The sequence below is a fragment of the Mesoplodon bidens genome (genome assembly GCF_964165515.1).
Source record: "Mesoplodon bidens genome assembly, chromosome: 3".
NCBI classification, from domain to species: domain Eukaryota; kingdom Metazoa; phylum Chordata; class Mammalia; order Artiodactyla; family Ziphiidae; genus Mesoplodon; species Mesoplodon bidens.
This window is the reverse complement of record NC_138178.1, coordinates 142,749,069-142,821,157: the sequence shown is the minus strand read 5'-3', so window position 1 is coordinate 142,821,157 and position 72,089 is coordinate 142,749,069. Positions and strand designations below refer to the sequence as shown.

General features: G+C 43.9%; 1 long non-coding RNA gene across 1 annotated transcript; it reads right to left on the bottom strand.

Annotated features, from left to right (window-relative positions):
- Nucleotides 1–15,521: 15,521 nt before the first annotated feature.
- On the bottom strand, nucleotides 15,522–48,185 carry LOC308614527. The gene is made up of 4 exons (XR_014015406.1): nucleotides 48,070–48,185; nucleotides 39,432–39,587; nucleotides 35,679–35,806; nucleotides 15,522–15,716 (listed from the first exon to the last, which is right to left on the bottom strand). It is a non-coding gene; the product is annotated as an uncharacterized lncRNA (long non-coding RNA).
- Nucleotides 48,186–72,089: the final 23,904 nt, after the last annotated feature.

Here is a 72,089-nt window from a genome sequence, read left to right as displayed (position 1 = left end):
TCCGAGGCTCTTGCCAGGCCTCCATCCTACCTCTCACCTACTCCAGTACAACTGCTGGGCGTGTCTTATTCCACCTTGTCTAAGGTCACAGAGTTCATACACAGTGGAACCAGAATGCAAAGTTGGGTGGCAGATGTCAGAGTCTGTGCTCTTTGTCTCTCCACTACAATGCCTCTGCCACCACGAGGAATGGTCTCATCACGGTGAGGACAAAGGGTAAGCTACCTGCTGACCCAACCCGACCCTACCGGGCTCAATCCATGAGTGACTCCAGCCACCAGGAGAGAGATCTTGGGATGGGGGCGTTCTGGGCGGCCCCGTGCCCTGCCTCCCCTGGGAGCCTGCCCCCGCCTGGGATTTCCTCTTCAGCCCTGCTCAGGCCAGTGAGGGGAGAGCCACCTTCTAGTCCCAGCCTGTTTGCCAATTTCTTCTCTTGCAAAGAAATCCCACCTTGTGGTATTGTTGCTGTAATGGGAAAGAGGCTCATCTATTTCCAATTCTGCAATGTGGGCAGACTTTTAAAGGGTCTGTCTGTTTTCGGTTCACATACTAATCTGCTTCCTGCCACAGCTCCCAATACCTTCTGCTCCAAAATGTGGGCCATTTTACTTGAGGGGTGGAGAGTGGCAGGAAGGTAATATTTCACTTGTTACATTTTCAAATGGGGCAACGTTAATGGGACTTGTCCTATCTCGAGACAATACCTTGAAGGGATTTGGACAAGATAGAAATCCAAATCCTTTACCCTTGAAAACTCTTTGCTCGACAGAGCTGATAAGAAGCACATGTATTTGTGTGTGTGCTTGAGCACATGCCTGCCTGCATGCTAAAGCTGTAGAGATCTCAAGCTACCCTCCTTGGGGCAGCAGTGCTTCCTTGCTGGAAGGATAAGTAGTCTCAGTGATGCTTGCGGCTTCCTTTTTATCTGGGGACACCACAGGTCTTCAAAGGACCAAATCAGGTAGTAGGAGATCTTTCCCGTGCTCTTGAGGCCGGTCGGGGGGCACATTTTTCAACATCTTCCTGTTTCCCCCAAAGAGCTCTAGGATAAGACCCTGTTGTTAATAATCCTACATCACAAGGCTTTTGCTGACATTTAATCTCCCTAGTCTATATAATGCTGTGGTGTTATCTCATGTTTAACAAATGGAAAAACCTATTTTGGCCTCAGTGGGCAGACCAGAGTTCAGCTGTTGGGAGCCAGGAGTGGAATCCCGGAATGGACCCAGGAGTTCAGCAGCCTCCCGCGCCACCCCTTATCTGCTGCCCTAACCATTGTCCCTCTTGTTTCAGTCCCTCCTGAGTTTGAGAAGTTGGTGTTCCAACCCAGAAAGAAAGATTTAAATGTCCTTAATTCCCTGCCCTGAAACATTGTTCATTAAAACACTAATGTTCTAATCTTTTTTTAGATTGTCTTTCTTAATTTATCTCCTCCCTCCTCCAATGGGAACCTAGTGACTTTCAATTGCCATTATCTGAGAGGAGATGTGTTTGTGTACATAGCCAGGGGCTTGGATGTGCTTATTATTTGCAGATTGTTTTATTGTGCTCTTCCAGGTTTTTCCTTGCCTACGTGATGCTACTTAAAATCCACTGTGTAATCTTCACACTCTGGGTCTCATTTGCTTTCAGACTTCTGGGCCTTCAGATCCATGTGTGGCCTGCCCATCTATGTATTATTCATTGACACACCTGTTCTCAAATAAGAAACCAAAAGAAAGTAACTCATTTTTTTTTAAATTGGAAGAGAAGGAATCACAGCTCTGATTTGTAAACTTGCTGCCCCCTCTACTCATATAAGTTATTCTGGAAACCTCCCTCAAAAGCCCTCTTCTCTGCAGCAGGAGGAGACCTGCCTCCTCTCCAAAGGGGACCCTAAGGGCCCTCTCGGGGGCCTCTGCCTGGAGACATATCTCTGTAGTCCCTGATGGTGCTCAGTTGTGTTCTCTGTGCCTGGAAGGAATGATTCAGCAGTGAGAGCAGGCCTGCATCAGTGGGAGGCATTTAATATCGATATAAGAAATTTCTAGAATTTGGAAAATGAAGCACATTGTGTCCTATGAGAGTCTTACAAGGCTTGCATTATTCTCAGACTTTAACCTTTCCTATTATTGATTAGCTTTGTTCCTAAAATTAACTTTGAATATACTTGGAAGTAGTCTTCTGGGTTGAGGATGATTCCTAATCTCTTAATTGCTTCTTTAGTGTGTATTTGTCTTCATGCTTCTTAGTTGTACTGGCTTGAGTAGCACCTCATCCTATGGTATATTTTTCTCCCAGAATGAACCAGCTGCCATTCTGATTCAGAGCAATGTGGCAAATGGGTATGGCCTGAGTGGCAGAGAAACCTAGGAAAGCTCCTGACAGGAAGTTGATATTCTTTTTTTTTTTTTTTAATATTTGTTTATTTATTTATTTGGCTGTGTTGGGTCTTAGTTGCGGCACGCAGGATCTTTGTTGAGGCATGCGGGCTTGTCGTTGAGGCGTGCAGGTTTTTCTCTCGCTGGCTGTGGCACGTGGGCTCCAGAGTGCATGGGCTCTGTAGTTTGCGGCACACATACTCTCTCATTGAGGCGCACGAGCTCAGGAGTTGTTGCACACGGGCTTAGTTGCCCTGTGGCATGTGGGATCTTAGTCACGACCCCGCCTCCCCCCACCAGGAATCAAACCCACGTCCCCTGAATTGGAAGGTGGATTCTTTACCACTGGACCGCCAGGGAAGTCCCAGAAGTTGATATTCTGAAGTTAACAAACATACCAAGATGTTTATGATTTTGTAATACAGTTTAAATGGTTGAAAGTATGGCTGCTGGGGTTAGGACAAACTCTACCACATGTTGGTTAACTGACTTTGGACAGGTTATATAATATCTCTAAAGCTAAGCAACCTCATCCAGAGAGAGGGAGAGAGATGAGGGGGACGGGCGCTCAGACAAAGAGACAGAGAGGGAGAGAATAAAAGATTAAATAAGATGTTACATTGTAACATCCAATACCTTCCATAAATGTTAAGGATTGTATTCTTACTACTGAGTTTGTGAACCAAGATTTAAAAGCATGACACTGAATGGGAGTGGTCTGACATGTAGATGGATGCACAGGATAGTTTGTGTTGAAGGCAGCCATCTCCATGACAACCACAGTGCCCTCTACTTCACATGTCCCCTGATAAATCACCCATTTTGCTTACAGTTCAATGATTCCCTGGCCTTCCAGGTGCTTTATAAATAAAGATTAAGATTAGTTTCATTCCTTTTAAATAAGAATAGTTTTTATTAGTTTTAATTATATAAGTAATACATGAATACATTCTCTTTATAAAAAATTAAACATTACAGATAAGGTCTTCTTTGACCACCACCTCCTGTCGTCATCTCCACCCCAGAGGTAACTCTCACCATCAGTTTGATGTGTCTTCTTCTACACATTTACCATGCATTAAAAAACCCATAGTATCTAGACCCATAGAGAAAAAATTATATTGGATAATGTGCCCAGGTGTTTTCATACATGTTATCATACTGCATGTCATTCTGCAGCTTGATTGTTTTTCACTTAACAATAGGTCTTGAAGAGTTTTCCATGTCAGTACATATAGTACTTTTTTAAAAAATCTGCTGTTATGTATATGTGTATGTGTGGTATGGATGAACCACATTTTATTTAGCCAATCCCATTTTTTTTTAACATCTTTACTGGAGTATAATTGCTTTACAAGGGTGTGTTAGTTTCTGCTGTATAACAAAGTGAATCAGCTATACATATACATATATCCCCATATCCCCTCCCTCTTGCGTCTCCCTCCCACCCTCCCTATCCCACCCCTCTAGGTGGTCACAAAGCACTGAGCTGATCTCCCTGTGCTATGTGGCTGCTTCCCACTAGCTATCTATTTTACATTTGGTAGTGTATATATGTCCATGCCACTCTCTCACTTTGTCCCAGCTTACCCTTCCCCCTCCCCGCATCCTCAAGTCCATTCTCTACATCTGCATCTTTATTCCTGTTCTGCCCCTAGGTTATTCAGAACCTTTTTTTTTTTTTGATTCCATATATATGTGTTAACATACAATATTTGTTTTTCTCTTTCTGACTTACTTCACTCTGTATGACAGACTCTAGGTCCATCCACCTCACTACAAATAACTCAATTTCGTTTCTTTTTATGGCTGAGTAATATTCCATTGTATATATGTGCCACATCTTCTTTATCCGTTCATCTGTCGATGGACACTTAGGTTGCTTCCATGTCCTGGCTACTGTAAATAGAGCTGCAATGAACATAGCCAATCCCACTTTGATGGTCATTTAAATTATTTCTGACTTGTTGCTATTGCAAACAAAGCTGCCGCAAACATCCTTGGACCTGCCTTCTGAGCACGTGAGTAAGTGTTTCTCTGGGGGAGATGTGGATAAATAGAATCATTGGATCATAGTGTATGAACATTTTACACTGTAATAGATATTGCCAAATTATTCTGCAAAGTGTGATCGTACCAGTTTACAATCTTATCTGTAGTGTATGGAAATACCTTTTCTCCTATATCCTTTTTAATTTTTTCTAATTTATTAGGAACAAAAACCTGCCTCATGTTTGAATTTCCATTTTCCTGATTACTAGTAAAACTGAGGTTTTTGTCATGCATTTTGGGGGCCATTTATATTTTCTTTTTATTTATATCTCACATTTTTTGCCTTATAAAATTTTTTGCATTTATATTTTATATTTCTGTGAATTAGCATTTTATACCTTTAGAATATTTAGAATATTCTATTGAACTGTTTTTCACTTTATTTTTGATTGTAGAAGTTCTTTATATATTCTATATATTGATCCTTTGTTGCAAGTATTTTCTCCTTTTGCCCTTTAACTTTGTTTATGGTGTCTTCTTTCATACAGAAGTTGTTTTTGAGGCAGTCAAATTTATCAGTCTTTTATAAGTTTTGGTTTTTGTGCCTTGTTTAGAAACAAGTTTCTATATAAACTCATGAAAAAAATCTTCCTGCATCATATTCTAATGTTTTTTCACATCTGGATTGTTAATGAGAGGTTTTCTAAGTAAGTAATGCCTTATCTCCATTGCTGTGTATCTGCAGCCTAGTAAGGGTGAGGCACTCACTGCTCAGCACTGGCGCACGGCCGTCACTGAAGACTTGAGCAGTACCAACAGTTTCCAGTAGAGGGCAGTGTCAGAGCGGGTCTGCCTCTGTTGGGGCCCTCAGGGGTTCCCTGCCTCACCAAAGGGAATCTTTAAACTGCTCTGAAATTAGCAAATTCCAGTGAGGGGAGAATAAGTCCAGTGAAAGGAAAGAGCAGGAGCAAAGTCTGCTGCAGAGTGGGCTGCCCAGTGGGAAATAAACCAGGGCCAAGGGGAAAGTGTCCTGATAGACTCTGTATGTTATGACTGCATAGCAGGAGAGAACAGATCAAAGTTATCCGGGATCACAGAGGGTTTTCTCCAAAGGAAGCTTCGATGTCTGCTTAAGTATGGTCCACATGCTTGAGATGAAAACTCAAGTTTTACAAAGGAAATGTTATTTACTGGGCAAACAACAGGCAGGATGGAAACATGCAATCCCCAAACTTATCCTTTTGATTTCATCAATAATTCAAGACCTGTCTCCTTTTGGGGAAAAAAAAAGAAAAAAGAAAGAAAGAAAGAAATCCAGTGGCCAGAGGCACAGCTGACTTCAGAGGGGAAACCGAGGAAATGACAGTGCTGTTGGGTACAGTTCTCTCCCCACCTCACCCCAGACACATCCTGGGCTAGCAGGCCTGTTTTCCATTGTTGCTTTGTGTAATACCATCCATGTGGGATTAACAATATCATTATGAAACCAGAAGAGCACTGGCAGTGAAATCCACGGAGCCACATAAATATATTGATCCACATATGTTTGCACATCTCAATCAGTCTCAGCTCCTGCGCTGGGTTCTCTCGGCTTGTCCCTACTCATTGATCCTCCAACTTTTTCCACCCTGCTTTGTGCCAGGGAGGCTGCCTGTGTGAACTGAGACCACGTGCTCCCTTGCTCACTGGTTTCTGGCTTGGATGGACACATGAGAAGTACGTGCAAGAAGAAAGGGCTGAGTATTTCTTCCCCAGGCTCTGTCCCTGCTGGGCTGTAGTTGGCAGTGGCTTCATTCCTCTGCAGATTCCAGGTCATCCTACAGCTACGGGAATAACTAACCACTCTCTCTTCTTCCCCTTTCATGCCTTGGGAAGTTAGAGATTTCTGGGTAGCCTGGATACGTCACTATCCCATATTAGCTTCCTTTAACCCTGCTCACACCCTTGGAAATAGTCTCTTCATTAATTTATCTTCAATTATCTCTTCTGAGTGTACTGTTTGATCCCTGTCCTGATCCTAATACAGAAACCTGAATCCACCTGGATTCTTCATCCTGAAAGAGAGAAAGTATACAATTAAAATTTTATTGTAGTTTTGGACTCCCTTTTCCATACAAATAATCTCCAAGCCCAGTGGTGGTTGCTGCCTGCATGACTTCCCAAGAGACAGAGCAACCAGTCATTGTAAACCTGCCTAAAAGAGCCCACTGGCCGGTTCATCTTCTGCAGTTCTCTAGGGTTTATTTATCACAGACCCCTCCCCCCAGGCTCACAAAAACATCCCATTGCTATTAATACCCTTCAATTCTATTCCAGACTTTAAAGGCAAGCAACCTGGAAGATGAAAGGATCTCAGTAACCAATTTGGTTGCCTTGATGGTTTGACTCATTCATTAAGGGAGGGTTGTAGAATGTTGCTGGAGATGTAAATTGCATTTATATGCAGCCCTCCCCTTCAGGGAGAGGATTGCTGTCCTAAGCTAAATAGTCACAATGAGCTGGCACTCCAAGTAGGTGAGGCCATTTGGGTTTCATCTCCCCACCAGATGTACATGACTAAGTGACCTGGTCCCCCCCCGCCACAACCCAGACACTTTCCCTTCTTCTACCTGCTGTCAAAGGCAAGAATGAACAAAGCACAGAGATTGCAACAAGAGCAACGGGACTCGAATCAACATGTTAGATCACCGTGAATGACTGAGAGCTGTTTGGACACCAAGTTTAATTAAACACTGAGTGAGTCTTATTCACTGAAGACTGCCCTAGTTTCATCACTTGTCCTTTCTGAGTACACCTCTTCTATACTTGTAACTAATCTACTCTTTCTTTTTCTCAATCCAGCCCTCGCCCCCTTTTCAGCCCTTGTCCAGTGACCTAAGAGATGCCTTTGGTGCCTGTTCTCCTCTTGGCCGACATATCCAATCCATACCTGAGATCTGTGGACTTCATCTAAGTCTCTCTCACTCTAGTCTGCGTTCTTTTCCCCACCTCCACTACTAGCACTTGGTCAGAATCCTCTGGACCACTCACCTAGCTTCACAGCTGGCTTATCCTTCTGCCGTCTGCACTCCCCTGTCCATAATGCAGCCAGAGTGAGCTTTACAACATGTGAACCTGTCCCGATACCCTTCGGCTGAAAACCCTTTGAAGGCTTCCCATTGCTTTTAGGATGAAGACCCAAAAAAGCTTTATCAACCTGCATGGCGTGGTCTCTGCCCTCCACTCCCGTGTCATCTGATGCCACACCTCCGTCTGCCATGGTCTGGGTCCCTTCCTTGGTTCTTCTTTCTGATCCTTAAACTTACCAACCTCTATCTCATGACTCAGGTCCTTTCCCTTTGCTGTAGTGTTCTCACCACCATCAATACCTGCCTTTGCCTAGTTAACTCCTTAAGATCCAGACTCAAACAACCACCTTCCCCAGGGGAGCCTTCCTTGGCCTGAGACTAGGCCTGGTTCCCTGTTACAGTCTCCCCTGCCATGTTCACAGGCTGTAAGAAAACACTTAGTTGAGAGACTGATGCCTGTCTCTTCCACTAGAATATACACCCTGTGAGGTTGGAAGTAGCATCTGTCCCTGTGCTCATGGCGTTGTGTCTGGCATATAAGACAATCTCAAAAAAGACTTACTGAAGACATGAATGGACACTATCATGCTTTTTCTTTTAATATCAGTGACTGGTGTTGGCACCTCCCCATACTGAATAAATGGAGGTCCTGAGTCTGGAGAGATGTAGGCACGATACTGACCAGAGTTGGGGGATGGGCTAGATTGCTTTCTGACAGCCAGTGACTCTTGGATTTGGAGAATATTCATATCCTTATTCTGTCTGTGTAGACACTCCCAATCTGCATCTGTCTTGTGCCAGGGTTGTTTTGCCCATGCCTATCCCTACCCCCAGCCTGTGACCACCAGAGTCCCTCTTCCTGGTGGCTGGTGGCCCTGTTTATTCTTATGCTGGGAAATCTGGGCCTTCCATTCCCAGGCATGCTTCTGAGCAGATACAATAAAGCACTTAAAAGCCAGTAGGTCTCCTGGAACTCCTTTCTTCCTGCTATTATTGACAATGTGAATGAAGGATTAACTTACAAGCAAGGGAGGTTTTGTTCGGAAGCTTGAGTTTTCAGAACCATCCCCAGGGTGATAAAATGGAAAGGGGAAAACTGAGCACAAGAGACCTTCCTTCTGTTTTCCCAAGTGTCAGCCAAGATTGCATCCTAACTGTTGTATCAGAAGTAAGGGACCCAGGGCCTGGAGAGGTAATCGTCTGTACCAGTGGTTCTCAAACTTAGCATGCATCAGGGTCACTTGGAAGGGTTATTAAACCCAGTTGGCTGGGCCCCACCCCCAGAGTTCCTGATTCAGTTGGTCTAGGGTATGGCCCAAGAATTCTCATTACTAACAAGTTCCCAAACTATGCTGATGCTGCTGGTTTCTGGGAACCACACTTGGAGAACCACTGGGCTGTACTGTACTCCTTCCCCATGTACTCAAACTTTAACATGTATTCCAGTCATCTGGGATCTTACTGAAGCACAGACTCTGAGTAGGTTGGAGTGGAGCTTGGTGCCCATTCTGCTGCAGTGAGGACCACATGCTCAGAAATAAGCCATTGCCTTCTTGAGCCCTGGTCCTCTTTGATAGAAGGCTCTTCCTTCCTTTATGCCTTCCTGGGATATCAGGGGATATTTTGGATGACCTTAGAAAGAGGTAGGTGCCAGGGAGTATCACTCTAAGCTAAGTTTTCAGTGTCATTGGCCTGGCCAACAGGAATCCAACATCTATATGCTGGTGGCAGCTTTTGAAGGAAACATGGCCTTGCTTTATCCCCCTTTGCTGATAGGTGTGAAGAGGAAATACACGGGAAGAAATACACCCACAGAATTATGCTGCCAGGTCACACAGGTGGAAAGTGCATCTCCACTGGGAGTTGGGTCTCACTGAGGCTGTAAAAGGGTGGGGAGTCAATGTGGAAAAATAAAGCTTTTCCCCTTTATAACAGAACTGTGTGTTATAGAATATTATTGTGAAAACGTGAGCTCTGGGCTTAGATGTGGACCCAAAGCTTCAAATAAAATAGCATTCATAAACTGGTTGCCACAGTGCTTGGCATTAAATGAGTGCTTAATGAATTACAGCTATTGTTATTTTTTTTAATGGGAAGTATTAATTCTAGTCGAATCAGAATCCATATCAAGCAGAAGATGGGCAGCTTGGTAGCCTATAATATAAAACAGTAGGTTGTTTGGCCACTGAGATTTCCTATTCTCCACCTTGTTCAGTGCCTGGCCCATGAAGCACCTATTTGCTGAACGGAAGGAAGTAATTATTCACGTCTAGGTAAATTAGTAGATGGGAGGACTTGAGCTTATGCAAATTGTCCAAAGGAAAAGAATAATGGAAACACCTGCATTCTTGAATGTGAGGACTTTCAGGTCTTGGGTAATTTTGTTCATCTTCTTCTGCTTATAAAATTGGTCACTACCACTACTTTACAGGGTTATTATGAGAAACGTTTGACAATGCATATGAAAGTGCTTGGTTAAGAGTAAAAGATAAATTGAGTATTAGCTACTTTAATAAAGTGGAGTGACTGCCTAACAGACCCTTTGGGTTGTGACAACTTCAATGCTGAGGCTGAGAGCACAAGTTTCTAGCCCCTGGGTTTTGACATATTGGCTTTGCCTTTTAGGTTGGCTCTCGTGTGCTAAAAAATCTCTGAACTTCTTCATATTACTTGCTAAGTGAAATCTGAGCCTCTTCAGAAGGCCTGAGTACAGGTGGGAGAGCAGGTAAAGCCAACTGAGAAGGGCTCACCTTGTTTGATAAGGAGCCTGTGAGCCTGGCTGCCAAGGAACAGCACTCAGATCTCCCTCCCTGGCTCTCCACAGTCTAATGCATCTCATTTATTGTTAATGCTGTTTCCACTGGCTCATTTGCAAATAGCCTGAATAAAACATCGGAGCAGGAAGGGAGGGGCAGTACTCTCTGTCTTCCATTACTGCCTCGGCCACATTCCTTCCCTCCTTCCCTTTCCTCTGGTCCCTTCTCCCTCCATTACTCCGATTAACAATCTTTATCTAATTGGCTTGTCACGAAGCAGCCAAATAGGACTCCTGGGCTCTTGTACGGATGGCGAGGAAAATGACTCAGACAGGCCCAGCATTTCTTTTTGGGTTTTGTTTTCCTGAATGGACGGAGGAAACAAACGAACAGGGAATTTACACTCTTAGGAGATCTGGGAATAAAAGAGTGGCTCTGCTTCTCCCAGGGAACTGCCTCAGCCCACAGGAGGATGGCAAAGAGTCAGCCTGGAGAAAACCATCCAAGCCCTGGGGGGTGTGAGTCCTCAGGGCCACTACTGCTACCGCAGGGCATACAAATCTGGCTGGAGGCAAGCCTATGCATAACCCCAGACAGGGCAGGTTAGGAAAAGCAGGGCCATAAAGGCACGTGGTGGGGATGATTCTCAGTCCTCACACACAGTTGCACAGGCAACACAGTTGCGGTTATGTTCTCTGGTTTAACTTAATTCCCAGCTACCCTGACTCAGAGCAGCCAGTGCCTTGTGTTTCTTTGTAGCTTTATCACTAAAAAGTACATTCCTTAAAACATCATAATTTAGCCTTGTCAATTTTTAAAAATTTGAGATGTCTTTTAAATCATTTTTAAGGTATAAATTCCACCTAGACTCCCACTTAATTTTATAAATTTTCTTTTTAAGAACCTGAGCCTTTTACCCTGTAATGTTTCCCACAGTCTGGATCTTGCTGGTTGCATATTCAAGGAACGGTTCAGTGTGTTCCTCTGAGCTCTGTATTTCCTGCAAATTGATAGCTGGATCCAAAGGCTTGATTAGACTTAAGTTTGATCCCTTTGGCAAGACTATAGATAGTGGCATGTTTTTCATCAGGAGGCACATAATGTCTGCACGTCTCCCCTTTTGTGATGTGAGCAGCTGTTGACGTTCAATGCCTGGCTCTGTTAATTCACTGGGGGTTGCAAATGGTGATGTTCTCATTCTAACATTTCTTTTTTTATTTATTAGTTGGGATACTTCCATAAAGAGATGTTTCCTCACGTCTACGATTTGGTTACCCAGTGGTATAGTTCCTGAAGGAAAGGCAGGACGGATGCTTGATTCTTTGTCTTATTTATCTTATTTGTCTTCAAGATCACAAATAGGTGCCTTTCCTCCTCTAATAGTGACCAATTAGTTTTTTCAAATAACATTAGAAATCCATAGATTTAAACGTATTTGACGAACTTAAATGTATTTGTACAATTATTATCCTTATTGAAATACAAATTGTTCCATCTTGGGCAGTGGGAGCTTCCTCAATTTGTTCTGAGTTCTGCTGGCATGACCCTAGTGGTACCCTTGATACCATTCCCTGCTATCTGCTATGACAAGATATTCCAGGCTCACCTTATATATCTCCTGCCCCGGACCTGAAATCAGTCATTCATCCAAGCATCCTTGACTTCTTTTAGTGTCATCTTTTAGAGATGCTCATTGCTACTTTACTACAACATTATCATTGTTTTAGTCCTTTGAGTGGACAGAGTTGAGGAATTAAGGGGGGGAAAATTTATATACAGTTAATTCTGCTATAATGCTTATTTTGAAAATGCAGATTTGTTCAAATACGATTGGTATATTAAGGAACAATGTGAATCTAACACAAATTTTTGCATTTGGCTGTGAGTGATTTTATACAGAAGAAATATTAGGTGAAGGCAGAAAACTTCACCCAGCTGAACCAAGCTGTATAAGAATACATGAAATAGCAAAGAAAAAAAAAGATCAGGAATAATCTTTTCCACAATCAAAGAGAAAACACAATCTGTATACAGAGACTAAACAGAAATCACTAAATCCTGCAGAAGTGGCACCTTTTATTGCTATGGGAGGCTGGTTTGGTGGTTTCAAACATCACTACAATTTCCAGAGTTTTCAGCTGTCAAGCAAGGCTGCAACTGCAGTTGAGAAAGAAGCAAAAGAATTTCCAGCAGTGACACAGAAGTTAAACGGAGAAGAAAGCTGTACATTGGATAATATTGGGTTGGCCAGAAAGTTTGTTCTGTTAGTGAATACGTTGTTCAATAAAGTTCTTGGTGAAAATGAAAACTGTGTCTTTTATTTTTACTTAAAACCAAACGAACTTTTTGGCCAATCCAATATTTTCAGTTGTGATGAAATAGCTGTGTATTATAAATGCGTGCCTTAAAGGGCCTCCATCTCAAAGACAGAAAAACATGACCCAGGATTTAAGGCAGCAAAAGGCTGTAACTCAGGTGTTCAGCACCAGTGCCCAACAGAGGACAATGAGCCAGCCACCCACGTCTGACACAACTACCATCCAATTTCAGGTAATCCTCCTTCCACCACTTCACAGTAACTAACAAGCCTTTCAACGCCCACTTCCACAAGCAAACTTCAGGTCTTTTTCAAGGCAAAGTGCCATATTTATAGTAATATTTATATTATGTATTTCTGACTCATTTGACCTGTATAGAACAGAGCTACCATTTTTGCTAAATTTCTATCCTTTTAAAAAATTTGTCACTAATGAAATTTTTGAGTGTTATGCCCTTACCACCATTTTTACCATAAGCCCTGTGGTGTTTATTGCCCATTGTGGTGATTTTTAGGAACACATATGTCATACTGTAGCAGAACTAAACACATACATGCACCCACCTCAGGTATTCATACTGGTACTTCCAATTCAATTGCAAGACTATAAGGTTTTTACTCACTTATACTCACTTAACCTCATCTATAGTATATCTATACTCCTTTCTTTCATGCCAAAAATCCTGGTTCTCAAGGAATTAGGAGATGATAGAATATTCCATAATTACTTCTTTGCTTCATTCCACCTTATACACAAAACAGAATAACAGTACAAAAACTACTACAACCTGTAAAATTACTGAGAACTCTCCCATAGGGGAACTCTGGACGGCAGGATAAAGACTGCTCTGGGGCCCCTTCAGACCTCCTCACAGAGCTTCTTGTACTCATTCGCCACTATTGGATGGGGCAAAACCCCTCCTAGGTTTATCTGCTGTCCTCAAGTCAGCCTGCCACACTCTTGTCAGATCGCCCCCCCTCCCCAGCTTCCTCGGCTACACATGCTGGTACTTTGAAGATCCTGAAGCTATTGGTGGTCTGACCCACCTGCTTCTATGTCGGGATTTGGAGGATACCTCTTCACTTGACCTTGTTGTCAATGTTGTCGATGGATTTTTAGTTTTTGCTATCTGGCCACTCTAGTTTTATGTGGAAATTCTGGGAGATTGTAAAACCATGCTGCTGTCACTGTTATCTTCCCAGAATCCCTCCCTGGTAAACATTTTCCCATAATTTGTCTTTGAATATGAACACTTTAAATATACAGATGTTTTCAATTTTTATTTAGTCAAATCTGTTTGATCTCCACCCACTGTTTTTAACGCTTAAAAAGTCCTTCGCCATGTAGATGTTAAATAAAAATATCTTTACAATTTCTTATGAGATTTTTTTTTTTTTTTTGCGGTACGCGGGCCTCTCACTGTTGTGGCCTCTCCCGTTGCGGAGCACAGGCTCCGGATGCGCAGGCTCAGCGGCCATGGCTCACGGGCCCAGCCGCTCCGCGGCACGTGGGATCTTCCCGGACCGGGGCACGAACCCGCGTCCCCTTCATCGGCAGGCGGACTCTCAATCACTGTGCCACCAGGGAAGCCCTTCTTATGAGATTTTAAGTTTCATTTTGTATATATATCTGTCTTACCCATATCATCTATTTGAAAATTATTTTGTAAAATGCTATGGGAGGAATATTTTTCTCCTCCAAATCCATTTATTGAATTTGTAATTATTCCTTTATTAGAGCTCAATTGTAAATATCAAGCTCTATATCTAAGTTATTTCTTCTTGATATGTTATTTCTGTGATCATACCAAATGCTTATTTATTTCAGATTAATATTATATTTTAATGTCTAGGGCATGTCCCTCCTCACTATTTTTTTATTAAAAAAATAGTTTAGCTGTTTTCATCCATATTTTTACTTAATGAATTCCAGCGGAGGGAAAGTCCAAAGTCAATGTTGGGGGTAGCCCTTTGGTTCTCTGATAAGTTTCTTATTAAAAAGTAGCCATGTCGGGGCCTCCCTGGTGGCGCAGTGGTTGAGAGTCCGCCTGCCGATGCAGGGGATGCGGGTTCATGCCCCGGTCTGGGAGGATCCCATATGCCGCGGAGCGGCTGGGCCCGTGAGCCATGGCCGCTGGGCCTGCGCGTCCGGAGCCTGTGCTCCGCAATGGGAGAGGCCACAACAGTGAGAGGCCCGCATACCGCAAAAAGAAAAAAAAAAAAAAAAAAAAAAAGTAGCCATGTTTCCTTGTTTGACCTCTTCCAAATGTTGTGTAATATCCCAAGAGGTGTTGTCTGTGATTGTATCTCAGGACAGGTTAACAAGGCTCATGACACCTTATTCAAGGCGGGTCAAATGAATTTGGGGGAAGGCATAGGCCTGACATTAGACCTGTTCAGTAGGATGATGGGGCAGCCATTGAGCTGGAGAATACCATCTGAAAGTCAAAATTCAACCAAGCAGACAAGACGTCCTGTGCCAAGAAACTTGACCTTTCCAGCCGTGATTCAGGAAAGGGCTCAGCATTGGTTGGTCCAAGATGGAGAAGAGGGGGCAGCCACAGGTAATAAGAATCCAGCACTAAGCTTCAGTTCAGAGCAAACGCTTCTTACAACCAGCAACAAATATTTGCATATAGCTGGGTAGAGCCAAGACTGTGATATGAAGCCATGGAACGGAACAAAGTTCATGGAATTATAAGAAATGCTAATCCATGATCTTGATCTCTCAAGGTTGCCGAAACCAACTGACCCGCACAACCACAAGCTGGCAGTAGCAATACAACATATTTGCATTCTGGAGTTGATTTTTTCCTACATGGGGCTTTCAGCTCTGACCTTGTCAGGTGAGAACTGACAGCTTATTAGAGAGCTTTTGTCTCTCTTGCTAAGAAGAAAACAAAACCAAAATTAATATGCCCAATAAATGGAATGTAAAGACTCCCATCTTATAAATATACTTGGAAAAATACTCTGGAATATCTCATATAAGACATCAGCCTAGAGCCTCAGCTAAGGTTCAGTAGATTTTATTTTATGTGCAGCCTGCTGTTTAAAGGGATAGAAGGAGTCAAATAGTAAAACTCAGCCTTCAGGAAGATGCAGAGATATTAAACAGGAACAGACAGCTCATGTTTGTTGGCTGTGAATCCTTGAGTGACACTGGTCCATTAATCTTTTTGTGTTTTTTTTTACTTTCCAGCAATCAGAACCTTCATTGCACCTGCAAGAAAGCATATTCACTGATTCTGTTAACTCATTCAATTTAGAGCCCTGAGAACTTGTAAGGATGACTACTTCCCTCTCCCTTGTTTTACAGGCCTAGAGAGGAAGCCCACAGGCCTGGAGAGATGGAGGGACTTTCCCCTGCAACTTGTCAGAGCCAGACCTGCTGGGTCATTGCTGCAGAATGGCAGCTGCGTTCACAGGTTTGACTCTTCTCCTTTCACAGATGGGTCAAGTAAAGCCAAAAACAGGGAGACTGTGCGGACAGATTACTAAGGGATGTTCTGGGAATTCTCCTGGTAAGAAAAGTATCAGGCTGGCTCCTTAGAAGGACCAGATCTTATATGTGGTCGCTTTTGCCTGAACTGCCCATAAAGCCCTCCCAGAAGGTTCAGTCCTATCAATAGCCACAAATAGAACAAATAAGCAGTGCATTTTAATTATCTAAAGAAAACAGTAAGGGATTATTTTAAGCTAGGAGGGCTGCCATAACACCCTAAGTAAAGTCAATACATTGCTTAGTACAAGAATTAATTAGTGCTTAAATAATAGAAATGACTATCAATTACCAAACATTATCACACATTACTTGCTGTGCAAACAACTTTTTTGCTATTATTAATAATTCCAGGTACTGGTTTTCTGTAATTATAAGCCACAATTTTCCTTTGGATGAATAGCCAAGCAGAGTTACAGTGCAAAGTCAAGTCCCTACTCAAACCAGTAATAGTCACTTGGTGCTCCCTGTCCCCTTCTGCTGACCCTTCCTTGCTTCTCAGTCTCTATTCTTTGCTGTCAGAGAAACCTAAGAGAATCAATCACTTGGTATTTGCTCATTATGGTCAGAACTAGCTTTGATATTAAAACCAAGCATCCAAGAAAACACCTAAGGTGACATTTTCTGTTTCTATGCATGGCTTACTTGATGAAATCATTCCACCTGTGTGAGCAGGTTTTGCTGGGTACCAGATGACAGGGAGCAATGTGACTGATTAGGAGGCCTGCACCTGTAGTTTAGAAGATCATAGTTCAGACCCCTACTCCTTAATAATCTCAATGTGGGATTTCAGACAAGTTATTTAAGCACATTGAGATTTCATCCTCCCAGTTAGGAAAGGTAGACTGTGCTCCTAGCCATTTATTTCACAAGGGAATAAGTGAGGATGATAATAAGACATGTGATAGATGAAGAAAAACTTTTCTCTCCTTTGCTCATTTAAAATAAGTTGTCAGTTAACTCTCAGGCTGATTATGACTGGGTCAGCCCTCTATTCTGCATGAACAAGGCCCGAGGAACAAAGGTACAGGCCCTGGCTGTTCCTCACCCTCCTTGTCCCCTCTGAAATTCACAAAGTCAGGGCCTGCCCCATTAACAGAGCTGCACTAAGCTCCCGTGTGCAGGCACCATCTTCAAATGATCCATGGATTTTCTCATTGTATCCTCTCAGCAAGCTTATGAGGGAAGCCATTTTTGCCCCCTTTTTACAAATAAAGAAACAGAGACACAAAAAGGTCAAGGCCAGAGAGCTGGCAAATGACAGAGCCAGGATATCAAGTGGGAGGACTCTTCACGCCCTGCTAAACGGTCAAAAGCACAGTTGTCACTCTTGGAGTGGGCTTCTGCCCTGCAACCTGCCTCCTTTCTTGTTTCAGGAGCCTGGGTCTAACCACTTAGAAGGCAATTATCTCGCATCAAAGGGCCTTCCAAGCAGAAGCCTCCGCTTCCTCCAGGAAGCTCTCCATAGCACTCCCCCACACCTGGGCCCACCCGTCCTGGCTCTCAGCTCAGTGACCCCACAGGACTAGGAGCTTCTGGAGGACAGGGACAATTTATTGGTGAGCTCCTAGGCCCCTACCTAGGGTCTACCTCTAGTAGGAAAATGTTTATATAACAAATCTCTCTTTCTGTCTCATCCACACACCCAACGCACTCACACAAGGATGATGACTATCATCCTGATGACTGATGACTATCAGTCACCTGAAGTCCCAGAAGACCTCTCCAGAAGTCTCGGGTTATAATCTCTTCCCTCTGACCAAAGACCCTCTCTATACCTGCCCCAAAGGTGGCTGCAGGCGGGGACTTCCCTGGTGGCACAGTGGTTGAGAGTATGCCTGCCAGTGCAGGGGACACGGGTTCGAGCCCTGGTCTGGGAGGATCCCACATGCCGCGGAGCAACTGGGCTTATGAGCCACAACTGCTGAGCCTGCGCGTCTGGAGCCTGTGCTCCGCAACAAGAGAGGCCGAGACAGTGAGAGGCCCGCGCACCGCGATGAAGAGTGGCCCCCGCTCGCCGCAACTAGAGAAAGCCCTCGCACAGAAACGAAGACCCAACACAGCCAAAAATAAATAAATAAATTTATTAAAAAAAAAAAAAGGTGGCTGCAGGTGGCAGAGGTGGAGAGAACAGCTGCCCCACTGGAATTCTTCTGGGTTTACCTCCAGCGTGGTGGGGGGTTTCTGGTACCTCCTAACTCATCCCCTTCTGCACCTTCCTCCCAGGACCCTTGGTATCTCTCTCCAGACCCTTCCTCCAGGGGGCTGGGTAGAGTAGGCAGCAGATGGGGACCATGAGAGTGAGAGGACACCTCTCTCTACTCAGTTCCACCCTTTCTCGCTGCCTGTGAGCCACCTGCACCCTGCTGACCACACCACCCTATCTTAAAAGGTGACTGCAATAAAACAGGAAATAAAAAGCAGAAAGCCCGTATTCTTCGGCTGATCAGTCTTTGTAATAACTGCTACAAGGTGGAACAGAAATAAATTTATGGACTATCTGAGCTGCAATTTCTGGGTTTCAAAGTAATCCAGTCTTGGGGAAATGTCAGTTTCAATTGAACAGGAAAACAAACTTCAAGTAGCTGGCATTCCCCAACGTGAGCAATTGCCGAGGCCGTACATGTGGTAATTGCTCCTCTAGAGCTTGCAAGTCCTGTGCTGGGCCGGGTGGCCGCGTGCATTTGTGCTAGCATCCCATTCCTCTACAGGCTCACGTCTCACCCCCTCTCTAGCGCCTCTCCTGGAACACTGTGGAAGGGGTATCGATATTTCAGCCAGCAGCTGGTCTACGGAACTCAAAACACAAGGGAAGAGAGCCGGCTGTGCTGTTGAAAGCAGGAGCCATCCTGGATCCCAGCAGAAGCCAGGCTGGATCCATCAGAGGCCTCCAGGGAACTCAGAAAGTTCACCTGGGTCAATGGGAAATGAGTCAGAGGGACTTGTCCAGCCCTGGCACTGCCGGACGCTGCTTCTCATGGACTTGTCAGGGTTGCCAGGGCCTGTGGGTGGAGTGGCCTGGATGACACAGTAATCTGCTGCAGGTAAGGCAAGGTTCTGCTCAAAGGCACCCACTCACCCAGAGGGACCGGGAAAAAAAATGACTCAAAAGGCCCTGGATCGTGCTTTTGCTCATTTTCTGAACATCTCAGTGAGTCTCAGCATCTGTTCTTGTGGTTAGGGCTTTATTGACTCATCTACTGTGGGACTGTCTGAAATTTCTTGGGCAAAAATCTCTTTCCTTTCTTTGTTTGTAAATTAGGCAAATCTTTATGGTTCCTTATAAACTCTTTGCCTCTTTCCTCACCAGTTTTCTGCACAATTGACCACACCCTCCTTTGTAGAGCCCTCTCATTCTTTGCTCCCAGGACACTACCCTCCCTGGACGTTTCTCCTTCTCTTGGCTGCTCTTCTCTGAGGACTTTTTTTCATTTGTCCTCGAATGCTGGCCTCTTCGAAGTTCTACCCTTCACATTCTTCTTGCTCTATACCCTCTCCCGAGGGTCCCTATTCAGACCCACGTATGTGTGCATTATGGCCCAGCCGAGACCTCACTCAAGTTCTAGACCCCATGTTTACTGGACCACTCCCCTTGGACATCTCACAGGTGCCTCAAATTCAATGTAACTAAACACATCATCTTCCCCCTATATTCCCATCTCAGTGAATAGTTACCCAAGGAAGAACCACGGGAGACATTCTAAACTAGTTCCTCTCTATAAGCTACTGTGTCATGGCATTCTGTTTTCTAAGTCTCTTTTGAATTTCTCTGTTCTTCTCCATCTCCTCCCTCATCACCTTGGTTCAGGTGACCATAAGCCTTCACCTGACAGCTACAATAGTCTCCTAATACATCACTCTGCTTCTAGTGTGACTCTCTCAGCAATAGTCACAATAATACTGCATACTGAAAACTTCAACATCTTGTAAAAACAAAGACAGTTATTTCTCTCATGAGTTTGTGGGGCAGCTGGGCTGGCTGTGCTCATTTGTCTCCCATCTTCCTCCTGGGCCCCATGGGCCTGGGCAAAGACAGAGGTACAAGAGGGCAAATGGAAACACCCAAGGCTTCTTAATGCCTAGGCTTAGAAATGGCACATGGTTACTTCTACCACCTGCTACTGGTCAAAACAGATCATATGTCCTGGCCCGAAGTCAAGAGGTGGAGAAGCACACTCGGTTCACTGGGAGGCCATGGCAAGGGTGTGGATGCAGGAGGAAGTGAGCACTGGGGCCAATAACGCAAACTACCACTGATCCTCTCTAATCCATTTTCCACCTGGTACCTGGATTTCTAACATGCAAATCTGATTACGTTACTCCCCATTGTCCTTGAGATGGAGTCTAAATTCATGATGTGACCCCAGCCTATCTCTCTTCTCACACCACCAATCACACTCTGCTCCTGCCACAGTGAATTATATTTTTTTTCAGAATTTTCCTGAGTGCCCTTACCTCCAAGTCTTTGCACAGCTGGTTCCTTTGCCTGGAGCACTCCCTCATCCTCTTCTCACCCCATAGCCTAGTCCCCATCCCATGCATCATCTGGCTACTCCATTTGTCCTTCAGATCTCTTTAAATGTCACATCTTCCAAAACTCTCCCTAACGCCAAGATAGGGCTCTCCCTAGACACATTCCCTGGTCTCATGTACTTGTACCTGTAATAACACTTAACCATCCTAATTATAATCACCCGAGAAGAGGAACTATATCTTAGTCTTGGTGCTTAGCCACTGTGCCAGGGATATGGTAGGTACTCGACTAATAACTTTTTAATGGATGACTACTCCATGGGAATTTGTCTGTGAATACAAAGTTTAATGCCCCCCTTTTAACATAAAATCAGATAAATTTAGAGTAACTCTGTATATTTGAACCAAAATTGTTCTGATCCAGTTGATGAGAGGATTAGTCTGATAAATATCTCAGATCTGAGCATAAAGCTTGCCATATTTTGAATGGAGATCGATCTATTTATACATTAACATGTTAAAAATACAACCACTGTGGAAAACAATATGGAGGTTCCTTAAAAAAATAAAAATAGAACTACCATATGACTCAGCAATCCCACTACTGGGCATATACCCTGAGAAAACCATAATTCAATAAGAGACATGTACCACAATGTTCACTGCAGCACTATTTATGATGGCCCGGACATGGAACCAACCTAAATGTCCATCGACAGATGAATGGATAAAGAAGATGTGGCACATATATACAATGGAATATTACTCAGCCATAAAAAGAAATGAAACTGAGTTATTTGTACTGAGGTGGATGAACCTAGAGTCTGTCATACAGAGTGAAGTAAGTCAGAGAAAAACAAATACCGTATGCTAACACATATATATGGAATCTGAAAAGAAATTGTACTGATGAACCATTCCTGCAGGGCAGGAATAAAGATGTACACATAGAGAATGGACCTGAGGACACGGGGTGGGAGGGGGAAGCTGGGGCGAAGTGAGAGTAACATCGACATATATACACTACGGAATGTGAAATAGCTAGTGGGAAGCAGCAGCATAGCACAGGGAGATCAGCTCAGTGCTTTGAGATGAACTAGAGGGGTGGGATAAGGAGTATGGGAGGGAGGCTCAAGAGGGAGGGGATATGGGGACATATGTATGCATATGGCTGATTCACTTTGTGGTACAACAGAAACTAACACAGTATTGTGAAGCAGTTATACTCCAGTAAACATCTATTTTAAAAAATAAATAACAATACTTAATGTTTATATGGCAGACACTGTTGATTGCCTACCCGATAGCCATTCCCCTTCTTCTCTTTTAGCAGAGCCCCAACTCTACTTGGAGTGTCAATGTTCCCACACACACACACACACGCACACACAGAGGACAACTTCTGATTGACCTATGCTAATCATAGAATCCCATTCCTCTTTACCAGGGAATCCCGGTGACCTGAATGGCCAATGAAGTCCTGGGAAAGGTTTCCTGTCTGATAAAAGAGAGAGTAGCAAGAGGAGAAACAGTCCTCCTCCACATGCTTGCCCTTTGTGCTTGGGATGACATTTTGGGAAGACACGATTATTGGAATGTGGCAGCCATCTTACCACCATGAGGGGAGACATTACTAATCTATTAAGAAAGGCAGAGCAGAAAGATAGACAGACCCTAGGTCCTTGCTGACCCTCAGTTGCTGGCCCCATGTTGGACCCACCTACCTCTAAGCTTTCTGTTACATGAAATAATTAAATGTCTTTATTGCTTAAGCCACTGGTATGTGGTTATTCTGTTATTTGCAGCTGAAACGATTCCTGACACAAATGGCTTTGAACTGTACCTCTAAGTACCCCAAATTTGTTGTTAGCAAATATCAGAGACTTCACATTACTCCAATCTGGTATTTAACATAGCTTTCTCAGGGCCTGAAGTGTCTTCACAGGTGGCTTTTATTGACTGTGGTGGCTGACATGTTGAAGAATGGGATTCATTGCCATTAGGATTCTGCCACTCCTTTTGTTTTTGTTTGTTTGTTTTTGTGGTACACGGGCCTATCACTGTTGTGGCCTCTCCCGTTGTGGAGGACAGGCTCCGGACGCGCAGGCTCAGCAGCCATGGCTCATGGGCTCAGCCGCTCTGTGGCATGTGGGATCCTCCCGGTCCGGGGCTCAAACCCGTGTCCCTTGCATCGGCAGGCGGACTCTCAACCACTGCGCCACCAGGGAAGCCCACTCCTTTTGTTTTTTAATCAGTGTTCCAAGCCTCAGTTCTTTCTTATTATATTCCCTGCCTCTTCAAAGGAACTGGCAGGGTGGAGCTACAAACTCTTTATCTGTTTCTTGAGACTGGGAATAATTTACCAGTATACTAGGGAGAATCTTTCCTAAGCTGTCCACGTTCTAATCCTCAGAACTTAGGATGATTTTTCTTTACGTGGTAAAAGTGACTTTACAGATGTGATTAATTTAAGGACCTGCAATAGGGAGATTATCCTGGGTTATATGGGTAGGTCCAATATGATCACAAGGGTCCTTAAAAGTAAAAGGGGGAAACAGAAGAAGAGCATGAGAGGGATAGGTGATCGTGGAAGAATTGGCCGAGAGATGCAATGTTGCTGGCTTTGAAGATGAAGGAAGGAGGCATGAACCCAGGGATGCAGACAGCCTCTAAAAAGGGGAAAAGGCAAGGAAAGGGATTCGCCCCTAGAGCTTCTGGAAAGAAATACAGCTCTGCCAACACTTTGCTTTTAGCTCAGTGAGACTCATTTTAGATGTCTGACCTCCAGAGGTGTAAGGTAATAAATTTCTATTTAATTTGGGGTACTTTGTTACAGTATCCATAGGAAATGAAAACAACTAGTTGACCTTATTGACTGCAAAAGCACCCCTAGTTCAGACAAGTGTCTGGGTGCTGCCTGCTTGAAGGAGCAAACTATAAATCATGAACTCGCCAAAGCCAGGGGGGCTTTGGAGCAGTCCTAGTTTGGGGAGTGTCACGAGTACGTAGTTCTCCTCAGGGGAGAAGAAAACCCCCATGAGATGAAAGACGCAGCACAAGCCCACACTGGCTTGGAGTTCTAACTTCTTGTTTAACACTTTGGGAACAAGGACTTTTTGTATTCTGTTGACTTTTCATTGAGCTTCCCTCTCCCAACTCTCTTTTTCTTGCTAATGCTTGTGGCAAAGAGCAGAGTGTATCACTTACATCCTGTGAGCAGTCCTGCTGTTAGTAAGACCCTCAGCCCAGGTTGCAGGGCGGAGCCCACTGGAAAGACGTAGCCTTTCCTTTTATCAACAGCAGCAAAAAATTGGTCATTCATTCAGCAAACATGAATTAAGTGCCAATTCACTGCATGATGTGAGATGCTGGGGACACCGTGCTGTACAAAATAGATACGGCCCCGTAGACTAATGGCAAACATTTATTTCTCACAGTTCTGGAGGCTGGAAGTCCAAGATCAGGGTGCTGGCATGGTCAGGTTCTGGTGAGGACCCTGTTCCTGACTTGTATACAACTACCTTTTCTCTGTGTCCTTATGCAGCAGAGGGAAAGCCCTGGTCTCTTCATTCCTTATAGGGACACCAATTCCACCATGGTGTCCCTATTCCATCATGAATATAGGGCTCCATCCCCATGACCTCACCCAAAACTAATTACCTCCCAAAGATCCCACTTCCAAATGCCATCACATTGGGGATTCAGGCTTCAACATAAGAATTTGAGGGGGGACACAAACATTCAGTCCACAGTATCCCCCTAAATTCCTCTGGGGAAGATAGGTATTAAACCAAAAGACAACAAATAAATATATAGTGTCACTTATGATAAGTGTGGTAAAGGAGGCTACTAGGATACTGAAAAAGAGAATAAAAGAGGCAACTGATTTAGATCAGGGAGCCACGAGAGGTATTTCTTAGGAAATGATATATAAACAGAGACCCAAGAGATAAGTAGGAATTTATCAGGGAAGAGAGACCCAGGCTCAAAGAGCACCATGTGCAAAGGCCCTGAGGCAAGAAGGCAGGGGGCAAGCTGCTGTGGCGGTTGTGTAGTATATAAAAGAGAGCGGGGCACAAGAGGAGCTGGTGCCTTTTAAATGCCTTTAATGGTTTCAGACTAAAGTTTTGGTTTCCTTTTGTCAAGCTTTCTGAAGCATTAACTATGAATGCTCATTTGCCGAAGAAAAGACAGTATAGAACAAGTCTCAGACCCCCAAGCCCCATGATGCCAACCAGCCTGCAACCTGTCTCTCTCTAGAGGTTGCAGGGCGGGGCAGGGGTGAGGGGAGGCAGCACCGCTTCTGTCCTTTCCGTCCATCTTTCTTTCTGGCCCAGCTTCTTTGCCGTAACCTCTGGAGATTTTCAAAATTAGAATCATTACCTAAATAGGGAACCTGCAATGCAAATCAAACGAGAGGCTGCAGCAGGCTAATGAAGGCCAGTGACCTGGAGACCTAATGAAGATGAAGGGTTCTGTTACAGGTTAAGGACACCACCGCATCACCTGCTTGGAGCAGGAAGAGGTAAATTCAGGATTTTTACTGCTCAGGACAAAGTCAGGTAAAAATGAAATATATATCTCCATTTCTGCTTATATCTATTTACCTATAGCTACATCTATATCTCTATGTATCTATATCTGTATCTGTATCTATCTATATATATCCGTGTGGCAAGGGGAGCAAAATAATATTTAGTTGCCTTGACAGGAAAAGGACTCTTCTTAAGTGGTCCGGGAATGGAGTTTCCCCCATTCTCATTCAAGCTTCAGGTGATGAGGTCATTAAAGGTCAGAAGATGAGACTCAAAAAGCAATATGGAAGAATATACTTTGGAACGGCTGAGCAGGTGTGTACATTCAAACTGAGGTGAAGAATTAACAGACAAATAATACAAAATAAGAAAATATTTTGTCTTTTTATGTGTAATGAAATGTAAACATATTATGTGTATGCACTTAAAAACTTTGATAGCTGTATAAAAATGTAAAGCTAATTTACTGATTAAGAATCACTTATTGGACACCTGATACTTGCCAGGAATTATTCTATGAATAGATCTGGTTTTTCTCCATCTTGAATGTTTGAAAAACATAAGTAGTTTCCTAATTTCACTTGACTACAAATTTTGTGACAGTTTTGGAAAGTGCTTGCCAATAACATTGGTAGACTATCAACCCATCCTTTAATGGGTTTTCAGTTTAGAAACTCAGTGAGATCCAGGCTAGTAGGCTCTGTTTATGTGTTTCCCCATTAATGCAGTGAGGTTATATGATCTTGGTTTTCTGGAATTTCATTCATTCGAGGAATGTTAACGTGTGAAGAGGGGTTGTCTGAACAGCATGGTGAAGATGGCAATCAAGGTCAAAGCTCTCAGGGAGCTCTCCCAAATCAAGGAAGTTTGGGGATCAATTTTCTCTATTAAACAATTTCAAGAAAGTCTTGGATGCCCAGAACTGGGAAACATTCATTTGAAAACCACTTACTCAGTGTAAGTCAATTAAGCTTGTATTTTCTCAGCTCATCCAGTTTTGCTGGTAGCTTTTGTTGGTTCATTTTCAGGAAAATTCAGCCCTGACTTTTATTGTCAATAATTTAAAAGATTTTATTTTTATATCCTTTTATCCTGGCACATCATTCTTTGTGTTCATAGATCAGTATTAGGGGGAATTTCTTTGCCAAGTAATGATCCATGTAGTCATAATAAAAGGGAAAATTTTCAAAGGTTTTTCAGAGCCAGAAAGAATTATTGCAGATGCAAGTGGGTCTATAACTGTGTTGTCCAAATATCTCACCAAATTTATTAGCCATTTCCAGCTCTTTCATAATTGAGAGTAAAGCTCTTAGTAATTGGAGCCAGAAAATAATCTGTTGAGTGTTAGACCTAGAAGGCATCTTGGATACCGTATAATCCAATTCATGCACTTTGAAATGAGGAGACTGAGGCCAAGCTTATTGACAGCTTCCTGTCCATTCAAAATCTTCTAGGTCACGATCATTGGTTTCATAAATTACAAGCAGGATTCTTGACCCTTTCCATCAGTCTAAAATTGCTTCTTGAGAAAGGCTGAAAGAAGTTCATTTGCTTCAGATGATGCAGTCATGGTAGAATTAAGCCTAGAATTCAAGTCTCACTAGCATTCAATGAAGGATAATTTCTTATAGCCAAAAAAATCTGTAAAATGGGGATAACAGTACTTCCCCCGCTGTACTGTTATGAGGGTTAAACAGAATGGACTATGTGAAATCATTATATTTACCTAGAGTTCATTTTTCAGTAGGTAACTTGCCTAATCAAAAAGGTAGATTTCTCAAATCACCTGAGGGTGAGTTTGCAGCTGGACTTCATAAAAGGGCTATAATCAAGGACTGGAACAATTAACGCTCTCCACCTCCCCTCAGACGCTCCCATCACATCTGTTTGATTCTTCTTTATCTGCAGACAAATCTTTTCTGCTTTTCTGATCCGCAGGTCATGGAGAGACTGAATCTCTCACTTTGCATTGGGTGTCTCAGGGAAGGGACTTTATTTGGTCCAGTCAAATGTGGACCAAGTAACTGGGTGTTTTGGGGTGTGGGTATGGAGTTGAGACAGCAGTAGGGTTACCATAAATTTAGGAAGTGTCAAGGAGTAGGTAGTTCTCATTAAGGGAGAAGAAAACCTTCATGAGATGAAAGACACAGCCCAAGCCCACACTGGCTGGAGTTCTAAAGCTTCCTTTAACACTTTGGAAATCAAGACGTTGTACTCTGTGGACTTTTCATCCTGCTTCCCCCTTCCCACCTCTTTTTTTTTCCTTGTCAGTGCAGTGCCCAGAGTATTATCACCTATATCCTGTGAGTAGTCCTCTGTGTAGTTACTAAAAACTTGTCTTAGTCAGCTCGGGCTGCTATAACAAAATACCACAAACAAGGTAGCTTATATAACAACAAAGTTCATTTCTCACAGTTCTGGAGGCTGGAAGTTGGAGATCAGAGTGCCTGCTTGGTTGGATTCTGGTGAGAGCCCTCTTCTGGGTTGCAGGCTGATGACTTCTCACTGTGTCCTCACCAGGGAGTAAGGAGTGAGGGGGATCTCTGGAGTTTCCTTTATGAGGGCACAAATCCCATTCATGAGGGCTCCACTCTCATGACCTAATCATTTCCCAAAGGCCCACCTCCTCATACTATTGCCTTTGGGGTTAGGATTTCAACAAATGAATTTTGAAGGAACACAAACATTCAGTCCATAACAGAACCTCAGTCCAAGTTGCAGAGTGGAGAGTGTGCTTGGACTCTGACCCACTGCAAAGATGTCAGCCTTTTCTTTTACCAGTAGCAACAAGTGACGGCCATTCATTCAGCGAATGTTAACTAAGTGCCAACTCAATGCACAGTTTGTGATGTTGGGGATACAGTCTTGTACAAAATAGATATGGTCTTCATGTTCTTCCCCTAAATTCTTCTGGAGAAGACAGACATTAAACCAAAAGACAACAAATAAAAATATAACAACACTTATGATAAATATGATGAAGGAGAAGGATAGACTACTAAGGGAGGATAATAGAGGGGACTAATTTACATTGGAGGGCGCAGGAAGGTACCTCTTAGGAAATGATATGTAAACTGAGATCTGAGAGATAAATAGGAATGAATAAGGGAAAGAGCTGGAGAAAGAGTGATCTAGGTCCAGGAAACAGCAAATGTTTGGGGCCCATGTGCAAATGTCCTGAGTCAGGAAAGGGGCGGCTTTGGGCCTTCCTTGAGCTCCTATCACACAGGAAGTGATTCCTAGAAGTGGGGAGGAATAGTACTCAGAAGAAGAGGACTGACCAAATAGCCCTGTACGTGTTCCCTGTTACTGTAAAATATTGTACACGAGGGTTTTATTAGAATTTCTAGCCTTACATAGGCAGATTCATTATATAATTAACAACCTGACATGGGGACTTTTTGGAAGCTATTATACAATAAGTACTATGCAAGCAGACAGGGGCATTGTGTGGGCTTCTGCGGTGGTGGGAGAGGATGACAGGACCCTTTAGATTCCAGGACCCAGCTCTGGACTCACCATTGGCCCTATGGGACAGAGGTGAATGGTTGCCAATTTGTTCACCAGATGAGTCAACAACAATTTGGTGTTTGGTTTTTCTCCTCTTTTCCCTTCATGAATGTACAGTAATTTATTTCTAAATAGAAAATATTCTCTATAGAGCATATATTTGTGAACTTCTGTTATTAGGCTGGGATGTGAGGTGAATGCTTTGGGGGTTAGGGGTAGGGAAATGAAGTAATCCAGGTCCTTGTCTCAGTTTTTCCCTCACTCAGTTTAACTTTGGAGTTCTCATACAGGGCTCAAGAGTGGAAGAGATTACTGACAGAGCTATCCCAGGGGTGGGCAAACTACAGCCCATGCGCCAAATCTGGCCTGCTACCTGTTCTTGTAAATAAAGTTTTATTGGAGCTCAGTCATGCCCATCGGTTTACCTATTGTTTACTGCTGCTTTTTCACTTGACCAAATGGCCCACAAAGTCTAAATTATCTGGCCCTTTACAGGAAAAGTTCACTGAACCCTGGACTATACCACAGATTATCCATAAATTACCATGTGAACGATAATTTCACCCTAAAAAGCCAGGAGCAAGAACCAAGGAAAAGTGTAAGGCCAGTGAAATTATTTTCTTTTTTTGAGAAAATAGTTCCATATTGAAAGGAAGGAAGGAAAAAGGAAGGAAGGAAGGTGAATAGAAGAGAAGAGAGAAGAGGGCTTCCCTGTTGGCGCAGTGGTTGGGAGTCCGCCTGCCGATGCGGGGGGCGCGGGTTCGTGCCCCAGTCCGGGAGGATCCCGCATGCCGCGGAGCGGCTGGGCCTGTGAGCCGTGGCCGCTGGGCCTGCGCGTCCGGAGCCTGTGCTCCGCAACGGCGGAGGCCACAGCAGTGAGAGGCCCGCATACCACAAAAAAATTTAAAAAAATAAAAAAAAAATAAAAGGAGAAGAGAGAAGAAAAGAAAGGAAAGGAAAAGGAAAAAGAAAAGGCACTGATTTAGTCTGATCTAATTCTCTTACTTTACACATGAGAACATGAGGCTCAGAGAGGTAACAGGTCCTGCCCAAGATCCTAGGGCTAGTGGCCCACTCCCCATGTCATGACTACTTCCCCTACTCAATGAGGCCCTGTTACATGAGGTTGCTACAGTCCTTTGCTCCATTTTAGATACTCATAAAGAATTATATATTCTCCTCACTTGGGAGGTACAGGAATTAATAACACACAAACTTTGGATAGTCCAAGAGTTGCCTGAATCACTAAGACCCAGGCCCCTTTCACTCTTCCACAATTAAGAAGGGGAGGAGGAAGTACATTCAGAACTGCATGGGGCGGGGAGGCAGTGCATAGGCTGGGCAAGTGTGAGCCCTGACACATCTGCCCTGTGGCTCCTCACATGTGTCTGCTGACACTAGTCAGGCTTCCCGAACAGGGCTGACGGATCGAAATAAATAATTTCAATTACCCTGAACACCAGCCATCTGAATGCTGTCGAGTAGAGCGCTATCGGAGCTTGCATTCAGCATATGCCACTCATCCGTTCTTATCTGCCACTGTCAGCAGCATGTCAGCAGCTGGAGGTGATTAACCCACATTCTTCAGTCTCCCTCATTTCCCCTTGGTTCTGGGAAGGGTTAGACAAACCCCCAGTAGGGCTGGCCAACTTGCACAAGGCTAGACCACTTGGCAGAGTGTCTGTTCTCTGAAGAACAAGTTACGAGATGAGGTCTGGGAGCTGGGCTAAATCCCTTCTGGTCAGAAGGCTAGTGACCCAGCTGTGGGGCAGCCGCAACCCAGGCGAGTCATGTGACTCACTGTCTCTGTTCCACTGCACTGCTCACTGCTCTTGCTGTCCTCCACGGGGGAGACTACGGCTCTGAATATTCATCCCAGCCCCTAAATGGTCACAGCCCTTTCGAGCTCCCAGATGTTGGCTTGGCCCTTTCGGTTCATGGTCCTTTCTGTCAGGTGATTTAGAAGGAAGCCCCCAGTGCTGGGTCAGAGGGCATTTGAGGCTAAGCAGCCATCCTGGTCTATACAGTAAGTCATCTGCCCAGGAAGGCCACAGCATGTGCTCTCTTTGACCTTGGGTGAGTCTGTGGCCTCATTTCTTTTTAGGGCTGCTCCTTTTCTGCCAACACCCCCAACTTCTGAGATCAGAGCAGCCCTTTGTTTAAAGGCTCCAGATGCCATTCTAGCCCCAAGCTCTCTTCATAGTATTTCCCACCAGACTTTAAAGCTTCATGCAAAAAAGGATTTGTAGGGACTTCCCTGATGGTCCAGTGGTTAAGTCTCCGCACTCCCAATGCAGTGGGCCCAGGTTTGATCCTTGGTCAGGGAACTAGATCCCGCATGCTACAACTAAAAGATACTGCAGGGGGCTTCCCTGGTGGCGCAGTGGTTGAGAGTCTGCCTGCCAATGCAGGGGACACGGGTTCGTGCCCCGGTCCGGGAGGATCCCACATGCCGCGGAGCGGCTGGGCTCGTGAGCCATGGCCGCTGAGCCTGCGCGTCCAGAGCCTGTGCTCCGCAATGGGAGGCCACAACAGTGAGAGGCCTGCGTACCGCAAAAAAAAAAAAAAAAAAGATACTGCATGCTGCAATGAAGATCCCACACATGGCAACGAAGATCCCACATGCCACAACTAAGACCCGGTGCAGCCAAATAAGTAAATAAATAATAAATATTAAAATAAACAAACAAACAAAAAAGTCAAAAAAAAAAAAGAAGACTTGTAAAATAGGCCATACCAAGTCTAATTAATGGCTTAAAACTGTGCCTTCCCTAAGGCCTCATGTTCCATCATCCTCAACGAAGATGTGGCTGCAGGATTTGGTAATATTAGGGTTCTCCAGACCCCAAATCCATTAACAAAGATCCATACAGAGCACACCCACTAGGAGTGAGGCCACCCCCACCCCATACACTCCTTATTCTCCTAAATGACTCTCAAACTCCCTACACCTCCTTCCCCATCCTTGCTCTCAACAGATGATGTCTCTGAGAAAGTGAAGTAATCAGAAGAGGATTTCCACAGATCCCCATTACTGCATCTGCCCCCACCAGCATCTCACACATACTCTGCCTCTATGTACATTAGCTCAGATGAATATCCATCTATCTCCTTTTGTCTTTCCAAGGACACCCTTCTAGCAATCTATCTTTCTCTCTCCTACATCATCAATGTTCCCTCTCTACTGAGTCATTCCCATGAGTAGATAGCCATGCAGTTATTGCTCCCATATAAAAATTAAAAAGTAAAAAACAAACACAAACAAAACCTCACCTTTTTCTTGACTCTTCTTTCCCCCACCCGCTACCATCCCATTTCGCTGCTGCAAAATTCCTTGGAGAGAAGTAGGTACTAGCTGTCTTCAGTTCCTCTCCTCCCATCTCTCCTAAACTCACTCCATCACACTCTTCTTGTCAAGATCACAAACGACCTCCAACTGGCTAAATCCAAAGAAAAAACAGAGTCCTCACTTTACTTGACCTATGATCATCATTTGACGTGAGTGAACCCTTTCTCTTCTTGATATGCTCTCTTCACTAAGCTTCCAGGACCTCATGCTCTCTTGATTTTCTTCCTGTCTCAATGAACCCTTCTCAGTCTCTTCTGATTCATCCTCTTCTCCCTACCTTTTCAGGGCTAGAATGCCCTGGGGCTCCAGCCTCTTTTCTCTCTGACTTCATTTCCTTGATGATCTCATCATGTCTTTTGGCTTTAAATACCATCTATAGATCTCCAGCCCAGACCTCACTCCTGAACTCCAGACTAGCATATGCAACTGCCTACTTGGCATCTCTACCTCAAACTTAACTTGTCCAAAATGTACTACCATTCTTCTCCTTTGAACCTGCTCCTCTGACAGCCCTAACTTTCTCAATGGCAACTCCATTTTTCTAGTTACGCAGGCCCCAAACTTTGAAGTCACCTTTGACTCCTGTCTTTCTTTTACACCCCATATCTAACTTTTTAGTGGGTTCTCTTGGTTCTACTTTCAAAATAGAGTCACAAACTGATCATTTCTTACCATCTTCACTGCTAACACCCTGAATTAAGCCACTATCATCCCACCTGGACTCTAATAGCCTCCCTGCTGTTATATTCTTCCTGCTTCTATACTGTCCCCCACTACCAAAGGGATCCTTTCGTCTTTGTAAAAGGTAACTCAGATTAGGTTTGCTCAAAACCCCACAGTGGTCCCTGTGGTCCCCCAAAGAATAGCCATGTCCTAATCTCTGGAACCTGTGAGAGTCACCTTATATGGCCAAAAAAGGTGGGCCTTTGTTGATATAATTAAGGATCTTGAGGTGGAGAGAACATCCTGGGTTATTTGGGTGGGCCCTAAATACAATCACATGTGTGATTCAGGGGAGGCAGAAGGATATTTGCCAACAAACGAAAGGGAAGGCAATGTGGCCACAAGGCAGAGATTGGAGTGATGCGGCTGGAAGAGGCAAGGAACACATGATCCCCTAGAGCTCTGTGGAGCACAGCTATGCTGACGCCTTGACTTCAGCCTGGCAAACTGAATTTTTACTTCTGATCCCCGGAACCGTGAGCAAATAAATTTCTGGTGTTTTCAGTTATCAAGTTTCTGGTAATTTGCTATACTGCAGCCACAGGAGATGAAGACATCCCCCATCTCTTTCAGAATGAAAGCCTATAAAATCCTTCACAATCCAGCCCCTATTAACTTCCTGACTCCACTCCCCGCCCTGTCCCCACCCTTACCAGCTCTGGACACATTGGCCTTCTCCCTGTCCTTGTGTTTAAACAAACACAGCACCATCCCAGCACCCAAGGCCATCCATCTAGTAATTCCCTCAGCCTGATGCTTGGGAACCTTCCTCACTTCCTTCAGTCTTTACTCAGGTGAGGTCTCTCCAGACCACATCATTTAATACCTCTACCTGCTCTGCCCTTCACCTCCCACTCCTGACCCTCTGTATCCTGATCGGCTTTCTTCTTTTTCTAAGCACTCATGTCTTTCTAACCTGCAATGTAATTTACTTGTTTATTATTTACTTATCACTTATTATCCTCTTCCTCTGCTAGAATATAAGATTCACAAGGGCAGAGCTGATTGCCTATTTTGTTCTCTGCTATGTCTCAAGCATCTGGAATAGTGCTTGACACAGGCAAGCATTTAAACAATATGTGTTGAAAGCATGAGTGGATGTCCTCAGAGTTCCTTTGGTAATCCTCAGGGACACCCTTTTTTCTCCCCATCACCCACCTCTTTCCCTCCATGGCCTTCTCTATACTGGCAAAGCAAATAAACGTGGTAAGACACAGAATATCCAGCTCAAGATGGCAGAGAACAACTGGCTAGGTTAGTGAAAGCAAAATGTCAACTTTCTCCTCTGACACTTGTGGCCTTTTATTCACATTAATATGCAACACTCATGACCTAACAACGTTTTGATGATTAGCCTAGAGAATTGTTTATGCAGCAGGTAAAATAATTTTAGGCCATACATCTCAGATGTCCAAAGCATAATTTTAAAATTTCTCTTTAACTCTCTTGAGTTCCATTCTACATGGCATCAGAAAACACAGTCTCACCAATTCAGGATCAACTCAGTTACATCAGGGTTATTTCCTTTCCCCACTTTCCTTGGCATGGGCTGTATGCCTAGGGGGCTAACATAATTTTGAGGCATCAGGAGCTGCACTGTGGAGGTGCCTAGCCAAGCTGTTATTTCCTAAAATGCCCACCTTCTTTCTTGGTTCTCAGCAATTACAATTCATACTAAATCTATCAAGGACATCTTGTCCCAGTTAAGAGGCCAGATCCAAGTATCACACCTGTGCTACTCTTAGCCACAAGAGAGAACAACAGGCTGCCTCAGCTCGGCTGCCTGAGCACCTTGGTGATGTGAAAATATCCATGGAGCATCAACATAACCCAGGTACTGAGAGGGCAGTGCCCAAGTCTGAGAGTCCTGCCTTGAGAGATTATATTCTAGAAAGGGGAGCCAGGTCATAGACATGAAAACAAAATAAATGAAAAGGGGCGATGTGGGGTACTGTGGAGGGAGCCAGAGGTGGGGAAGATCTTTCTAAGGCATGGAATTTGAGTTGGAACAGAATGATGAGAAGGAAGCAGCCATGAAAAATTTTGGAGGAATGGATTTTCGATAGGAAGAAACAAAAGCACAAAGTCTCCAAAATAGGGATGAGTTTGGCCTTTGTGGTGGACTGAAAGAGGCTGAAGGAAGAGAGATTGGAGAGAGTCACAGGAGAGAGGTGGGCGTGACCAGATCAGATAGGCTATGATAAGGAGTTGACATTTTTTTCTAAGTGTAAAGAGATCCTGTGAAGCCATTTCTATACCATCTCTGCATCTCTCCAACTATGGCCTATGAGAAAATGTTGGTGGACCTTGTCTCCTTCCAGAGAACCAAAGGGAATCCTGGCACATATGCTGTTGACCCCCCAGGTCCCCAAATCTTCTGGTGTTTATGTTGCCCCACCCTTTGCTTAGTTGGGAGTAGGGGCGGGACACAGAGTTCCCACTTAGGGACATCCATCACATCTAACCATCTTGTCAGGAAAAACTGTGGAAGACTTTGGAAATAGACAAAATTGATTGCTGGGTGTCCTGTTTATACCACCCTTCTGATTCATCTTTCTTTGTCTAAAGCTATTTTACAACTCTGTCAAGATGTGGAATACTGGTAGTAAGTAATGCAAGTGATTCTTGCCCACAGAAATGCAAACTCTGTCCAGCAGAGAGGCAGTATGATTGCTGCCCTGTAGATATTGACCAGTTTGTATCTTTCTGTATTTATTTCAGCATTCCTTTTTTCTTTTTATTGAAATATAGTTGATTTACAATGTTATGTTAGTTTCAAGTGTACAGTAAAGTGATTCAGTTATATTTCAGCATCCTTGATGGCCTATAAATGTGCTTTTTGGAGTCTTCCTCTGAACAGTTGTAACATCTTACTAGTTTCATCATTAATAATGACATATGTTCATTTTATATTTGTATAAGGGTCATTTTATAAAAAAATATCCTTTGGAAAACTTCATCCCTGTATTCTTCTTCCTCTGGCAACTCTCTCTTGTTCTCTTGTTCTGAAAAATCACAGGTAAGACAGAAGTAGCTGGCACTCCCCTCTGTGTACAGAGGGAACAACTGGAGCTTGGAGAAAAGAAGACTTACCTTTGGTTTCCCGACTCCTGTTCTGGTGCTCCATGTAGGAAGGAGTACCTCCTCTATGAGTTCTTTAGAAAATGCATTGAAGTATTTTGGGCAAAGAGAAGAGATCTGTTCCCGGAGATATAAATGTCCTGCAATGCACAAAACAGTCCTCTAAAATGAAGATATCTTGCCCCAAATGTCAGGAGCACCCTGAGGGAGAAACATATAGGATGTTGCTCATGGATATGGGGGTCTTAATGACTGCCCCCCAAGAATCCTGCTGGGACCCATCTATTCATTTACCAAATCACTAAACTAGAGCTAGCTTAATGGTAATATTTCCCCTCTGGCATGCAAAAATGTTTATGGCCTTCAATAAAGACTTCTCTTTAAATATATTGTTTTAAACTTCAGAATCCTCCAGTAAGAATTATGTTCTCATTTTGATTAAGATTCACATTTTAATGTGGCAATAAAAACAAGTGAGATTGTCTCATTGAAAAGGATCCTATTTAGTTAATTATCAGTCCCCATGCCACAAATCACTGCGTTGGGTTTCCTGTATCCAAAGAAGTCTGCTATTTCTCCCTCTCCTCACATGAGTCACATGAGCCTGTATTGATGAGTAGAGCTGGGGCTAGAGGTGATGGGGAAGGGAGAGTAGGAAAGAGTTACCTTCCCTATAATGTGCAGCCCCCCAAAAGCCCAGCCATGTACACATCAATTCAGGAGGCAGTGTTGTAAATGGGCAGTGTCCAGATTTTAGGGTCAAATCTTGAACCCCAGCTCTGCCATCTACCAGCTCTGTGACCTCAGGCACGTTATTTAATGTTTCTAAATCTCCAGTCCCCTCCCACCCACCCCCATACAGGTTACAAGGATGCTATATCAACCTCCTGGCTTTGTTTTGAAAATTAAATTAGGTAATGGATTTGAAGAAGCTGGCACCAAAAAAGCAGGCAATAAATGCTGGCTCTTTCCCCAGTAAAGGCTGACAACCTTGAGAAGCATCCAGCATGATGTGCCTGATGCTTCCAGAGGTCATCAGAACTACAGGCAAAATATCCAGGTGACTGGGAACAGACAAGCAGGCATCAGAGGGTTAGGGATTCAGGCAAGATTCTGAGCAGCAAGGAGCAAGGTCTCAGAGGCCAAATGAAGTCAAAAGCTACACAGAGAATGAGTTATTGACACACAAGTGAAGAACAAGAGTGGGGTTTGTTATTAACCTGCTTAACTTCTGGAGGAGTGGGGGTGGGTTCTGGACCAAGACCAGGAAGGCTAGAGACTACAGGGCTTCTTTGCTTGAGAAGGAAAGTGGGGTGGGCGGGGTCAAGGACTGCCAGGCAGAGGCAAACCAAATAAGAAGTCCCTCTGCAGGGCCCTTTGGCAGAAAGCATGGTCTGCCCTTAAGTAGACTTTGCTTTCCCAGCCTTTTCCACCCTCAGTGTAAACTGGTAGTGCTGAGGGCAGTCCTGACTATCCATGATGGCAGCTGTGATGAATCAATCAATGATTCAAACGTCAGTTCAGGGGGAGCCTTTATGCCCTGGCAATTATGTGGATAGCTTTGGAGATTTCAAATGGATTTTATCTCTGGTGTTAACCCCGAACAATTGGTAGTGGCTGCCTGGAACATCGTCTTGAGAAATATTTCGAAGGTCATATTTGGGAAGAATGCTATGATTGATTATTTATGTCTGCCAAGGGCTTAGAAATGATGAGTAGAAGCATACTTGCTACCTTTTAGCTGACAGTAATGCAGCCAATTCCTCCTAGCTAATATGCAGCTGGAGCATGCCTATGAGATGTTGGTGGAGGATTTTACTCATTCATGTATTCATTTATTCAGCATCCCCATAATAGCCACCATGAGCAGCACTCCCGCACTGGAGAAAGTGAGGATATGTGTAGGAAGAAGTTCCAGAGACTCTCAGAGCTATTTTGCAAGCTCAAGAATGCCTTGGCTCCTCATTTAGATTCAACATCAGCAAATAACCCCTGGAAAGTAGAAATTCTTATTATCATCCCAATTTTGCAGCCTAGAAAACTGAGGTTCATCTCAGTTTTGGAGGCAACTGGTTTAATAATTTCTACTGTAATAATGGTTATATCCTCAAATATACAGTCTTTTGCATCTTTCACTGAAGGCCCAAAAAAGGACAAGATCATGTGCGTACGAAGACATTTGCCCTCTGTGTTATTTAAAAGCAGCCTTCCTGACACATTGGCCAGCCCTCCGCCAAGCTCTGAGCATTACCTGAACTCAGGGAATGTGTATTCAGTGAATTGGCCCATATTTTATCTCCCTACAAAATGGCTATTTAAATATCCCTTGAGTATGCACTTTCTGAATCATTAAGGCCTCAGGGTGCATCAATTACACTAATTTGGGAAAGTGATCAAATTCATGCAGGGCTGTTATTTTTAAAGAAAAGACATTTCAGTATATTGATGGGGAATTGGTGTCCGGAGTATATAGATTCCCAGTTATCTCCTGTCATGGTAGGAATCCATTGGTTTCCTTTAAGAGATGGAGAACACATTATGCCTGGTATTAACAAAGATCAATTTCAGTAAAGGAAGGCATTCAGAACAAGGGAATTGAACCAAGCTGGGAATAAATGACAATGTTTGAAGCGATAAGGGATAAGTCATGCTGGGACTCCCAGTTCTCGTATAAATGATGATTAAATGGAATTTTTGTCCCTGCCTTTTGCTAAAGGTGATATTTCTTTACCGTAAAGTATAACATATATATTTTGGCATTGTCGGTGAAGTATGCACTTAATAATTGGGCTTCTTAAAGATTTCAGAGCTCTTCGGTTTTAATGTGAAGGGAAGGTCTTATCTTTGCTGCCAACTCATTTCTACTCTTCAGACCGAAGCGACAGTCTTTTATAAGAATTTGGCTTTGGGTGTTATCTTTCAAGAAAATGTATTCCAAACGTCAATGCAGTGAATAGAGCTACAAAACCATCATGAGGATAATATGGAAGATTTGAGAAATAGTAAAGATAAGCTCTCTGCTAAGATGTGAGATGCAAGGAAAGAAAAAAAAAAAAAAGATGAGGTGAAGAGGAACAACACTGGTGCAGGATTTCTATCAGTGTCTCTAAGGAAAAAAATCAAGCTAAACCAGACCTTTTCTATTTCCCTGTGAACAAAGTTCTTTGGGGTCCATAAAAGCTAGTTAGTTATTTAAACAGATGAGAAAGTGAAAGCCCAGGGAGGTAGTGTGACTCACAGTGTCCCTTCCTTTTGGCTTTTAGGTGTGTCTTGGTAGCTAAATTTTCATTTTAAGAGGATATTTAGGAAATTTTCATTTTTAAAAGAAACACTGTTCCAATTCTTTCCATTGTGTGTGTGTGTGTGTGTGTGTTTGATGGTGGTAATTGACTTTTGAATATGTACCAAAACCTTTCACCATGATTGGACACCAAAAGTTCTAACTTGGAACTAAATTGGATGCTTAGTTTCTGATCCCATGTTGCTTGGGGATAGTATGGCAAGGATGCAAAAAGCACATTTTCACATAGAATCGTTCAGAGGCCAGGCAAGAACAAGAGAAACAGTTACATAAGAATATTAGTTTTGATTCATCAAGTAATAGCTCTTCCCTTCCCAGAACCCCCCTAGACAGAGAAGACTGGGAGGTGAAAAGAGAGAAGAGTTGATCTACCTGAGGGCTGGCACTTACGACATCTCCAGCTCAGACACAGAGTTGTAGAGGAGCCAAGACCTAAATCAGGAGAAAATAACTGAGACCCTCACCTTTTTTTGTATTTTTGTCCATTTCATCTCTTTTTCCATGCTAACCTCTAGGTAGGTACTTTTAAGGACTTATGCCAGTATGAGGAGGTTGATTGGGAGCCAGGATTCTCAATCCCAGGGTTTTCCTTAGCAGGGAAGGGGCTGTCATCCTGACACCTGGAATTAGAGGTCTAAGTGAGGCTTCGTGAAGCTTTCTTCGTTGTGAGATGTTTCCAGCATGGTGGTTACCAGGAGGGGTGGGCAGTGCTTATTAATGGAGAATACACAAAACGTAGTCCACAGGCCTGGGCTCTGATTACAGCACTGCTTTAGCAGCTCCATGTTCTCTGGCAAAATCTGTTTCCTGACATTAGGCTAGTTGACCTCAAAGTCCACAAGGACAGGTCATCTAACAGCTCAGTCCAGACCCCTCACTCCTCTCTTCCCCTCTACCTTGTCCAATAACTGCCATGGCCACACCCTGAACCAGGCCACACCCCTCCCTCTCCCTTCATCCTGCCTTAAACTTGGAATTTCCACTCTTGGCCATTTCTCTACTTCTCCCACATATCACCAGTCCCACCAGACATGCTCTTCCATCCTTCAAGATCTCCAGTTCCTGACTCTTCTGGGCATCCCAGTCCATCAGTGCTTTCTGGCTTTCCCTCCTTTGCTACCATTATGTTTTTCACTGGTAGTCACTTCACTAAGGCTCTTCCCAATCCCCTCCACTGCCTCCTGAGCTGTCACCCCTCCACTGATAATCAGCACCCTGACAATCCCAACTCTGGGTAAATCCAACCACCCACTTCTTCAAGTCCTGCTGCTTAGTGGTGCCCATGAAAGCCCAATGTGGTGTCATCCTTATGAGTTAAAGACACCAATCCCGGGCTTCCCTGGTGGTGCAGTGGTTGGGAGTCCGCCTGCCTAATGCGGGGGACACGGGTTCGTGCCCTGGTCTGGGAAGATCCCACATGCCATGGAGCAGCTGGGCCTGTGAGCCACAATTGCTGAGCCCACACGCTACAACTGCTGAGGCCCGTGTGCCTGGAGCCCGTGCTCCGCAACAGGGGACGGCACTGCAGTGGGAGGCTCACGCACCGTAGCGAAGGGTGGCCCCTGCTCGCCGCAACTGGAGAAATCCCGCGCGCAGCGGCGGAGACCCAATGCAGCCAAAAATAATAAAATAAATAAATTTAAAAAAAAAAAAAAAAAGACACCAATCCCTTAGTGCCTGAAACTTTTTGGTCTGGTTCCAAAATGACTCATTTAAATATCACCACTCTCTTCAGTCGCTGTACCCCATCACTATTCCTAGTTTCCATCACCTCATTTGTAGCAGATGTCTTGGCTTTCTGTTTCCTGAGAAGAACATCAGTAGGGCAGTTCCTAAACTATCCTAAAGTTTCCTGGAGTCTGAATGACCTGAACTGTGAGACCAGAGGGCAGTTCAGATGAGTGTAGCAAGAGCTAGAGGGAAGATAGGCCGAGCCATAGCAGAAGATGGGAAACCAACTGGATAGTCAAGGTGGGTTCCCATGCACGATGTCCTGAGGCTGGGGCAGCAGGATTTGTTTAGATCCTCTTCAAGAGGATTATATCTGTGCCTCATTGAACCTCTAGTTCATTTCAAGTCTCAGCTAAAGACTTTAGTGTCTTCTCTGGATGAAATTCTTCAGTTGTCCAAATCACAAATAATTTTGCCCTGAAAGGCATTTTTGGATATAGAGTGAAAGATGCTGCATAATAAAGTTGTATTCTTTATACTGAGTTAGGCTGAGACAGCCCATCTCCGATATTTTGTAACTCAAATAGAGCTCTCACCCAATTATCTTCCCTTTTGTTTTCATCATCTGACTTCCCAGCAGGTATAGAATTTTAGCCTGGAGAAAGATTTTTGGTCAGGTGTTCTGCTCAAGGCATGGAATTGTGAAGAGACTGACAGACTGGGGTATGCAGAGTTGAGTGGCCCTCTTATGGTTAGCTTTGCTGCCCCACCGTTACTTTGTTTTTACACTGCTTATTTTTGGTGGTTGACAGAATCCCCAAGCAGGGTGAAGAAAGTAATGACCCAGAGCAAGGAGCACCTGCTCATTTTACTTCTCTTAGTCATAAGATTTTGACATCTTTTGGCTCTTCTCTAATGCAGGAAGATAATCAATAGCAAGTTATGTTTTAGGCGCAGTTCTTGGGAATCAATTTCATATTATGGAAAAAGCTTGATGCACAAACAGGCCAACGAGAAGGGCTTTGTTCTGCATAAAATTCCTAGGCGAAATACAGTTGTTGAGTCTTTCTCTAGGCAGTGGCAAGGGCATGTGTAGTGAGAGAAAGATTATGAAGTGGATAAAAGAAAGTTTATAAAAAAGTGAGTCAGAGCTTCTATCCCACCTTTAACTCAATCAGCAACGTGAAACTCCAGTTGGATCACTGGGCCTCCTTTCTTAAAGGCTGAATAAGAGCTAGGATGGGGAACAGATAATGGGGTAGTGGTCAGTGGGCAAATGGACCCATCACTAAAGGCAAGAGCTATTGGTCAGTGGGAGAGCTGCAGGCCAGGGCTTCTCTTTTTTTTTGATTGTCATATGGAATTTTTTTTTTTTTTTTTTTGCGGTACATGGGCCTCTCACTGTTGTGGCCTCTCCTGTTGAAGAGCACAGGCTCTGGACGCGCAGGCTCAGCGGCCATGGCTCACGGGCCTAGCCACTCCGTGGCATGTGGGATCTTCCCAGACCGGAGCACGAACCCGTGTCCCCTGCATCGGCAGGCGGTACTCTCAACCACTGTGCCACCAGGGAAGCAGGGCTTCTCTTAAGATATATTTATCTAACCATTGATTTAAGTTTCAAAAACAAACAAAAAAAGACACAACCCTCTTTAATTGAGTTTATATTCTTTAATAAGCCAAAATGTTTGTTATTTACAGAAACCTGGACAAATTATTCTGGGATAAAATTTACCAAATTTTGTTTTGTTGGTAAATATCTTTATCTGTTAGGTTAGTTGATTTATAAGAGTTACATTCACCTACTTCCAAAAGAGGGTTTAAGGGAAAACAACCAAAAGGTATGTGCAGTGGCATTTTCCACCTCCTACCCCCTTGGGTTTTTTTGAAGTAGAACTGAGTTCCTTGTTCAGAGTGACCCCAAGTGACCCTTTGTCCATGGCAAGCCTAGAGGTAGTAACGGCTTCTGGGTTCCTCAGCATGCCTGCTGTTTCCCTTGACCCTGTCCGTACCTTTAAGAAGGCTCTTTATTGGCATGTCCTCATTGAATTCTGTTTCTTGCTGAGACTGTTGTTGCTATACTCTCCAACATGCTGGTAAAATTATAATAACAGCTATTCTTGGACCATATACCATACATGGTATACCATATACCAACTTATTTAAACAAACAAACGAACAAACCTAGCTCTGGTGTGGTGCTTTGCACTTACTTGTTGTGACGTTTGTTGAATCTTTCATGCATGCTGCATCCCTGGGTGGTGTAAACATCATCTATCCCATCTCACAGGAAAGGAAATGGAGTCGCTGGGAGTTCAGGAATTTCTTCAAGGTCCATGACTAACTGGGGTTAGGGTGGTCAAGATCTCAGGCCTCCAGCACTCTCTTCTGGCCCAGATTGTTCTGACCCGCCAGCAGCCAAAGGGAAGTGGATCCTTTGCTTGATGATTCACTCTTCATCAGTTTCTAAAGACTTGAGAGAAATGTTCCTGTCTAAGGGCCATCCTTAGCATCACTTCCAACTTCAAAATAACAGGCTTCCTTTCAAGACCATGTGGTGCTCTCCTTCCCCTTTATCTCCCCATGGAAATCGCTGCTGCTTTTACAAATCGTCAACCTTTTACATTAGGTTCTGTTTCAAAGATCTTTCAGAAATCCTGACTGGAAAGGGCAGCCTGGGTTTAGCAAAGGAAAAGAGTTTCTCATTTAATCATTTCAAGTATGTTTCTCTCTTTCTCTGTCTTGCTCTCTGCCTGTTTCCCTGTTTCTGTGTCCCTTTCTCTTTCCTCCTTTCTTCATGCCTTCTTTTCATAAGAGGCCTTGTGGGACAGTCCTTGCGTGTTGAGGCTCCCAGAAACCACTAACAGTGGGAAGCCATTGCCAGCTCTAGGCCTGTGACCAGAGCCCAGAGACCTGTGGTCATGGAGGCATGACTGCTTGGCCCCTGCCGGAACTATGGTACTGATGCAGGGAGAGAACAGGGAAGAAATACTCGAGTCTCTCTCTCTCCTCTCACCTTCTGATCTCCTGCTGGTGCTTCCCATTGACCAAGACCAACTGTAGGCCAGAGGGCAAGGGAACCTGGGTGATGCAGCCTGAGGGGTAGCCTTTGGGCAAACAGCAGGGTAGAGATGGACAGAGAGTGGGCAATGTTGGGGGGCTGGGTGGGAACAAATAGAAAATAGCCAACATAGGAATGACCCTACCTATTGACAGCAGTGAGACTGGTTAGTGGGGTGAGTGAAAGGTATTTTAGTTCATTACTTTAGCCCTCCCACTGCCGTCTCCAAAATAGTGTTGATTCCTTTCTTGATGAGTTTTAGGAGCAAGATCCTATGTGTCACTCTCAGGACATTTCTGTTTTCTTCACTCTCTCTGCACCTGTGCCTTGTGCCCTGTTGGCTGGAAAAATCTATGGATGACTTGACTTTTCTCTTTAGTGAAGTGGAATTGAGAGTCGCCTCTCCTTCTTTCTCCAACATTCTTCTCCTCTGCTGAGTGGTAAAGAGGAAGACCAATTTCCATGAATAGGCCCCCGAACAAGCCATGGCAGAAGACTACTCAAAAGGCAACCCTTGCTTCCATACATCTGTCAGTCACCTGCTATAAGATATACTCTTACCATGAAACTAATAAAATTTAATCATCAGTACCCACCTTCCAACACACATAGGTCCCCCATGAGGGCCTAGACATTTCATATTCATAATGTTGTGTTCTTTTTCTTGAAGAGGGCCCTCATATTGTATAAACTTTAAGGCCCACAAGCCTGGACCTGTCCCTTCCTCTGTATCTTTGTCACAGAAGATACCTTTTCTACCCATGACTGGCCTGGCAGTGTTTGCAGAATCCAAAGCAGAGGTAATTAATATACAATAGATCTACTGACAGAGACTCCTAAGACATATGGTCCAGTCAATGGGCCTCCACAAAGGAGCAATTACAAGGTGTCACTGCATCCTAATAAAGCTGTGGCAGCGACACAGTGACATGGATGACAAAGGCAGGCTGCTGGGGACCGACCAGTCACAAGCAAAGCTCTGGTGCTCTGCAGTTTAATACACCTCATGTGTGACAGCTGCAGGGCAGTCACCTCTTCTGCTGGCCAACTTGCACACCTGCTTTCTGGGGAGGTGTGGTGAGGAGAGCAAGGGCAGGCCTGCTCTGCTAGCCTTTCCAGAACATAACCTGGTTCAGGCTGCAGAGAAGACAGCAGGGGCTTTGCACCTGGGCATATTTGTGGATGCCAGCCCAGGACACTGTGCCCTGGGTTGGGTCACAGAGATGGAGCTGTGGTTCATTAGTTCCGTCCCTGGCTGACACTGCCAAGCCCTGGGTTAAGTCCCGGCCAGCCTGCAATGCCTCGTGCTGTTGGCTTCAAGATGCAGAAGGCTTAATGCTGATCCTTCCCTCCTCAGAAAAACCAGCCAAAGACCCCTTCTAGATGAAGAAACAGCAGTAGGTATTAAAGGAAAAGCCATTAACGTCTTCTTTGTATTGATTTATCATTTCAGGACTTACTGGGCCCTTATTTAGAGACAGAAGGAAAGAGAGAGCAGAGGGATGGAGGAGAAAGGAAGAGGGAGTGAAAAAATATGGTCTGTATAAAGGGGATTAGGAACAAAGGCTCTGGAGGGTTTGATCCCAGCGACTCTACCAGCCCTATGACCTTGGGCAAGAAAAAACCTCTCTGGGCCTATAGTGTTCTAATTTTGTAGAATAGGAATAAAAATAGTACCTACTCCCTGGGGCAACTGTGAGGATTAGATGGGTTAACACATGTAAACCCTTAGAGCTGTTCCTTGCACACAGGAAGAGCTCGGGTAACACTGACTAATGCTACTGTATAGGCACTGGCATAACATCTCAGGCTAGGAGCACCATCTTTGTCGGATAAAGCTATGACTTTGCATACAAAGGACTAGAGCCCTGAGCTTGCCAGCCACAGGGCCTTGGTCCCTTGACTTCTCCCCTCAGCATCCTCCATTTATAAAGTAAGGATGCTGATAATCTCTGCCTCACCAAGTTAGTTCTAAGAATAAAATGAGCTGGGCATCACGCCTGAGCTTCTATTCTCTGCGTAGGACAATGGAATGGTGGTATTTATGGGGAAATCATAAAATCACTCAGATGCTTCAGGTTTGCTTGCCTTATTGGCTTCTGCATGAGCCTCCGTCAGCACCCTTGTTCCATCTCCTGAGGTCAGCGTTGCCTTCAGGGATGGTCAAAGCCCCTGAGAAAAGCCAGTCCTCTCTGCACAGCCCGAGGGATTCCATCCAGGAGTGAGGTCCCTTCAGCACCACCACTCCTCTCGGGGGGGATATGCCGAGGACCAGCCAGAGTTCTGGCTTCATGAGGCACTTAACCCACTGGCACGGCTGGTCCATGGGCTGCCCAGGCAGCTGGGCCGTGAGGAGGGCAGGGAGTGGCATCTGTGCTCACGGCCTCGAGGACGAGGACAAGCCCGCCCTGGCACATGTTCTGCCTGCTCCTTTCCAGCTGGCAGCTCTGCTTCATGAGCTGCACTCAGAGCCACAGTGAACGGGGCTTTGATGGGCAGAGATATTAGCACTCCGTTTTCATTACGCCTCCTAGCGTTTCCCCTACTGCTTCCCTTTCTCTTTACCTGTCAGTGCTATTAGGGTCGCCCAAATACCAAATGGTGATGAGTAAATTTAACTACTGTGAATGGGGATGAATATCGGGCTGGTTGGAAAACAAAGGTCATTAGTCTTTCTTGTGTCAGCTGAGCAGGATTTTCTGCCCTTGCCTTGTTGGGAGCTCAGGCAGTGCCTCGGATCTGAGATTTGCTGATGTCTGGGCGAAACCTAATTTCTAACATCTGGTGCAGAGAGCCCATTCGGGAAAGGCAAAGAACAACTTGTCAGAAGCTCCCAGTGTGAGTTCAGCAATGTGAGAAGAGAAGGGAGAGAAGAAATGCACCCAACCGGTCCAGGTAGCTCTGAGCACATGGGAACCAGCAGGAGAGGGGTTGGGTGAGGGAAGGAGACCATCTTCTGTAGAAATCACTCCTGATGCTTCTCAGGACCAGTGTTGTAACGTAGAACTGTTCTCTGAGAATGAGGAGGGATCTCTCAGAGACAAGAGAAGATCCTTTAAGAAGGTTCTGTTGGTGGTGATCTCTCCTGACATTTGTCTGAAAGTGTTTTTTCTTTTCCTGTATTCTCAAAAGATGTTTTCACAGGGTGGACTGTTCTCGATTCTCAGCCTTTTGGAGCTAGCATCCCTCCCCTTTCTGGCTCCTGTTGTTGCTACTGAGGGGCTAAAATGTCCATCAGCTGTTGTTCCTATGATCTGAGTTTCCTCTCTGGCTGTTTTTAATACCTGCTCTTTGCCTTTGGTTTAAAAGCAGTTTCACTACAGCGGTGTGTCAATATGTGGATTTCTTTTTATTATCCTGCTTGGTGTTTGTTGCAATTCCAAATCTGGAAAATCCTCAGCCTTTATTCTTCAAATATTGCCTCATCCCATTTTCTGTGTTATCTCTCTCAGGAGCTCCCCCTTTTTTTTTTTTTTTTTTGCGGTACGCAGGCCTCTCACTGCTGTGGCCTCTCCCGTTGCGGAGCACAGGCTCCGGACGCGCAGGCTCAGCGGCCATGGCTCACGGGCCTAGCCGCTCCGCAGCATGTGGGATCTTCCCGGACCGGGGCACAAACCCGTGTCCCCTGCATTGGCAGGCAGACTCTCAACCACTGCGCCACCAGGGAGGCCCAGGAGCCCCTCTTAAATCTGTATTTGGCCTTCTCTCTCCTCCACACCCTCCTGTTCTCAGGCCCTTATCTATGAAAATCCTAGGAGCCTGGGGTTGACGTATGTTCCTCTAGAGAACATTTGTACTTGCTTCTGCCATCTGCCAGCAGTGCTTTCAACACTGGACCGCTTTGAACTAATTTCTCATTAATCAATCTCAGCACTTTTCGGTATTTACGGATAGTGTGAATTCCAGCTGCAAACCTGCATGGGAACAGGCCAGTGGATGCACATATTTGGGAGAGATTTTTTCTTTTTCCAAGGGCCAAGGCAGAGACAGACAAGTTTGTGCCTTTGTGAAGCAGAATTTTTTCCTCCTGTATCCTTTTGCTGAGGGTGTAGCATGTAGGGGCTCCCTGCCCTTCCGACTCTCCACCTCCCCAATATGGCCAGGAAACTCGAGGCACTAGAATGGATGATGGGGGTCAAAACCCTTGAGGGCAGCTGCTGTCTTCCATGGCCACTTTATTTTTACATTGTGAGTCTTTCACCACTGCCCTAAGGGTTCTGAATTTTTGAAACATTTTATTCAGCCTTTTACTTTGTTGCTATGTGTTTGTTTATTTGGGAGTGGAGAGGATTTCAGGATTTCTAGTCCAGTGTATCTCCAGAAATGGAAGTCCACATCTCCGTATTCATAAATCCCATCTGTGAAGAACTTACCAGCTTCTCCGTCTCTTGATCCTCCTTCTGTTCTCTGTAGGCCTGCGTGTGAGTAGTTGAAGTGATCTTTCCTCTTGGCTGGGACACACGCTCACCACACAGGAGGCAGAGAGGCAATCTCCTATAGTGTGGGAAGAAAATACTATGTTAGAACTTCTGCTTGTACATTTATCTCATACATTGCTTAGCTTCCATGTTTTGTATATGCTTTACCATGTGCACATTATATTAGTAGATGAGCACATGCTTACAATGTATTAATAAATATATACACATTTTTAAACTGAGAGGGGTGTGTAATCATGAGAGTTTGGAGACTCCACTACATTTTTAAAGCCATGGGAAGCCATTGTCTGCATTCTTAGGACTTTTATAGCTGGAGAGAAAACATCCAGAGCTTTGCACACATTTGAACTCTACTTCTTCAGACCAAAACCAAAAGGTCTGGCAGAGGTTAGGAAAACAGACTGGGTATCCCAGGGCACTGGGGGAGGTAATGTGCTTGCTAGGCCCACGGCTGGAAGCCTGTGGCTGACTGTCGAATGGACCCATTACTAAGTCTCATTTCTGCTCTTCTGCTATAGTCCATATTTTCTCATTTCAGCAGTTCTCTCTACTGCATAACATGATTTTCCACAGTTTTTGAATCACCCTATGGACACCACAAAAGTTTAGTTTCTCTGTTTAAAGAAAAGAAATAGAACTGACATAAATGTATATGTATATATATATATATATATATATATATATCACCACCTAAAAAACCAATTGACATTTTATAGCCCCAGATCACCACTGTGAGCTCTCCTCCAAGTACCTTGCCAGGGGCTGTGTCTGCACTGAGCTCCCACTGCGCTTCCAGCTCCCCATGCTGCGTGTTCCTCTGCCTGTCTGTCTGCTTTCCTTGTCTGTGTTATGTTCTCAGGCCTCTGAGAACACATTTCGTCCTGGCAGTGGACACAACTGATCAGGGTTCAAGGAAACCACCTGGCTGAATGACCCCCTACATGCAACCCCCTCAGTGAAAGGAGAGAGGAGGAAAAAATTCTGTTTCACAAGGACACAAGCAAGGTCATTTGTAGGCTACAAACAGGAGTTAGAGAGTCAGACCTTTCTTCCCCATTTTGAAACTGGGTTCCAGCCTTGAAGTACTTTTCTTTTTTTTTTTTTTTTTTTTTTTTTTTCTTTTTGCAGTATGCGGGCCTCTCACTGTCGTGGCCTCTCCCGTTGCGGAGCACAGGCTCCGGACGCGCAGGCCCAGTGGCCATGGCTCACGGGCCCAGCCGCTCCGCGGCATATGGGATCCTCCCAGACCGGGGCACGAACCCGTATCCCCTGCATCCGCAGGCGGACTCTCAACCACTGTGCCACCAGGGAGGCCCTGAAGTACTTTTCTGATGATGATTCCAGGACCCTCAATTCACAACATGACCCCACATGAGTCCTGTCGCAGGAAAGTGCTCAGTCTGGGGCTATTTACTGTTTACAGTCATAGAAGATATAGAAGGCTTAGATGATAAATATTATAAAATGTGTGTGGATAAATTGGTATAATCCACAGATTTCATACAGTCATAGGAAAGCTTTTAGACACAGAATTGTGATACTCTGGTTTACTAATTTGGAGGAACCATGGCACAAACGAACAAGAACGTTTGTGTTATAATGCTGTGTAACACACCATCACCGCCATCACACAGACACACAAATTGTGCACATGTCATAACTGGGTCACTCCCCAAGTCATTCAAAGCTGAAGCTGGTGTCATTGTTTCTCAGAATCTTTGAGAACTCTGGTTCCATTATTGTGGATGGAAACAGGTTTAGACTGCTCTGTGCCAACGGGCATTATTACCTCCTGTGCGGTCAAGTGAAACAAACTGGGTCTCCAAATAAGCCTGTGTTTTCCAAACTAACAGCCCTCCCTGGTTTATATTTTCTCCTTGAGAAAGATATTTTTTAAAAGCCTATTTCACAGAATCAGTTTTAGTGGGCCCTTTAAAGTGAGAGGTGAGCTGGAGGAAGTTCAGTTTGTTTTAACAACTCCAGCTTATTGAAGCAAGCATTAGCGTATCATGTCCCCATATGGCAGTCATTAGAGACAGGGGAAACTGGAGAAGATTATTGCTCTGAGACAGCTAGTAAAAGAAACTGAAGACATTTTTATGGGACCTAAAGATAGTGCCAATAGGGCTTCCCTGGTGGTGCAGTGGTTAAGAATCTGCCTGCCAATGCAGGGGACACGGATTCGAGCCCTGGTCCAGGAAGATCCCACAGGCCATGGAGCAACTAAGCCCATGCGCCACAACTACTGAGCCTGCGCTCTAGAGCCTGTGAGCCACAACTACTGAACCCACATGCCACAACGACTGAGCCTGCACTCTGGAGCCCGTGAGCCACAACTACTGAAGCCCATGCAGCTAGAGCCCGTGCGCCGCAACAAGAGAAGCCATCTCAATGAGAAGCCCGCGCACTGCAAGAAAGAATGGGCCCCACTCGCCGCAACTAGAGAAAGCCCGTGTGCAACTAGAGAAAGCCCGTGCGCAGCAACGAAGACCCAACACAGCCAAAAATAAATAAATTAATTAAATAAATTTATTTTAAAAATAGTGGACAATAAAATAAGGACAAAAGGCATTTGTGGATGGTAGGACGAGAGGAGAAAATCTTTGAGGAACTAAAAGGTCTTCACTCCACAAGGTGGAGAAGCTTTCAGGTAAGATGTCTATGATTCATGTACATATTAGTTTATTTTCTCAGTTGCACAGTCAACCAACATTAATGGAGCTTCTCCTGGGTTCCCAAATATGTTGGGTTCTGGGGATGGCGTGTTGAACAAGACACAATCCCTGCCACAAGGCCCTTACATATGGATGGTAGCCTAGGAAAGAGGCCTCGGCGTGCAAGGAGACGGGCTGAGTGGTAGAGACGGGTGACTGCCAGTGCGTGGGGGACACGGGCTTGCTTCCTACCCCACCTGCCAGGGCAAGGCTGGGGTGTCAGCTGTTCTAGGCAAGTGAAGCTAGAGGAACAAAAGCGGCAAAGAGAGAGAAAATAGGATGTCTTTGAGCAACCGCAGGTAGCTCTTTATGGCTTCTACTTGTTCAAGAAAGGGTATGTTAAGAGGTAAAGCTGGAGAGGTAAGCTGGGATCCAGATCAGAAAGAGCCTTCTGTGATTTCTGTCAATGGGAACCATTAAAAGTTTATAAGAAGGGGAATGATGCTACCAAATTTCCATTTTAGAAAGATGGTGTTGGTAGCAGTATGGAAAATGGCTCAGAGCTGGGAAAGGTGAGGAGAGGAGGTAAGTTAAGAGCCTGGTAAAGTAATCAAAGGATAACCGTGACCTTAACTAAGGTAGCTGACGTGGGATAGAGACAAGTAAGCAGACTGAAGGTATATTAGGAAGATAGGATTAACCAGACTTGAGAATGAGTTGAATGTGGAAGAAGGAAGAAAGAGAGAAAATAAAGACAGTGCCGAGGACTCTGGCATTTGTTACCAGGTGGGAGAGACGGTGCTATTCACCAAGACAGTGAATACTGGGGAAAGAGGGAGTTTAGAGAGGACAGCACTGAGTTAAATTTTAGACATTTCATGTTTGCCTATGGGCTATCCAATAGACTCTTAGATGTATGTATCTGGAGCTCAGTACAAGGAGCTTGGAAGACTTAGAAATCTGGGAGTTATCAGACTATTGTTGGCAATAGAGACAATGAGATATGGATGAAATGATCCCAGGTGAAGGGTGAAGATATCCTAGACTAGAGCCCAAGGGAACCAACCAATGTCAAAGGGAAGGAATGAGCATGAAAAGCCCAGAGGCAGCGTGAGGGTGAGCAGTGAAGTAGGAGACCTAGGAGAGCATGGTGCTAGAGGGACTGTGAGAGCAGAAGGATGAGGATGTGGATAAGGATGTAGGTGAAGAGGAGGAGGGAAAGTATACATTAGATTCAATAACCAGCAGGTCATTGGTGGCCTGGGTAAGAGCAGTTTCAGTGTTGTGATGGGAGAGTGGGTTGAGGGTGAAATGGGGGGTGGAAAAGTGGAAACCAGGAATAGGCATAACCCTTCTCTTTCAAGATGCTACCTGTGAAGGGAAAGGGGAAATGAGGTGATAAGTGGATGAGAGAGTAATAGGATAAAATGCAATTATTTAGGAACCCAGTGATAGGAGGGACTTGAGAGGATTCAAATGCTGATGAGAAACAACCAATGAGGAAGAAAACATTCAAGAAATAGGTGTCAGAGGAGGTGATCATTAGAGAGGTCCCTGACAAGGGGGCATGCCCGGGTCCAGAGCGCAGAGGGAGGGACAGGCCTTAGAGAGGACGGACCTAGTGCTGGTTAACAAACAATCATGGAAACCCAGGCACATATACCACTGTTTATGCTCCCACTTTGGGAATCAACTGGGGGTCAGCTAAGTGGCTCCCCCGACCTTGGTTGGACTCACCTATCTGAGACTCCAGGGCTATCAGATTATCTGGATGAGTCTGTGGTGACTGAGGTGACTGGGGTCTGCTCCACGTGACACTCGGCCTCCTCCTGGGACCTGTGGGCTAGCCTCAGCTTGCCTTTCTCACGGTGAAAGCAGAGATGCAAGGGAGCAAGCTCTGATGCCCACACCCCTTTGCAGCCTCTATCTGTCAGGCCTGCTAATATTCCTCTGGCCAAAGTGTGCCCCCTGTCTGAGCCCAGTGTCAAGTCACCCCACCCATGTGGCAAAGTTGAATGGCAGAGGGCATGGGTTCAGGGCAGGGTGAAGAATTTCTCAGCACAGATAAAGAGAAATACGGTTTTGGCATTTTGTCAAACACAAGAAGAAAAAGAAGTTTGCAAGTATCCAAGGGAGAAGAACAAAGTAAAGCCCTGGCCATTTCCTCTCGTCCATTCAGGCCAAGGTGCTGCTGTATTATTTATGTCTGGAAAGGTTAACACTCGACTGTGGTTAATGAGTTAAGCAGTCTGGAGGAGAACACTTCATGACAGGGTCAGCATCACCTTATAAAACTTAATGATAGCAAAGTCAGCTTTGTTGCTTTGGTAGAGAGAAACGCCCTTCACGAGATCAACAGAGCAGGTAGAATCTGCTCCTGGGTGAAAGAAACAATATTCTCTCTAAATCTTGTTTATAAGAGAAGCATATTGGGCTGTGAAGGAGTTTAATTTCAGAGTGTGTATGGGGAGACAGGAATGTTTGCGAAAGGGAGGGCAAGACAGCTGTGGGATACGTCCATATTACACCTAGACAGGCAAGACAGGAGCGCCTGGATGGACGAAGTCTGGCTTCCCAGGGCCACACTGACAGGGGGTGTCCAGGGAGCAGGAAAGTGAATCTGCGATAGGGGGCGCGCTTGCGATCTGCTTGACATGTCCCCAAGGTAATCATCACCTGTCCTCCTCCTCCTCTCTACTTGCAGTCAGAACCATTCTACAAACACCTCCCTCTGCTTCAGAAGTAGGACTGAAGCACGCTGCTGTGAGTTTTATGAACAGCTGGCCGAGGCATACACGGTTATCACCCATGGAGCTCGCACTTCCATAAACCAGGGGTCTACATGTGGCACCCCCTCTTCTTTCATTTCAGTGTAGTGTGAAGTATTCTCTGGTAGGTGCAGTGAGGAAATAGAGTATCTAATTTTAACTAAACTAATTCTCAGAAAACAGACACAGGGCTTTAAAAGTTTCCTGCAAAGAAATAGCAGTAGAAAGATTTGCACAGACAGAGAATGCAGAAATGGCCGAGCTGACCATTAGCCCATCACAAAGATGAGCTCTGAGTCAGTCACACTGCAAGGTGAAAAGTGGTGATCTGATTTCTTCTGGTGAAAAGCCAGTCAAATTTTAAAAATGGAAATGATGAAGATTATTTATAATACATATTTACATCCACTATCATTAACTATCATTAATTTGCCCCTGGTGTGTTTTTTACCTGACATTATACGGAATGTGAGTAGGAAGGCATCGTGAGTAGTAGGATATCCAAAAGTTAAGCATTCAGAACATAATACAACCTCTCCAATAGCCTTATCAATATTTTAGGTCAGGTGATACCCAATCCAATACTTTTTAAAATGTTACATGCAATAAAGAAGCATCTTTAAGGGTTTCTTAGAAGAAGCAAAAGACCACACATCTTCTTTCTATGTTCTTCCTTCTGTGGTAAAAATGGTTGAAACAGACGTGGAAAAGAACATGGAGCAAACTGAAATGGATTCCTTTATCAGCAAATAAAAGATACATAGAAGACATTGTTGAAGGTTATAAGAAATGAGTATGGAACAAATCACACCAATCAGGAGGTCTGTTATGCTTCGGGGTGAAAATACAGATATTGTCTAAGTTAATGGTATGACTAAGGTCCTTTTTTAAATAATTGTGTAGAGAACTACAGTATTTTTTTGTGAGTCACTAAGGGGAAGAGATACTAAAGAAAATGCATTCCCCACAGAAATGACTTCTTTTTTTTTTTTTTTTTTTTTTTTTGCAGTACGCAGGCCTCTCACTGTTGTGGCCTCTCCCATTGTGGAGCACAGGCTCCGGACGCGCAGGCTCAGCAGCCATAGCTCACGGGCCCAGCCGCTCCGCGGCATGTGGGATCTTCCCGGACCAAGGCACGAACCCGTGTCCCCTGCATCAGCAGGCGGACTCTCAACCACTGCGCCACCAGGGAAGCCCAGAAATGGCTTCTTGAAAACTGAGTGAATGCCACCACCAAAGGAGCAGGTGGTTTGATTGGGGGAAAAAAAGAATTTGGAAGTCAGGTCACAGACTTGCCCCATGTGTGAAATTCATTCAATTCATTTTTCCTAAACAAGCTACTGAAGCAAAAAAGTGGAAGCCAGAATTTCACAGGGCAGTGCTCTCAAGGCTGAAAGTGTGCATGAGAGTCACCTGGGATCTTGTTAAAATGCAGATTCTGATTCAGTAGGTCTGTCCTGTCCCGAGAGTCTTCATTTCTAAAAGCTCCCAGCCGATGCTGGTGCTGCTGGTCAGTGAACCACTCTTTGAGTTGTGAGACCATAAAGAAACAGAAAATTTTAGAGGTGGTATTAATTTATAAAAATAGGATCATTTACAATATAGGGGAAGCTTTAGATTACGTTGTGATGACATGTGGAGTGATCATGCAAATCATTTGTATCACGGCGAGGTTTGCTGGTTATCTTGTGGCAAAGTCCTTAAGAGTTGTCATACATGAGGATGTGCTGCTGATTGTGCGTTTGCAAAACTGCAAATTTCTGACCTTTTAAATAATGCCAAATACCCACACACGTAGAGTCAATTAATCTTTGACAAAGGAGGAAAGAATATACAATGGAGAAAAGACAATCCCTTCAGCAAGTAGCGTTAGGGAAAATTGGACAGCCACATGTAAATCAATGAAGTTAGAACACTCCCTCATACCATACACGAAACTAAGCTCAAAATGGCTTAAAGATGTAAATATAAGACATGGCACCATAAAACTCCTAGAAGAGAACATAGGCAAAACATTCTCTGACATAAATCGTAGCAATTTTTTTCTTAGGTTAGTCTCCCAAGGCAATAGAAATAAAAGCAAAAATAAACAAATGGGACCTAATCAAACTTATAAGCTTTTGCACAACAAAGGAAACCATAAACAAGACAAAAGGCAACCTACAGACTGGGAGAAGATATTTGCAAATGATGTGACCAACAAGGGCTTAATTTCCAAAATATACAAAGAACTCATACAACTCAATAACAAGAAAACAAACAACCCAATCAAAAAATGGGCAGAAGACCTCAACGGACATTTCTCCGAAGAATACATACAAATGGCCAATAGGTACATGTAAAGATACTCAACATCGCTAATTATTCGAGAAATGCAAATCAAAACTGCAATGAGGTATCACCTCAACCAGTCAGAATGGCCATCATCAAAAAGTCTACAAATGATAAATGCTGGAGAGGGTCTGGAGAAAAGGGAACTCTCCTACACTGTTTGTGGGAATGTAAATTAGTGCAGCCATTATGGAAAACAGTATGGAGGTTCCTTAAAAAAACTAAAAATAGAGTTACCATGTGATCCAGCAGTCCCACTCCTGGGTATATATCCAGAAAAAACTCTAATTCAGAAAGGTACATGCACCCCAATGTTCATTGCAGCACTGTTTACAATAACCAAGACATGGAAGCAACCCAAATGTCCATTGACAGATGAATGGATAAAGAAGATGTGGTATATATATGCAATGGAATATTACCCAGCCATAAAAAAAATAAAATAGAGCCATTTGCAGCAACATGAATGGACCTAGAGAATATCACACTAAGTGAAGTAAGTCAGACAAAGACAAGTATATGATATCACTTATATGTGGAATCTAAAAAATGATACAAATGAATTTATTTACAAGACAGAAACAGCCTCAAAGACATAGGAAACAAAATCGTGGTTACCAAAGAGGAAAGGCAGGTGAGGAGGGATAAATTAGGAGTTTAGGGTTAGCAGATACAAACTACTACATATAAAATAAACAACAAGGTCCTACTCTATAGCACAGGGAACTATATTCAGTATCCTCTAATAAACTATAATGGAAAAGAATATGAAAAGAATATGTGTACCTATGTATAACTGAATCACTTTGCTGTACACCAGAAACTAACACAACATTGTAAAGCAACTATACTTCCAATAAATAAACAAACAATGAAAATAGCTATTAACAGAATTCTACCTAACAGGTATTAAATGCATACATACATACATACATACACACATACATACATGTATACACCTAATCTGCCCCTTAGGGTGAAAGTGTCAATTTACTAATGAGTGAGAGAGTAACCGCTCCTCAAAAGAAACTTGTGCTATGGAGAGAGCACTGTTTTCATCATTATTTGATTTTATTGTTGAAAATGGCATTGTACCACCTATAAAAACTTCCATCTTTTCACACTAAGAAACTGAATTTTCTAGCATTTAAAAATCATTCACATAGTCAGTTTTGAACATATTTTATAAAAATATAAGAACATAGCCATATTCCACCAATGCCTCTTCTGATACATTTGTAAGAAAATGAGGTTGATATCAGAGAATACAAAAAGGTATTAGCTGAATTTCCACAGAAACCTTTACATATTTGGTGAATATGATTGAATAATGAATACTGTGATTCAGTAAGAGAGACCAATGTTACAAACCTTCTACTTGGATCAATGAAGTAGCTTTCTTATCTTCTGACAGCAATTAAAACCAAGTAAGAAAACAAATCAAACTTAGAACTAGACCATTGAATGATTACATCAAAAAGTCCTAAACCAAAATTTTAAAACCTAGAACATATTCAATTGCATTGTTCTCACTAAGAATATTAGTAATATGTAAAATATTTTGGTGAGAATGAAATTTTTACCAATAATAAATAAAATAATTACTTAAAAGCTTTGTTTCTTTTTTATCTTACCCTTTTAAGAGTTTATAATTTTGTGTATATTTTCATGTACATAAAGCATTGGTACAGTAGTACATTTGAATAACTTTAAATAATATACATTTTGAGAGTTGTTTATTTTTTTTTTAACTAATGGGATATGAAATCCAAAAGTGTCAAAGAACACTGATGTAAATTAACATATTTATAGACTATGAACTCAGAATGTTCATTTTCCTTCATTCATTCAATGAACATTCCTTACACATAAACATTGTCTTAATGAGTTCTGATTTTATATATATTCTAAAAGACATTTAACCTTAGAGTGATCAGATTTTGTTCGCAATATGCAAAAATATGAATGGGTCATTTCCATAGAAAGAAGAAAAATGTTATCCTTTACGTTGGATTAAGCATCTGTAATGTGGATGCCCTGAGTCTGGATCATCCCTGAAGAATATTCAGTAAGCGTTTATTAAATCCCTAGCATGCCTGGTGAAGAAATGTGAACCAAGGAGAGGATGTGGTCCTAGAGATCTTATAAGATGTGACTCACAGTGGGATCCCTGCAGCTGACTCACGAGGTCCAGCCTTTGGGTCTGGCACCCTTCAGAGGATCTGTGCAGAAAATCTTAAATGCCCAGTCAGGAAATTTGTCAAAATGTTGCTTCATTTTTCTGCTTAAGAGCTCTATCTCTTTCTTTAGAAAAAGAGTTTCTAAAGAACTCTTATCACAAAAACATTTTATATAAACTGCCCCTTGCAGGATCATTGCTCTGGCTTCACTAAGATACGTCCTATTGCACATAATCACTAGTTTAAAGAACTCCCAATGAGAAAACTGAATGAAGGGAGATATTTGACTCTTGTTTAAGGACAATTACTTTCTTTGTATTGGAAAGAATCTGGGGCAGAATCATGTGTCCAAGATAAAGGAATAGGTGTTATTTTCTCTCTCTTCCTAATTCTGATACAGGGAAGAGAAATAAAAGAGCTATTGTTGAGAAAAGGGGAGTTGAAACACATAGGGAACTAAGTCAGCAGCAGACTTTAAATTAGGGTAGAGCTAGCAGCTGAGAGAAGCCACAAAACTTTGCAATGTAAATCTCACCTGAAGGCCCAGCTCCACAGGTCAGCCTTGAGGCACAGTGACTCTATGGTGGAATTCATGTCGAAGTTGAAAAAAAAAAATTTAAATCAGAATATAGCTATGGGAAAAGAATGGATTTAATGACAACGAATATATACACAGAGAAAAAAGTGTTTCTCTGAGAATGAACAGCTTTACTGTTTATTATTGTTTCAAGTCAGCAACTTTTAAAAAGTATTCTAAATAATGAATAATCATAAAGCAGATAATAAGTGACTATAAATCTGTTACTTTGGACTTGGGCAAACACAATTTGAATCTAAGGAAAAGCACTTGCCCAGTAGATTGACAAAATGATTAAAGCACTTACTGCCACTTGGTGACAATGTACCCTAATTATAGGAAAAGAGCCTACAGATTTTTTTTTAAATTTTAACTATGAGATTCACTTTTCCACCCACTTTTGCCCTGTCTCCTAAGGTGATATGCATTTTCAAAGCTATAAAGGTTAATTGCTCCAACAAATCATTATTGAACATCTACTTGGTATTAGCACCATTCTAGGCACTGGGGATACAGAGGTGAAATAGAGAACTAATGGCTATGTTCTCATGGTCTTTAAATTCTGGTGAGAAGATAGATAGTAAGTGAATGAATAAGATAATTTTTGACATTGCTAAGTACCATATGAAAATAAAACAGAGGAATGTGGTCAGGAGTGACTGGGAGAAGTGCTCAGGGAATGCCTCTTTGAGGAGCTGACATTTGAGCATAAAGACAAAATGGAATTCAGTCTTGCAAAGATCTGACCCAAGAGTGTTCTAGAAACAGGGAACGGCAAATAAGCCCTAAAGTGAGAGCAACTGTTTGTAGTGAGCCAAAGAGAAATTGGCGATAGGTTATTTCAGAGAGAGAGGCAAGACCTAGATTATGCAAGGCCATAAACAGGTAATTTGAATGTTATGCAAAGTGCAATAGGAAGTTGTGAGAAATTGAAAAATAAGAGGACAAGTTTTGCTGATCTTCTCTTCAAGAGTTGGAGTATCTTTTCCCCTCTTTGAAACCTGGACTGGCCTTGTGACTCACCTTGACCCCAGGGTGTAGCAGAAGTGATGTGGTATTGGGTTGGCCAAAAAGTTCCTTCAATTTTTAAGTAAAAATAAAAGACACATTTTTCATTTTCACCAAGAACTTTATTGAACAACGTATTCACTGTTTTGTTCCACTACCTTCTGCCATTTTTCAGGCAATTTCATAATTCCCTCTTCCCAAAATTTTTTATCATTTTGAGAAAAGAACTGTTCCAGGTGCCGTTTACAGTCTTCCAGGGAACTGAAATTTTTTCCTTTAAGAGAATTTTGTAAAGACCAAAATCAATGGAAAACTGAAGGTGCAATGTCTGATGAACACGACTGATGAATCAGAACTTCCCAGCCAAGCTGTAACAGTTTTTGCCTGGTCATCAAAGAAACATGTGGTCTTGCATTATCCTGATGGAAGGTCATGTGTTTTCTGTTGACTAATTCTGGACACTTTTCATTGAGTGCTGCTTTCAGTTGGTCTAATTGAGAGCAGTACTTGTTGGAATTAATCATTTGGTTTTTGCAAGGAGCTCATAATAGAGGACTCCCTTCCAATCCCACCATGTACACAACATCACCTTCTTTGGATGAAGACTGGCTTTGATGTGGTTGGTGATGGTTCATTTCACTTGCCCCACGACAGTATCCACTTTTCATCACCCGTGACAATTTGTTTTAAAAACAGAATGCTTTCATTACGTTTCAGTAGAGAATCGCATGCAGAAATATCGTCAAGGAGGTTTTTTTTGCTTAACTTATGTGGAACACAAACATGGTTTGTGTTCAAAGTGGTTCACATAACCAAACTGGTGCAAATGATTTTCAATGCTTGATTTGGATATTTTGAGTATGTCGTCTATCTCCCGCGTGGTATAATGTTGACTGTTCTCAATTAATGTCTTGATCTGATCGCTATCAACTTCAACTGGTCTACCTGACCATGGAGCATCATCCAGTGAGAAATCTCCAGCATGAAACTTTGCAAACCACTTTTAACACCTTCAATCAGTCACAGCACCTTCTCCATACACTGCACAAATCTTTTTTTTTGCGTTTCAGTTGCATTTTTACCTTTCTTGAAATAATAGAGTATAATATGTCAAAAATGTTGCTTTTTTTCTTCCATCTTCCATATTAAAATGACTACACAAAAATTCACCCATTTTAATGTTCTTTTTAAATGTATGCTGATATGACAGCTGTCACAATACAGTCTAACAAAATTGTTTTGAATGAAGTTAAAGACAACTAAGCGCTACGCGAGTCACCATATGGAGAAAACTGAACGAACATTTTGGCCAACTCCATATTTGTAAAGGCTCAGCCTCAAGAGGTCTAATGGCTTCCACCTTCATCTTCTTGGAACACTTCTGCCACCATGTACAAAACCCAGACTGGACTATTAAGTGGCAAATGACCATAGGGAGAACAAGGTTTGGCCAATAACCCAGATGTGTGAATAAGGGGGGATTTAGACTTATGGAGTTGCCAGGCAATTCTAACAGAAGAACTGCCCAGTTAAAAAAAAAATGAACAAAAGACATAAATGGACATGTCACAAAGAAAAGTATCCAACAGCAACATGAAAAAGTGTTCAACATTCTTAGTCATCAAGGCAATACAAATGAAAAACCCAATGAGATTTCCACCAGAATGGCTAAAATTAAAAAGACTGACCACTCAAAATGATGGTGAAGATTTGCAGCAACTGAACTCTCAAACATCATTGATGGGAGTTCAAAATGGTTCAATCACTTGGAAAACTGTTTCATAGTTTCCAATTATACACCTATCCTATGACACAGAAATTCTACTATGTATTTACCCGAGAAAAATTAAAACATATGTCTACAAAAAGATTTTTATAAGAATGTCCATACAACTTTATTCACAACAGCTCCAAATTGGCAACCCAAATGTCCATCAACAGGAGAATGGATAAACAAACTGTAGATTATTCATACAATAATATATTCTGTAACAAAAAGAGAGAAACTACTGATTCATCAACAACATGGATGATCTCAAAGGCATTATGCTGAGAGGAGGGGATTCTGGACCCTCCACTTAAGCATTCGGGGGAATTAAACCGTGTGACCCTTGACACCTTGAATTACCTCATCTCTTGAACTAGCATATCTCTTAATTACCAGTGATAAGCTGCACATTGCTAGTGGTAGAACATTTATCTTTCCCCTAGGTGATACTCAGAGTCTTCAGAAACCAAGGTACTAATGAGCTGACCCAACAGTACTGGATGTTGGAGAAGAACCCACAAACCATGTTATCTGGAAAAGCCCAGATTCTTCCACATTTGTTTGAAGATGGCCATGAACTCACCAGGGTACCTTGTTAGCATACATCTCTGAGAACAGAATGAGGGTCTCAACAGCAGGCTGACTCACTCCATCTTTCCTGGTAAGGTCCCCCTTCCCTGCCACACCACATGGGGAATGTATCTGGAAGCAGCTGAACTGGAGGAACTTTGCCTCTTCTTCCATAAACCTCGTTCACAGAATGTCCTCTCTGGAGTGAGATGGGAAACTCCCATATCCTCCTTCCTTTGGTATGACAGGCACCATTCCCTTCACAGATCCCACCTAAGAGTCCACAAGATTCCTCCTAAAACTTGGGTTCATTTGAAGTTACCTCAGCAACCCAGAGTAACAACTGCTGAAAAGCAGAGTCCTGACATCATTAACAATTACAACCTGCTCCCCAGCCATTCAATCCAACCCAACCCGAAACATCTCTTGCCTGTCCCCTGCACTACATCTTCTGTGCTTGGGGTGGAATCTGGTCACTGTGTGTTCCCTCTGCCCCTGCCCCCGACGACGCCCCTCTGGTCATATCCTGCAGTGACCTGACAACTCCTCCCTATAATGGCCTTCTCTTCTCCACCTGTGTGGAAAATGTTAGGAACAACCTCCACGCAAGGTCTCCTTGGGGACTCTGGGTCTGAAACTGATGTCTCTTTCTTCTGTCTCTATTCTGTTGTCTCTGGATCTGATTCCACTTGAACGGTTTCCAGCCTCCTCCTTGGCAGCGTGGTTCATATTTAGGTTTGGCTGCAAATGGGCAGACAGATGTGCAGAACCACCTCTACCCCGGGGGTGGGCCCTGCTCTTCTCCTGTCTGAGATCAGCTTATTTTTTGCCTGACTTGCCTCTTGCCAACCCCACCACCCAGGCAGAATAGATGATTGAAGCTGGAGGCCCAAAGTAAGAAGGAGACAGAGCTCTCCGCACCTCCGAGCTGTGTCCTTTCCCTCCCCTTCTTTCCTCACAGTCAGTTATCTCTGCAGATTGCAGGGCTTATCCAGCGCTGCCTGCCCACATTGCTATTTATGACTCAAATTTCATTATTCCCATGAGTGTCCTCTCCAAAATTGACCCAGAAAATGAACTAACCATGCTGGGATGGGTGTTGCTTCTCCCCAGTGGAGCACCTGACCCTAAGTGCAGCTTCCCAGGACACCAAGGGGCTTCCTTGCACCAGAAGGGGGCCTGTGACATCCCAAGAGCCCCAGGTTTTCAGGTTTTGGGCAGTTGGATTCCTAGACAACTTCTGTAAACAAATCCAAACCCAGACTCCCTGGTGCTGCACTGCCTGTTTGTTCTCCAATTAACAAGGTCATTTCTCATCTGTGATATATGAAAAGGCAGAAACAGCAGAGGAGCAGGGTCCCCTGGTAACAGCAGATCTCAGGTGGATTAATGGTTGATGGAAGCTTGTTTTTTTCTCTTCTCCTGTTTGCCTGAAACTCTTTCCTTTTCTACAAAAAAGCTATCCCTTGGGCTTCCCTGGTGGTGCAGTGGTTGAGAGTCTGCCTGCCGATGCAGGGGACACGGGTTCATGCCCCGGTCTGGGAAGATCCCACGTGCTGCGGAGTGGCTGGGCCCATGAGCCATGGCCCCTGAGCCTGCGCGTCCGGAGCCTGTGCTCCGCAACGGGAGAGGCCACAACAGTGAGAGGCCCGCGTACTGCAAAAACAAGCAAACAAAAGCTATCCCTTACCCCATGTCAAGATGCTGAGTAATTTGTACCAAACTTGTTGCACAACAGGTAGTGAACCAGATGGCACCCAATTGACAGGATGGTGCACTTAAGAAATTAAGAAGTCATAAAATGTGGATGATATTGCACAGGCTTTGACCAGAGATTGCCATGCTAGCTCTACTTTTAATTAACAGTCTAGTATTAGGCAAATTTATTTCCCAGCCTCCATTTCTACATGTATAAAATGGGCAAAATTAATATCAGATTCAATAGGATGTGGTGAAGATCACAGGAGAGAATGCTCCCAGTGTGCGTGGCCCTGTAATGTCCTCACAATTAAGAAGTTGACATGGGGGAAGCATTCTTTGGTCCAGGCATGGTCCTTTCCTCTCCTGGGGAGCCATGCAGTTTCTCTGTACTGATCGGTTTCTACCATGTTATTTGTTTGCACCATGTAACTGTCCTCCTGCTGATCCAATTGACCCCTCTGTGAAATGGCACACTTTGAGGAGCTGTCAGGCATCATATACAATCACTTATGTGGGGGTGTGATTTCTTACCTGATAACCTTGCCCAACAAGACCCCAAACCCAGCTGCTCTAGAAGACAGTGACAAGGACCTATTAGCAGCTATAGTAGTGTTCCAAGGTCCAATCATCACAGCTCACACAGGTTGGGTGCAAAAGTTCCCAGCGTTTGGAAGAAAAAGTCCCTGCTTTGAAGGCAGAGGTGAATTTAAATCCGATTTCTACCAGGTAGCTGTGTGATCTTGGAAAAGTTGCTCACCTTCTTTGAGGCTCAATTTCTTAAATTTAAATCTTGGTAAAAGGATGTGGTAAGGATTAGAGATAATGTTCCCAACCCATTGAAGCTCCTTATAACCAGGACTATTACTATTTCAGTAAGGTCGGCCTCCTCCAGCCCTTGTTCATTCTAATGGTCAGTAACACAGCTGCACAACTATGAATAAGTTTACATCCCTGACCACCCAACCAGCACGTTCAAGCAACTAGGAAAAGTAGCCAGATGGCAACATTCTCAGCCCTGGCTGCATATGAGAATCACCTGGGGAGTTCTTAAACCCCCAGTGGCCTCACCACACCCCAGACCAATCACGTCAAAGAGCTGGGGCTGGGGGCCCAGCATCAATATTTTAATGCTCCCCAGATAACACCAACGTGCAAGCTAAAGTTAAGAATCGCTGGGCTGCTTCTCCAATGTTAATGTGCAGGTTTAGCACCTGGGGAACTTACTAAAATGCAGAACCCAATGGAGAAGGCCCGGGGTGGGGCCTGATTTTGAATCACTAGTAGTTCCCAGGTGATGCTGATGCTACTGAGTAACAAGGGCTAGAAGATTTGCTCTCATTATCAAGCTGAGAGCCTAATTTGATGGGAAAAGACAAGATAGAGTCTTGGGCTCCAAATGCAGAGTGGCCTGGGACTGCTTAAAACAGAGGCACACAACCTATTAGTAGTCCCTATGAGTATTATTATATTACTTATTAGTAGTCCCTATACTTATATTTACTAGTAGTTCCTAGGAGTATTATTACATTGTAACAAAGCCCAAATTGATGGTCATAACTATGACCCCAAATCTCTGAGAAAAAGTTACATTGTGTATAGGAGCATTCCTTTAGGAGGACCAGGAAATGATTCATGTATTTTGGAGAACCTGGGAAGAAAAATATGTCTTCAATTGTTAGAGGTGAACTTTAGACAAATCTTCCAATGAGAAATAACGAATGTCTTATTGATGTCAATTACTGGGCTTACCAGTAGGTTGTCACTCAAAAGGCACCTGACTGCTCAACCCTAGTTGTGAACTGATATAGACTATGATTGTTCCCAATTATTCACTCTCCTCTCCCTATACAAGGATATAGTTTCTCACTCCATTGACATAATGATTGGCCAAATGAGTTTTTGGCCAATAGAGTGTGAGCATTTGCAACGTGCCACACGCCACTTCCAAGCAGAAGTTTCAAGAACCATCACATAGTTCCTTTCCATCTGCCATAAGACTCTATTAGGGGATGCTCCTTCATCCTGGCTCCCAGAATGCAGGAAAACATAAACTTGCAGCTTGCATGTACAAGAGTGAAAAATAAGCATTGGTTGTTATATGACATTGAGATATTGGGGATATTTGTTACCACAGCATAACCTGGTGACAACTGACTAATATATGAGCAATGGAGAGAGGGCTGCAGAACACAGAAAAGATGCCACTCTTCCCCACATGGGGGGTGGGGGGTTATAGTACAAAACAGAATGTGAGTGTGCCCAGGAGTGAATGTGGCTCAACATATGTAGATCCTGAAGGGATATATAATTGTCAGGACAAGGAGAGGACAGATACCTCCTGGTAGATCTGGGGAGGTTTCTTAGAGAAAACACTCTCTCTGAAATGAAGGGAAGACATAGCAGGACAGGGGAGCATAGCGGTAGGTCCAGAAGCAATTATTATAGTGAGAGGGCTTGGGTTAAATGTTAGATTTGAAGCCCAAATTTAGAGTTAGATTGAGAGATGGGACAGAGGGGGACAAGAAGTGGCTGAGGGCTCCGATGAAAAGAGTGACAAGTTTTTTCCCCTAAGGGGCACCAAGCCTTGGGACTTCTCTTGTGGCACAGTGGTTGAGAGTCTGCCTGCCAATGCAGGGTTCGAGCATTGGTCCAGGAAGATCGCACATGCCGCAGAGCAACTAAGCCCGTGTGCCACAACTACTGAGCCTGTGCTCTAGAGTCCGAGAGCCACAACTGTTGAGCCCGCGTGCCACAACTACTGAAACCCGTGTGCCTAAAGCCCATGCTCTGCAACAAGAGAAGCCACCGCACCGCAACGAAGAGCAGCCCCCGCTGGCCGCAACTAGAGAAAAGCCCGCATGCGGCAATGAAGACCCAACACAGCCAAAAATAAATTTTAAAAATTAAAAAAAGAAAGGGACACTAAGCTTTCAAAACGCTTCTTATGGTCTTCAGCTGGAAGGTATATAGGACCACTTTCAACTCCTCCTCTTTACTCCCTGCCGAGAAGCACATGGGTCTAGTTGGCCAGAGTCCAGGGCATTGATTTGGCTGTTTCTTGCTCTTTCTCTGGTTTCATATTCTCTGTTGCTGTTGGGTATGGTTTGGAGGATAATGAGGTCATTTAATTCTCTAGCCTGGGACAAAGGAGGTACCCCAGGACCTAATCCAGCTCCCTTAAGTTCAGTCTGCGGTCCTAGAATAACAGCCGGAGCCGTCATGAAGTATCTGCTTGGCCAGCCATTGTCCTGTTCGTATATTTCCCTTGCAGACCTCACCTGCAGGGAGGAGTAATTAACGTGGGCAGGCTTCAAGTATTCCTGGGTCCTCTGGCCAAAACTCCATCTTCAGCACCACTTTAATACCAAACCTCTCTCTGACCTCTAAAATTACCTATCTCACTCACGCCTGCTGTCCTTGTGACTATCACCTGATGCCAGAGAGAGATTTTTAGCCAGAGTCAAGTTTTAGATAATTGTGTGTGTGTGTGTGTGTGTGTGTGTGTGTGTGTGGTATGTCTTTTAAGAGCACAATGACATGTTGTAATTATGCCAACAGAGGGCTTATTTCCTAAACCTTCCTCACCAGTTTATCAGAATCCACTGGGGAACATAAGATCTGAAAACAGGTGAACTCAGCTCAGCTATTCTGGACATAAAAATAGGGAAACTGAAAAAGACATGAAGGAAAAAGTTAAACCCCACAGAAGTATAAATGGTGACAGGAAAAGGACAAGTACAAAGAAAAGAGAAAGTCTTAAAATGAGAAAATCAGCTTGGGACTTGATGACTTTAGCGTCTCCCCCTACTTCTTTCACCTCATTTGATGAAGCAGCCAATATTAGCTGGTGAGATGCTCAGGCTGAGGAGACCATGTCTTTGTGTCGCAATCCAACAGAGAAGAGTCTCGCAAAATCATTTTCATTCCCTTCTCTGCATGTAAAATCTGTTCTAAAGCTTGAGGCCATCTCTCTACTCTAGAGAAAAGGAAAGTATTTACAAAGAAGGCAGAAGAATGTCTTCACGCATGTACACAAAACAGAATGCCAATTAAAGCTCTCAGTAGGGGGAGAGTTTTCTAAGCTTGTTTCTGTCAGGGAGAAAAAAAAAAAAAAAAACCTGGCCATCGACCAGCTTCCTTTAGACAAAGAACCAAATCAGAGTGCTAGGCATAAGAGACCTGAAGAGTCAGGGGTTGGAATTTAACAGCCCTGGCTTGTCCTCCACCCTGTTCCTCCAGGCTTCATCATGGGGGCGTGCGGTAGAATGGCCCACGGGAAGCAGAACTCTCCTGGGGCAGCAGAGACCTTTGATCATTCAGGGCAGTGAGAACAGAGGACACAGTCTAGTTCTGTCTCCATTCATAGAGGCATCTACTTTCCCCTGGGCACTCCTCGCTCCTTTTCTAATTTTCTGTTTCCTTTTTTTTTTAATCCTCAAAAAATAAAATCCTTTTACTTCCTCCTAATCATGGACCCTTTGTGATCAGTGGGAAGGGCTCTCCCCAAGTTAACTATTGTCTCTAAAGTGGAGTCGGGATGGGCACCATGCTGGTCGTGCATTAGGAGGAGGGATGGGGCAGGGTCCAGGCTGGGAGGAAGGGAAGCATAAGGGTGGAGCTGAACTTGGGGAGAAGACCACACATGGGGCAATGACTTGCTGGGGAGCAGTGGGGCACTAGGGTGGGAAGTCAAGAAACATGAGTCAACACTTTAAAGGCAGAAAGCTGGGCTGCCATCTCATACCAGTGGAGAGGCCATTGTCATGGCAAAGGAATGTGTAATGAAGAGTCTGACCCCAATTTTTGATGTTTGGCTGCTGATAGCTTTTAAGCCTTACCCATCCCTCTTCCCCTCATGCCCACAGCAGCTGATAAGAAAACCTGGGTACTCCCTCCTTTGGCAAGGGTGGAGATTCAAGCCCAGCCAGCTGTGCCTGCCCGGGAACACTCATCCTAGCCCTACCTCCCGACCACAACAAAAACCCTGAGCCATCTCCTTTGCTTGCTGTCAGCTATTTCAGACCTGCCTGGGTGGCCTGCCCTGCTCCCCTCAGAGACCTCAGTTGTGTAATCCAAACCTTCTCATTCCTCTTGGTATGTGAGGCCATTGTCAGTCTCCACATCTGACCAAATTTTGGGTGGTCGTCCATATGCTTCTGCAGGTAACCAGAGAAGAATAGATCTAGGAAATAATGTACTCTCGTCATCCATGGTGATATCCGGTACTGATATAGTCAGGTAAAATTATTACCCAAAAAACCCCCAAAAAACCAACTTCAGAAAAGCTGGTCCAAGTTGACACGGAGAAGGGCAAGGCCAGGGGTTGATATAGCTTACAGGGGATAGAGATGCAGTGGGCTTGAGTATTTTTAATTTCAGTTTGTTCAACAGAGTCTGTCAGCTGGGCCACTTCCACAAATCTGAGCTGTCTACAAAATCACATCCTACAAGCACATAAAACATGAGCTGGTTGCATTGCTATGGTTCTAGGACAACTCCAAACCTACGTTTATCTTATGTGTTCTGACCCTCTTTGTCCTCTCTGAGTTTTCAGTCTCCATCTGGTTCTCTCTCTGCCTCCAATTTTTATTTTATGTGCTCATGATTTGATTACTTGTTTTGGATATGGTAGTGTGACTTGAGCTGGTATTCCCCCTCAGATTTCATCCAGAATTTGACTTTTGCTACCACACATTAGGATTTTAGGTAAACAGTAACTCTACAAACACACACACACACACACACACACACACACACACACACTCACAAACACATATCAGGACTGGATAGCTGGCTAGTGAGAACAGAGAGCTATTGAGATAACTTCAGAATCCAAGCTTCTCAGGTATCTTCCACAGATCCTGGGTGCACTGTGCAACCCTGGTGAATTTCTTTGCCCCCCCTCCTTGCAGAACGAGTCCAGTTTGCAGGAGAAGAAAAAGAGGGTTGGAGCAGATTCACCTGCAGTCTGGGGCTACCGCAGCTGGGTCATAGATTACAAAGGAGTCCTCCCTCCAAGTCCCAGAATAAATCTTGCTGTTTGCTGCCTTTATAATCTGAACAAATTTGGCTCCACAAGGCATTAAAGGACCCAGGAGATATGGAGAGGAAAGGAAGAAAAATGGAGTGGCCTTACAGGTAGCAGTTCTGGTTTTCTTTAGGCTGAGAGTTCAGCCATCTCTGCAACTTCCAAAAGATCCACTGGGGAATGTTTTCAAAGGGTAGCCTTCCCTTTGCTTTACTAAATGGCTATCTAGAAAAATAGCTGTCTCACTAGGCAACACTCAACTAATCTAGATGACTCCATGTGTAGCTGCTCTTGGGGAAGCCACTTTAATAAAGCAGGGGAGAAATTCTCAGATGCTGGGCCATTGAATGGCATTCACTGAGGCAGGAGACTCCTGTGTTCTCCTTTCCCCACATCTCCCTGCCCTATCCCTATCTCCATTGTTCAGAAGGTTCCCCAATCCATTAAAAGCATAGCTGGGGTGGGAAGACTCAGCTGGGTCCAAAGCCTGAGGTTAAGTCATGTCTAACTCATGGAGTAGGCTTATTAAGTCTATTAAGAAGTGTCCTAGGAGATCATCCATTCTAGGGAACACAAGAGACCGGAACAACTAGCTTAATCCTGTAGGAAAACCTTAGTGGCTGAGGCTCTGGCTTCATCTTAGAGCTGACTGCATGATTTTATTTCCCAACCAGCCCTCTTGAACTCACGTCAGTCTGATAATATGGTTAGGAACCATTTGATGACCAAGTTATGTGTCAGTCACTATACCAGGTGCATTATTGTATATGAATATGAGCTAATTCTTAATAACATACCATGAATGCAATTAAAAATTGTCAAAAAGTCAAAGGTGGATATTTTTGAACTAAATTGAGCAATTTATGGAGTTTCCTAAGGACTTTAGTCCCGGAGACCACCAGGAGTCTGGCTGCTGCCACACACACTCAGGAACATGGACAAAGCTCACACTGTGCCTGTGGATAAGCGGGGAGCTGGGCTCCTGAAATTTGGGGGAAGTCTGAGTTATCAGTATGGCCTCATTGTCGTCTTGAGTGGGTCATAATTTTCCAGTGCTGATCTTGAATTAATTAAGAAATCTGCAGTCTCATATTTGTTAATCATTTGGTTTAACTCATGCAGTAGTGCATTCTGGTTAGCAGTATGTTCTTCTCCAATGCCTTCTTATCACCCAGTTGTTTTTCCACCTGAAAGTGGGACCAAGTCAGACAGGTGGTCTTGTCCCCATTTCAGGGGCTGGCTCCAGAGATAAAGGAATCCCAACTACAAATACTTGTGTAAACACCCAGGTGATCTGGTTTGACAAGAAAAGTTGTTTGAAGCAAAATGGGAACCAATTTTTGGCCACAAAGATCCTGAGTAAAGAGGCTCTGATGTCAAGACTCGCAGCCCTGCCAGGCAGCACACATTGCTGGGGAAGGACCACTGAGTCACGGAATGAAAGTTGGTGGCGTGAAACCAAAACCTTCCTCAGAACACACGACCATCCCCTGTACCTGCAGAAAAGGAAAAATCACACATAGAAGAGACATCTGAACAGATGCCCCTCACAACTCCCCCTCACTTTCTACTCATTGCCACACGTTTTGTTTTCTCTCTACCCTTCGCTCATTATCCTCCTGACACCTGGAGGACTCCATCCTCACTTTTTGAGCCAAATAACCTTCTCGCAAACCTTACCAGCCACCTCCTAACTGCTAAACCCAACAGTCCGTGTTTGATCCTTGTTTGGGGTTGAATTATGTCCACCCAAAATATACGTTGAAGCCCTAATCTCTAATACCTCAGCATGTGACCTAATCTGCAGATATAATTAGTTAAGATGAGGTCATACTGGAGTAGGGTGGCCCTTAATCCAATATGACTGGTGTCCTTATAAGAGAACAACATGAAGACACAGAGACATACAGGGAGAAGACTCCCATCTCTCGTGTGATGTTGGGGGCAGAGACAGAGATGTCCAAGGAATACCTGAGCCACCAGGAGCTGGAAGAGACAAGGAAGGATCCTCTCCTAGAGGCTTCAGAGGGAGCATGGCTCTGCCCACATTTTGATCTCGGACTTCTAATTTCAGAACTGTGAGAGAGTAAATTTCTTTTTTAGGCCACCCAGCTCATGGTACTTTGCTATGGCAGCTGCTGCAATCCTCCTCTTGCATCTTCAACCTGTTCTATTTACCACTCCTCTATCTCAAAACTCTCCTTCGTCTTGACCTTGTTCACCCAGCATTGCCTTCCTTCTCTATTGCTCTGTTCTTTTCTTCTCGCTGGCTCATGTCCCTAGATGTCTCATCCCTAAATGTGCATTCAGGTTCCTTGTAGTTCTGCCCGCAAGCTCTGTTCTTTTTGTGAGAAGCCTCCCCTTAGGTT